The sequence below is a fragment of the Lathamus discolor genome, chromosome 3, assembly GCF_037157495.1.
Source record: "Lathamus discolor isolate bLatDis1 chromosome 3, bLatDis1.hap1, whole genome shotgun sequence".
NCBI lineage: Eukaryota > Metazoa > Chordata > Aves > Psittaciformes > Psittacidae > Lathamus > Lathamus discolor.
Window position 1 is genome coordinate 54,271,808 of NC_088886.1, and position 68,320 is coordinate 54,340,127.

The following is a 68,320-nucleotide window of genomic DNA, read 5'->3' on the forward strand; positions in this document are numbered from 1 at the left end:
CTCATATTGTGTAGTTAAACTTCCTTCTTCAGTATTGCCCTTTTTTTTTTTTTTCCCTTTTCCCTTTGAAACACATGTTTTTTTTTTTCTCTCCCTCTCCTACTAGCAGATGGTCTCCAGTTATATGCAGGAGCTTCTATTCCCTGGGTTGCTACGCAACAAAATGCATCCTATCTGCATCCTTTCTGTGCTGTATCCCGTTTCCGCTCAATAACTCAAAATAACCAGCTTAGTGCTTCAACATGCTGCTTCCTCTTTTCTACGGAGTTGAATATCTATCAAGTATCTTCCTGGGCTTCCTATCTCTTCCTGTTACAGCCTTGAAAAAAATGTGTTTGCCCTGAATTGATTTTCCTCATCACTTCCTATTTACATCAGTCCACTTAGTGCTAAGGCAGGCAAAACATACATAAATGAGTCATGCAGCTGCTAGCCTATAAAAAAAAAATTAGTGTCAGCCAATTGTGTGATGTCTGAAAGCAAGATTCTTCATTGTTGTCAGGTGTGGGGTTCCTGTTTGTACTTTTTATCGTGTCTTTGTTTCCCTACTGATACCAGAAAGTTGAAAACAAACTTATTCTTTTTTCTTTATTTTTTCTTTTTTTTTCTTTTTCCTACTGAGCTTATGAAAGGAAAATATTTATCTCTTCTAGCACAGCAAGGAATAAGATGAATTAGTAGCATGATTTGCTTTGGATGGTAATGAGGCAAACCTTCTGGTGGGGTTCATTTTGTTTTACTAGTTATTTACCACTATGCTTGAAACTGCAAGTGTTCATAAGGTACTTAAGACGTGTTCACCGCTGTTAATGCGATGTTTTGCATATTCTAAACTGCATGACTGTTTAATACTCATCAGGCTAAATACAATTACTTTGCACCTTTTTAATTTTTTAGATGAGATAAATTCCTATTTTCATTATATGTTGGCTTTCACCATAGCAGGAAATGTCATCTCTGGAGAACCTCTTGTTGCTTATCCTACAGATTTAGTAGGTTAAAGGACACAGATTTATTTTCCCTGACTCAAGCAGTCTAAAGTTGGACACGTGGTCTGTGCTCAGCAGCTACACTCCTCTTCTAGTCAATGGAGAGCAAGAGAGAGGCACCTTCAGTAAATGAGTTATAGCAATTTAGTCATTCACTGTGGTAGGCGGGATGATTCACTTGGACACAGGGTTTGTCTCTAGCAGCTACTGAGTTTGACTGATAGCTTGGGTGGAATGCCTGATTCTTAGATGGTTGAAGTGAATCAGAAGTTACCAGTTTGTTTTCATATAATTCCAATATATTTTTCTATTCCTCAAAAATAATTTTTAGTTGTTGGTATCCCATGCCACCATTTCCAGGTACGCATAATCCAGTCAATGTTTGGAGACGAAATGGAAAATGATTAATAAAACCACAGATATGTGTGATCACTCAGCCAGTTTAGCTTTTCATAAATATTATTCAGAGATCATGTGTATAGCTAAACATATATCTTCTTTTTGTAGCGTAGGTTCAGCCTATGTAACATAAAAGTCAGTCTTACATTTCTGGAGCACTAATGTGCCTAAACCCCTCTTTTAGTTCCAATGGAAATGCCCATGCTCAGATAATGACTAGGTTAAATCTAGCTGAGTTTCAGTGAATGAATCTTTCCAGGTTGCAGTTGAAATAAAGTTTTTGATGAGAGATTAGTCAAGGCAGCGTTTGATAATGCTTATCCAGAGCACAGTTTCAAACTATGTAGAACAATTTTCTACATTGTGAGAAAGCAGAATTTCAATCACCATTACCTTTCTGAAGGAACCTGACAAGTTTTTAGTAGATATCATAGATCAGGTGGACTTTGGAAGTCTATGCTTCCTGCATGGTTACTGCTTTTTGATTTCATTTATTTTTCCTACAGCTGTCAGCATTCTGGTTTTGGATCTCTGGCATGACTGTCCTGTCTCTGGTTGCAGCAGCACCAGATCTGCTGGGCTGCTGGGCTTTTGCTGTCATTCCTGTAAATGCCAATCTCAGCTGTCCCCCAGGGTTCTGGCAATGCTTCTTGGCTTTTACCTTCACTCCCATAGCCAAGGGTGGGTTTTGGCTGTGTTAAACCAGTGCAGGAAAGCAGCTTTATGCAGCTCTGGAGGGCTGGCTCTGCGCTGCCTTTCTCATTAAGTGTGGCCATCTCCTTGGCTGGGACCAGTAACATTAAGCAGAGCAACCAAATTAAATGCACTTCAGCTGAAGAAATGCAACAGTTTGCAGTATAGCATTTATAGGACTGGGGTTCATCTACTTTCTCCCTTGCAGTGCAGTCTGTGATAAAACCTGGGTGCTGCCAGAGGACATCTTAAGGAGCAGCTTTGACACAGGAAGCTCAATGACATTTCATTTTTCTGAATGGTGTAGCCTGTGGACAGGTTTGGCTCTGCCAGCGTGTCCAGTCTTAAGACTTCTCCTTCCACCTCACCAATGTGCTGCTCCCTCCATTCTGCATTCTCAGTAAGTAGAGACTCCCTCCTTGTCCTTAGGATCAGTGCTTCAGCTAATTCTGAACACCAGGTTATAGTTCTGCTCTGAGAGAGATTTCAACAGTTTAATTTGCTAAACTGATTTCAGCTTGCTACAGAAATAATAGTAGATAATAAACAATATCCTTATAACAATAATTATCTTTATAATACAAACTATCAAATCTATAAATATGTCTTTATAAAAGTGCCTCTGAAATTAACATTAGCAATACAGTAAAATAAATGCACAGAAGAATTTCCCCCCACTTTGATCTTTAGAAAACCTTTACATTAACACAGAGTGGTTGCTGTAGTTTAACAAAGCTTGTGAGTTGCTGGATGTCATCTTAAGGGCTGTGTGTGTAGAAAGGCAGCATTGGCTGTTCATCATACTTTCCTCTAGCTTTAATGTATTGGAAACTGTGCATTCAAAATATGAGCAGTGAAGAAGAGGATGGTTATAAAGAGGCTGGCAGGATTCATCCTTTTAAGTAATGAGTCATTTCCTAATATCATGAAAAAGGAGAGGAGTTAAATTCAGGAGGGGTGAGTTCTAGCCAGCAGGAGTTTTCACAGCAAATGATAAGGTTGGTTTGCCCTGAGAGATGATGGAAGGATCCTTTTAGGCAGATGATGTCTCTTGACAAGACAGGATCCAAATTGGAAGCTGGATTGTAGCCCACACAATTTAAGAAGGGGGGTGGGGGGTGGGTGAGAAGGAAGCGCTAACCTAGACTTTATTCCTTCATTACAATTAGTTCTTCTCCATCTCGCCTCCACCAAACATCTTTTATATCCCAGGATCTGTGCACATTGTAATATGAAAGCTTATGTCCCAGAATCAATAGCCGTCAAAGAGTGCAGTAGCAGATGATTAGTATTCATTATTTTATCTATGTTTATTGTAACATGTACCACTGTTTAAAGTCCAGATTAAGATTTCTGGACTCAAACCATACTTTTACTAACACAAGGTAATATATATTGCAGCATAATTGATACTTTTTGTAGATCTTGCTGTTGGCTGATATATATCCTTTTAATAAAGCAGATGTGTGTCACCATTATCACAGAATGATAGGAAATGGTAGTTGTGGCCAAGTTATTTCACAATTAAGTTTTTATTGTGAAAAGGTATTTCCTCTCAAGTAAGCTCAATGCTTATTGCTTCCAAACATAGAAACAGTGTATTTAGCATAATGTATATGGAAAATATATTCTCACATGTTATTGATAATTAGAATGGGCAGAGTATGCCTATATTGGTTTGTGACTCAGCAACACTTAAATGGACTTCTGTTGCTATCTCAGTTATGCAACCTAGAAAGAGAGGGAAAAGCTGCCACAGAGAAGCACACCTTCAGTTCTCTTAAAGCACTGAGAGTCTAGATTTCATGGAGTTAGTTGGGTTGTGATCTTCCCTAGAAACTTCCTGATGCAATTGGCTTCTGCATGAACTTGAAAAATTAACAGGTACTTTTCCCAAGTGATTGTTTTAATTTTTATTTTTTTATTCTTATGACTCTTGAAAAATAAATTGTCATTCATGGAATGGGTAAAGTCTTTTCCAGCTCTGCCTAATAGCAACCTGGAATTTATAAATACAAGAGTTGTTATAACTTTTTTTACAATTAACTTTGAAAGTGTCACTAAGTTTATCAGAATGTGGAGTGGACATTTGCAGCAAAGGAATTATTTTCTTGACATATTTGGAGACTGAGATGATAGTTCATCTGTGATGAAGGTCTGCAGGTCTAGTGTATGATGATGGAGTTGGGAACAGATGAATTCATATTTTGTATCACAAAAAAGCTAAACAAAATGTTAGGAAAAATTGCTTCTGTGTCAAATTTTTGTACTGGCTTTGTTTCAACATCCAAAAATGAACAGGTACTCCTGGAAAAAAATCCCTTTGCTGTGTGGGTGATGGGTTTTTGGACTGTGGTGTGCGTTGTGTTAGGTCTTGGTCAGAGTGGGAAGCTGAAGTACTAAACTGCAACTTGCCTAAAAACATGAAATTATGTCCATGTATTGCTTTGATAAACGATTTGAATTAATCACTTTCTGGTAGACTCAGTATCTTATGTCCATGGAGGAACGTTTCTTGCCAAGCATTGATTGCTGAGTTGCTTCCAACATATTTTCTGATAATTTTCAGTACACCCGCGGAAAGGTTTTAAGGAGGAATATTGTACAACCAGATTTTAATAAAAATGTCAATTATATTGAAATGCCTCAGCACCAACTTTATCTTTATTATTGACACAGTAATAGAAAAGAGGCAAGCACAGTAATTAGCAAAGTAATTGATTTCAGTATTATGCAGACCTGCAAAGAAGCTGTTCCATTCACATACCATGGATCCTTTGCCTGAGAAATAAGCTTTTTTTTTGTTTCTTTGTCTGTGTGGCCTAGCCATTAGTACCCATTTAATCAAGTCTGTCTGGGAATTCCTATTGACTTTACAATAGGACTATAGGATAATCAGTAATATATCCATATACGACACTTTTATGTAAAGAAGTTATGAAAAATATTGAGAGATAGGCCAAGTTCTAATTTTTCTCTACTGACATCTGTATCTAAAACTCCTTACAAGAATGAGCCCCATTAAGAATATAATTAAAAATTGCATTCCCATGCCTCCACATAGGCAGAGGAGAATTATGCTGTAGGTTTAGCACTTTCAAATGAGCTCGTCTCATGAGCTAGCATGAGCTGTCTCCATCCCATGCAGGTTACTTGCACTTCTTCAGGACTGGGAATTAAACTGGCAGTACGAAAGCTCTGTGGGCATGTGGAGTCAAGCTAACCAGCACAGTGTAGGAGTCCAGACAAGGCTACCATGACTTTCTGAAAGCTGTAGAGGGGCTTCAAACTTTACAGGGTAATGTACACAGAACGTCCTTTAGTATATGGTGTCTTTTCAGCAATATGTCCTGAAAAAAGTTATGATAAACTATCTTAATGGTTTGATTTTTTTCTTTAAAGTGATTTGTCCCACTGAGGGAGAAAGTTTGTGGGTTTTTTGTTTAAGCAGATTCAGTAATTCAAGTAAACAATTGGAGAAGCAGTTTAGTTCAAGTATGTTACCTCTGAGCCCAAAGTGATCCTTCTCAGTATGATATGTTTAAAAATATTTTTACTCCAAACTCTGTAGAAGGTGCTCACAGGGGACAAATAACTTAATATTGACATAGCCTTAAATATATTGAGAAGACATAAATCAGAATAATGAGATTCATAAATCTGTTAATATTAATGGGGAAACCTTTTGGGAATGTAATATAAAATCAAAGAAAAAGATGAACTTGATGTAAGTTACGATTCCAGTTAAATGAATAAAAATTGGATATTTTGTTCCTTCTCAAGTCAGAATAAAACATTACATCCTTTTGAAATTGTGCTTATGTCTTTAATATCGTTATGAACAGAAAGAACATGAAAAATGTTGGAAGGAGAAATCTAAAGGTATCTCTAGAAGCCTGTTAATCAATTAAAACTCTGTAAAAATTTGGTTTTTGCATCATGGAATAACAAAAGCATCATGAAGCCTTTCTTTCAGAAATTCTCCCTAGAAGCAATAGACTAATTCTACACTGAATTTCAAGGCTATAAAATTTTATTAGTAAGAACGAATATGTATGCTGTTACTCATTTGTTCACACTGCAATGGTTAAGGTTTTGTCAGCATTTCTGTTCAAAAGGCCTATAATTTAACAGGATATTCCAACATGTAAAAATGCATACAGGCTGCATTTGAAACACTTAACAATATTCTCAAAATAAATTTGTTTAGAAGCTTTATAGCTTGAAAAGAAACAAACTCTCATGTCCTTACAGGCGCATACTATCTCATACCCACCGCAACACATTACCATTGTCAGCAACTGCAAGCCCGGTGTTCTTTATCTCTCTCTTTCCTAGCTGACTCCCTCTGCCCATCCACTGTTGCAGTGAGGAAGTACATGTCTGTCCTGCTTCCACTTACTGTGTTATCTTTGAGTTCCCTGAAGGATTTACCTTTGTTGGGCTGTTTAATTTTTGCTTTGAAAAATCTTCCATGGAACTTTGGGGCTATGGCATAGGAGCAGATTCTATATTCAAAAATCCTGTGTTGGTTGCAAGTACTGCAGCTTCCAATGAAGACTTCTAGAGCAGCTGCACTATGTTGGACAGAGACCTAGTTCTGCCCCACGCCAGGGAGCTGAGGGTGAAGCACTGGCCTTAAAGCCCATAGGGGTGCTGGGGTAGCCCAGCCTGACATACCTGTTGTAGTGATCCTGGAGCTGAAGCGCATCCTAAACCCTATGCTAAACTTGGCAAATACACTGATGTAGAGAAACATCAGTGTGTATGCAGATGCTTCACAGTCTCTTCCTCAAGTAGCTTCTCCCATGATTAATCACATCCTCTTCAGAAAGCCGAATTCTGCGTCTTAACAGATCAATATATACTTTTTGATGTGGCAAGAAATGTTTTCTTGCTAGTGTTTTAAAAAGATGCCTGTTGCATGTGTCTAAGAATCTCTTGAGTGTTCAGGAAGACTTTATTAGCAAAGAAGACTTTAGCTGTTGGAACTATCAGATATTCATGCTTTAAGTGTATTTGTTCAGTGTAGGGGCATCATACTTCTAGGATATCAGACAACCAAACTTCTGCACTCAACACTGAGAAAATATTATTGCCAGGGTAAGAAACAAGATAATTCAGAAGCTTATTTTTTTTTTTCCTAACTACATCAGAAAATCTTCAGTGTCTCAAATCTGCTTAAGATTTGTAGAAAACCATGGATCTTCTGAGTAATTTTAAAGTTGAAAATGTTTGAAAGAATTGTCTGCTGCATAACAGTGAAACTCAGATTGTAAAATATTATTTACTCCATTTCTTTCAAGTTCCCTCAAAGATGGTTCTCATTTATGTGTAGCTGACTACTGCAAACCAACAGTGTTTTCAAATCTCAAATCAATATCTTGGATGTTTTCAGAGAAATTAATTAGTCTCACCGAGGAGTTACTTTCTGAGGTTGGAAAAAAACCTTTGCCCCAGTTAATATTGACTACATAGTCCACTGGATAGACACAATGTTTACCCTTCTAAGAGGTCAATTTAAGTGCTTCAGGCAATACAGTAAATATAAGAACACGCTTTTCTGCCTTTTCATTTGTGAGCATTGACCACACACAGACTGTTTGTTGAGTAAAATTGTTTCAGGCTATTGTTCTACTACCTGTCTTACTAAGACTTACCCTTGATTCTAATGGTTCTCAAATTAGTAATTTTCTGTTTAGGGATGGTCACTTACCTAGTAGCAGTATATATATAAAAGAAAATCTATTGATTTTGATGGAAGCAGATGGATTTCATAAAATAGAAGCTCTGTGAACAAATAAGAGATTTCACAAGTAATGTATTCATACAAAATTTACAACTTGCATTATGAGTTTTAGACTACAAAACGCAGACCCAGTAACATAAATTACATATGTCTTCCACAGTGCAACTTCTGTATTTATTGTGTTCCGCAATATATGAATGGTGTAATGTTCATTATGGAGTCAGAAGCTGCATTTCACATTTATACATGAGGTATTTCTGCGTGAGTAAGCCACATAGAATCATCTGCTGTGTAACTTGTATATCCATTTTTAAAACCGTAGAAAAACTACAAGCTGTTTATGCTTACATGATGCAGAATTCTGGCAGAAATTGATAATTCATTACTAGACCTTGGGCTAGCATTGCAGTACCCCTCTTCCAGAGTAATAGGCCTTCTCCCATCCCCAATTCCTAAGAAAAAGTTAGGCAACTGGAAAATTTAATTTGTTATTTCATAAAGAAGAGTGTGTGTGGTTGGTTTGGGGTTTTATTGATTTATTGATGGATCGATTGATTTATTTAGTGAGGGGTTTTTTTTTTCCTTTTCTGTTTTCCTTCACCAAAAAAAAACAATAAAAATCCACCAATAAAAACACCCACCACCAAAAAACCCACCTAAACCCTCAGCAAGCTTAAGTGACCTGAATATCAAAGGATGTGTGTTGGGTTGTCTTGCACTGGCTTTTGACCATCAGTCTTAGTCTTCAGTTGTAATGTTAGCATGTCATCAGGATATTAAAACCAGTGGCTAAATTCTCCCCTTATCTAAAATGTCTGAGCTCAGTTGGCGTTTACTTCCCAAGAGATAACATGGACTGTAGGTCCACTAAACAATATCTCTGTTTCAGTGAATATTTTTATGTTTTGTGTATTTAAAGAGGTTTTCCGCTAGCTTACTGTCTCGAATAAATTCTGAATAGATGGGAGATGTGAATTTAGGACCCTTGAGCAGAGGATTTCAAGCCCACGCTGTTTTCTGTGGGGAAGTGCCTTCATCTCTGGGCTCCTATTGGCTGGGCAGGAACTGCTGCCTCTTCAGTTTTATTGTTTTAACCCTCAGTTAGTTTAGCTCAACTGTTTGTTGGAAAAATTGTGGAAAAAACAAGAATAGATTTTTGCTGAAAACCACATTTGATGAATGCATTTTTTTTTTTTTTTACTGAAAAAATTTCCTCAGCTCTGCATGAATAATTATGGGTTTTAGTAAATTCTCTCTAGAGAGCTTATCAGATCATCTTATTGCATGTAGAATGCAGTCAGAAATCCAGAAAGTGTTCTGTAGTCAGCTTCCTGCCTGTCTATTAAAAGTGGGAAGCCCTGTTGGGTTTTCCTTCCTATGACAGCTTGCCCATAACTCTTTAATCAGTTTTCCATAGCTGAAAAGTGTTGTTGGCTTTGTTTATTTCTGAGAACTGTGAGTCTGTGTTTTCTTCTTGGTATGCCCAACATGAATCATGGTTTATAAACATCCTGTTAGTATTGATGAAATAACTGGGGACTTAATAAGACTTTGATCTTTTCAAGCAACTTGCATATACTAAGGCACAATGCTGGTAGAGTCTTCAAAGTGCTAACATAAAAATAAAAGAAAAACCCACAGAGAAATAAGCTTCCAGGAGTGTAGGATGTACAGTGAATTGATTTATTTTTCCTATTTTACAGTAATATATTCTGGAATTTCTTGTAAAGGCTTTAAGAAGGATGGGTTATTCTGAAATCCGTATTTTTTTTCTTGTTTTTTTTTTCCTTTTTTTTTCCCTGCAGACACAATGGATGCTGTCTCTTATAGAGATGGTTATGGACATACAGCTGTTGTGTAGCAAAGCCCCATTTCTTCTTGCGTCTAAGGACAGCAAACATGACTTCATGTAAAAACAGTGTATTAGAATGGCATAATTTGTGATGTGATTATTCTGGAAATAGACCATTTATGAACCAGTAAACAGTTATGGAAAGCTTTTAAAAGCATCTTTTGCAAGAGGGCTTTTTCTTCTGCAAACTTGACAGTTCGTTAAAGATGACCCCGTGGAGTACAATAGATGGGACAAACGGTGAGAGACAAGTTTCAGACTGCTTTTAAATAACATCTAAAGCTTCATGGTGGCCCCTTTGATGTGAGCCCAAGGGGACTGACCACCTGTAGTGGTGGTGACCACTGCTTAGCGCAGTGATGACTTGTTAATCAGGAAAACAAGAAATACAATATCATCTCAAGTAAACCTTTAATCTTAGATGAAAACTGGATTTTTTTTAATGATATTTGCACTATTCTTTACACAAAATAAGTAATGTAAATATTAATAACCACTTAATTCTTGGGCTTTGTAATCCAGACTTCCAAGAAGATATTATTTTCATATATTTTATCACTTTCTATACACTTCCTAGATTAAACTGCATAAACAAGTTTAGATTTTTAAAAAGAGCAACCAATATATGTGACTGGTTCTTTCTTATGACTTTGCAGGTGTGAAGTTCATCCAGGGTTTTTTCATATCATGAGTCATTACTGATTATTGAATACATTTCTTAAGTAGCCACTACTATAACACAATCTCCTATGCCCTGATTTGTATTCCTTAAGAATAAATAAAGTAACAAACCCGTTACTTTGCAGTCATTTAAAAAGACAAAGTAAACTGTTGTTATAAGGCTAAAAATTGCTGATGTCCACACTCCCTTATTTCCATGGATTTCAATACTCATCAATGATACAGTGACAGATGTTTTCCAATATTTATATTGGCTGTAAACCCACCATGCTGAAGTTACATGAAGTGGCAGTCCATAGCCCCCTTTCTGTTTGTTCCTGAACATTAAGGATTATATCTATTTCTTTAGCTATAGGAAGTTAATGTTAGGAGCATATAGTGAAGCTTGAATCTGAGTAATGAAGTCCTGCACTGGTAATCGTCCTTACATTTATGACACCTGCCAGTCATGTTTTTCTTTTCAGAAAGGGATTGGAAAAGGAATAATTAGAGATTTTTCTAGGTGAGCCTACAACTGTGTGAGAATACTGCCTCCTAGACTAAAGAATGTTTTTTTTTCTACAGAGAGCTCCAATGATCACTAATGTCAGGTTTTCTTCAACAGTGACTTCTACCTTACATGTTCTAGAAAAAGTATGACAATTATCTGAAGGAAAAACTCATTCCTCTATAGGTAAAACTATAATTAAGCAAAAAGTTGCTAGGGAGTTCTTAACCTACAAGTGTTAAGGGAGGAGCTGAGTGACAGAACTACCAGTTTGTTTCAGACAAGGACACAGAGTTGCGTTCAAGCCTGCTACACTGGTATAAAGGAGTTTCAAGTCCGTTAAGTTATACGGGCTTTAGTGTTATAGTAAAGAATTAGTGCCCTTCAGAGTCTTTTTTTTTTTTTTTTTTTTTTTTTCTCCAGACTGCTAAGCCACTACAGAGATTTTTTTAAATGGCTTATAGGCTCTCCTCATTCTTCAGGACCTGGCCTTAAATCCATCTTTTAGGATGTAGCCCATTAAGTGACAGGACCAAGAGCTCTACGCTGTCGCATGTTGAGCATCTGCTGTCCTTAAATTCCTCCAATATCAGTCATCACCACAGGGGCTGGCAGAAGCTGAGAAGCTCAGGCTGCTGCTGTCCTGTGCTATTTAGCCCCATGTCTCCCTGTTCTTGTCCAGAACCCTCCTAGCCCACATGTAAGAGCACACATCCTGGTTTTCTTCAAGCCAGGCCCTGGATCTTAGGCTGAGCATCCAGAAACACATGCATAGGCAAAGGTGCGAACACCATGCTGACAAAACCTGTGTGTTTGGTTAAATTAGTGGCTAGTTACAGAGTGGCAACCTGCTTAAGAAGTGGAGTAGAATAGAATGACATTGAAATGACATCATTATGTACCTTCAGAACATTGTAACATCATCAAATTACTTTAAGTATGACATCATCCTTTTACTTCTTATTGTGCCACGCCTTTTACCTCTTATTTTACAACATGAGATGGGGTCTTGGTGGTAACAGCCCTCTTCTCTGTTGCAGAAACCTAGTCAGCCTCCAGAATGGTGTCCTGCCTGGTCACTGAGAGAGGAAAGGTTTTGTGGGGAGCTCATGTCGTTGCTAGCAGAAGCCAAATACATAAGCTCAAAAGAAGTATAATTGTGTGGATAAACTTCTCTGACTACTTTGTGCTGGAAGTTTTATTTGTAAGGTTCATTTCTCTTTCAGAACATGCTTTCGTGATACAATTGCATATTAGGGATCTTCCTAATGTCACTCAGATAAACGCTACTGCAAGCTCACGAATTCCATTTAGGAATGATTTAGTTCTGTTTAGTATTTTGATATACGTCCTCTTTTTAAATGAAGCATTGCCTGTTTTGCATTGCTTACTTAAGATCTACCATTGGAATTAATCTGGTTAGTTACTCTCAGTAATGGAAATAAGTCAAAGGGGAAATGTTTTTCACACTATGCAGGCATCATGCTCTTCTGGTATGAGCATTCTTTTCCTTTGTTTTTGAAACAATCTTTTGATTTCTTAGGCTTTTCTTTTCATGACATTTAGGAGAAAAGGAAGATGTCGTTGAATATGGGATGCCTGGGATTTCTGTTTTATATTATAGTTTTAAAATATTTGAACTCTGTTTCAGGACGGAACAAATTAGAGCTGAAACTACAGGGTGGGTGAGGAGTTTTAAGGTTTCCTTATTTGATTTTTCTGAGGTCTATATTTACCCTTCTTTTTATATGGTGAAGTGCCCTTTCAGCTCACTCCGAACAGCCTTTTTATTGGTAGCAGGCTTCTAACCTGTGCAGCAGCTGTTAGTCTTCTCCATTACAATTTTTTTTGATGTCTTTATATCTTGATTTCAGCTTTAAAAAACCCCTGAACTCTTGAAACAACATGTTTTTCCCTTTATTAGTAAGAAGCAGGTAAATTAAAGGTCTGTGTGTTGTGAGTTTGTTCAGTGGGACTCATGCATTGGTGGTGCTAGAAGCTGGTTCCTTACCTGTGTCCCAGCTAGGCATCATTGAGAAACAAGTTCATATAGTTGTGACAAGGTGATTTATAATCTTCTTGTTGTTGTGTTGGGCATATTTGCTGTATGCTAGAGATCTGAGAGAGATTCACTTCTTCAATAGAAGAGCAAGTAAGAGGAAACTAATTTCCTATTGTTTTATCTATGGCAGCAGTTTGGTGGTTGTATACAGTAAGCAATAAAACTAGTTAAAAGATCATTAACTCCTATGAAGACATAATAATGCAATAAAAATATCTAACCAATACAGAACACCTTGCATTATGGAGCCTTTTAATCAGTCTTTTCCTTGGGTGCGTTCAGACCAGTCACTATAAGTCTATCAGCTATCTAGCACCACATTTCCTCTTTTGCTTTGACTTATGGGCCAGCATGGAGGGAGAGCTGAAATCTTGCAATACTCACTATGGTGTGCCAAACAGCTGTTCTAAGCTAGGGAAATGCCTTGAACAAGGCAGAGAGAATTTCTGATTTTAAACTTCCATATTCAAGTGGTAATGAACTGTATTTTTGTATATAGCTTTGAAAATCCCCACTGTGGAATCATGCACTATCAAGGGTCATTTTAATAACATTGATTGTGAAAGAGGCAGCTCCTAGTGTAAAAACAGAACTCATTAGAATTCAGGATAAAGCTGATTACAGACGAAAGTGTAAAATTGAATATTAAGAAGATTAAAAAGATCTGGGTATCAGTGCTATATTCCAAAGGGAAATCCATCATGTGCATACTGTCCCAATCAGTGGTACCCAAAGGCAATGCGTACCTCTGTGAATGTACCCTACTGGAGAGGGAACTCGGAGTTTGGCTAAGGGTAACTATAAATATTAAAACCTTTATTATCAATGTTTGATAGAAACATAAAAAATTTATGGTTGTGTACAAATTTTCTTTACCAGAGGAGACTCATGAGATTTTATGATGCCATTCTTAAGTCACTGTTACTTATTTTCTTCTTTCAGACAAAATCTAATTATTTCTGCCCAAATGTTTTTGGTTTTTTTTTTCCTATCACAGAGGTAGCATATTCTGAAAGAAGTAAAGTAGAATGAATAGTCAATGCCTTCTATATAGTTAAATAGTAGATTCTGTATCAAGGCTATTCAGATAGGCTGCTGCGCTGGTTTTTTTTTTTTTTTTTAATTTCCAATCCCCTAGCCTCTCTATCTCCTTTTGCTATTCAGTATGTATTTGTCACAGACTCTCTCTTACTTAGAAACAAATGCATTCAGATATCTTTGATACTTACAAAAGCAGTCTCAAATTACAGCAGTCATTAACATAACAGTAACACACAGGAGTTATCCAGCATAGTGGAAAAAAAAAACCTGTGAAGCTTTCAATGCACTCTGTAACTGTGTGAGACAGAAATGAAAGGTGAATATCTACATAAACGTGAATTTCCACATCCCATAACATGCAAGTGGAATTACTTTCCACATTGTTGAGAAGATTGATTAAACGGATGTTGAATCTTAACAGTGAGAACTACCTTGTTTTGTAGTGGGAAGCTATATGAGACATGGCAACATTTATGTATTTAAAATTATTATCATAATTGAAATGTAGCATCTTGCACTATTTATGATAATGGAAAAATGGATACAAGCCTCCTGCAAAATACAATGTGCCAGGAAACTAGTTTAGAAGAAGATATAGTTATTAACTGCATTTGTATCATTACAGAAGTTTGTTTCATACTTCTGTTGTGAAGTACACAAGATCAGATAGGTCATATAAGCTTCACACTTTCTACTACTGTTTTCTGCCTTCTCAGTTGTTGTCTTTTTAGTGGGAAATGAGACAGTACTCACCAGGACCCTCTCTCCTACCAAGCATCAACTCTAGTAAGGCCCCAGCTCTGCTGTATCTCTGTGTGGTACTCTGCAACAAATAATCAATAATAATGTCTTCAGTTTCTCTTGTGCCCTGTGCAAGTCTATTAACTTTGTTGCAGAAGCACTTGAGAGAGACTGAGGGGGAAGAAGAAAAGAAACCAGACATCTAAAATATGTTCCTAGGCTTCTTGCCCTCCCATGTAATGTGTACTGCTGTGCTGCCATGGCCCCACTGATGCTAGTGAGCCTGCAGAAAATATGAATTCTTTTGGCTTCCAAGCAATTAGGCTGTGTAGCCAACACAGTATATAAACTGTGTGGGTTTTCCTACATTTTCAGCAAAATGCACTTCCCCCCCCCCCCCAATTTAGAAGTAGCACTATATTTATAGGGGCACTGCTATTGCACTACTTCCTTAAGTAAAATAACTGAAGTTATAATGGTCAGTTTAGTTATATTGCTATAAGTTTGCTTAATTTAGATTAATAAAAGCCATCACAATATTAAGATAACCAAAACTCTATGAATAGCTGAGGCTTTGTTTGTAAAAATCAATCTTTTTTTGAATAAATAAAAGCTATAATACACTTTGCTGCAACCCAGGATAAAGTACTGTGCATTGTAAAGTAAATGTCCATGGACCCTCTCAGCTGTAAATGAATGTTTTTGAATAACACCAGTAATCTGAAGGTAATTGAAGTAGTTTATGCAAGATGCAATAAAGAGCCATTGTTGTGTCTACAGAACATTACTTTAAGCTACTGTGAAGATGATGTCTTTTTAGCCTCCTAGCTGTTTCAGAAATAAAAAATTTCTGATGCCACTAGTCTGAAAGAAACAAGGACAAGATAATAGCTAGAGATACAATTAATCCCTGTGCTTTGGAATAATACAAATTGTTACAACAATCACAGAGCAAGCTGTACAGAGGTTATAGGAAGGCAACTTAATACAATGCTTAAAAAGAATAAAAAGGAACAAAGTGTTAGACCTAAATTACAAGAGCAAAGAAATGAAAATATAACCTAATAAGAAACAAATGTTACATGCTGTGTATTAACAGTGGAATTCTTGCAGAAAATATGGAAAAGTCTTTGTTTACTCAACCCTGACTCATGGGCAAAAGTTTACATAAACTGGGCTTCTTTCCTGATCACAAGTATGTGGGAAGTCCTATGGGGACGGGTAGTCAATAGGGCTTCTCAGTCACTTGAAATCAGACACATATTTGGGTACAGTCATTCAGGGTGAAAACCTGGTCCTGTAATTGTCAGAAAAAAAGCTTCCATTTTGTCACTGGGGCTGGTATCCCACCAATGAACCAGGCTCTAGCTCTGTTGACAGCACTGGCTTCAATAGGAGTAACTCAGAGTGCCTGCAGTCAGGATCAGTCACTGTATCTCAACTCTAGATCCTGTAGCTCAGCACATGTTGCCATGTGTCTTACCAAACTGCTTCTGGTGCTCATTTTCACTTATTGGCAGGAATGAGCTTTTGTCTTATGTGCAAAGAAGGAAACAGCAATAAAAAGCCTTCTTAATGAACATACAGAGCAGATCCTGCTTTCAGTCATGCCCTTGCAACTCCACTGAACTCCAGGCTATCTTGTTCTTTTTTGCCAGGACTCTCTCAAGCCTGTATTACCTCTAGAAATCCAGACAGCCTTTGGGAGGCTAAGCTCCAGGACCAAGGAGGTGGGGGTTTATGTAGTGAGGCATCAGAGTGGGAAGGGAAAATGCACCTAGAAAGGAACACAGCCTGTGATGTGTAAACCCTTATTTCAGTCTATGGTAATTTAATGAAAGCAAGTCAGAATACATAAATACCTCACTCAGAACCAAGACGAAGACTACCTAGCCTGAATGGGAACTAAATTGCAGTTGACTTTTTGCATCACTAAATTAACCTTGTCAAACAGAAGGGGTGCAAGTTACATAATTTTTTTTCTGCTTTACAAAGAGTTTTAACAAATCAAGGCAATGTCTAATGTTGGTGAATGTGCATGGTTTAGTACTTGATGGATTGAATTCATTCCCCTCTGTGTGCTGACATCCTACTCACTGCATAGGGAGATTCTACAGATGTATAGAAATGCTGCACAGGATGGAATGTTTCTTTATGGCATTTCCGTGTGCCTTAAATCTCTTCAGATTTCTGTGTGTGTGTTTTATATTGAGTCATGAAGTACAAAAACAAACTTATTCACAAACCAGCCTTGATCTAGGTTTCCTGTGATTTATCTCTGCTGTGTATAGCATGCACTGAAATTCTACCTGATTGTTATTAGCTCCCTAAATATTTATATCACTCCAGATAATCAATGCTTATCACAGTCAATACAGGCATTACAAGTTCCTCAAAGAAAGGCACTGTCAGCATAATAGCATTTTAATTATTACAGCATATGTTTTCAAATGAGGCTTTTGTTTACAGTATCAATTAAGCAGAGTAACCATATATATCTAACTAATAGATGATGTTAAAAATATTATACATGTAAATTACAACTTTTCCCCCTAAGTGTATGAAGCAATATTGCAATGTCTTGGAGGTATTAATGTTCACTTAATTTAAATCATGTTGCTAGGGCTGTTTTCTGTTTTCATTCCCTTGTGCTTGCACTCTCTACAGGACGTTTTTCATCCAAGTGCTGTGTAAAACAAATTTGCTTGTGGGGGGTTGGTGCTATAAAGTATCTGACTGGCACCAGTACATCTGTTATTCTACACATAACTGAAAACATAATGCAATGTTTTGGAGAAGCAGTAGAGATAGCAACATCTACTGGTTAGAAAGACGCAGACGACGGGCTTTTTGTTGTCAAGTGTGCTGTAAGTTCATAGGAAAGTTCAGTGGAGAACATGATAAGCCTTCTTGTCCCTTAGCTTCCCAACTTTGTGTATCTTCTTACTCCCTGCACCATTTTGGAGTTTTCAAAAAGTGGAATGTTTCTTTCTTGAAGAAAAAAAAAAAAAGAAAAAAAGAGAAAAGTGCTGTATTATCTACTTTGTAAGAAAGACCTAACATTCATTGATCTCTGAACACAATTTAGCATAGGAAAATCACAAAAATATTTCTGTAGGCAGCACAGTCATGTTTTGTCTCTTCTTTTTAATGTACTTGTTCATGCAGGATATCAGGTAGCCAGTTCTGAGTCAGAATATTGCATCTTCTGAATAGACACAAAGCAGAACACAGATATAATCCAAATCAGTGTGAGGATTTTTCATGCTTTAACTACATCAATTTCAACTATTTCCTTACAAAAGAAGCTGTAGGCAAGTGGTACATTTTATAAAGGATTTTTTTTTTTTTTTTTTTTTTAAACACCTGAGTGAAACCATCTCTGGATCTAAAAATGTCTTTGGGAAAACCTAAAACACTTACTGAGAAAATAATAGGCACAGCTCGCTTTTCAGGGATAAATTGCTTCTCTATTTTTCGTAGGCACTTGATAGCCTGGGGGTTTGAAACACAAACACAGAGAAGTCAAGCTTTATAAGAAGTATTTCCCAGTTACAAAGAATATTGACCATAAAAATAGCTTAAAACCATGAGACAGCTAAACTAGTGAAAAGGTTCTTACTTTAAGATTCTTGAAGAGCTCTGGATATTGCCCCCTTTATACCTTTTTGAATCTTTATATTGACAGGAATACAAGAATTGACATATTTACTTCTTTCAGTAGTCTGACCTTCAGTAGTGACCTCATCTTGAGTTGTAATACAAGTCTTGTGCACCATACAGGTCTTATTTACTCACTACTGCTAATGTCCTGGAGCACTGGATTGTGATGCCAGACATTTTTAGTTTAACCTACTAAATCTACCAAAAAAAAAAAAAAAAGTACTCAAAGCATATATGTATTTGTTAAAAGTTTATTTCTTTGTCTTTGGATTCACTTTTTACTATATTAAAATTGAAAATATTTTTAAATGGTTGAACATGTTGCTTTTATTACTTATCTATGAATCTACAGTCTTTTGGCTCTGATGCGCACAGATATAAGCAGAAGCGGATATACATATGTCTGCCGAAATTCTTGGTACTTCCACCTCACAGTGATTACAATAATCAAAGTTTTTCTTGACAATCTTCGCTCCTGGGGTCACTGGATTAGTTCAGAACTTCAGGTTCTGTTCAAAACACAGGCTTCCTGGAACCCCAATCCACCTAGTAGATCTGAATCTTGCAGTCCAGATTCAAAAAGCATGTAACATTAATAAGTTATTTATGTGTTTAGAGGAGAGAATAATTTGAATAAACACTTTAAAGTTTTTAATCCAGCTGGATGCTGGGTGAGCCGTCTTCTGCTATATTTTGCAGGCATACAGGCTAGACATTTTGTAAGTAGTGCTGTGTAATCATTGTCTCTCCAAAAGCTGTTTCTATTCTTTATTGTTGCTTACTGGAATCATAGAATTATTTAGATTGTGGGGTTTTTTTTGTTGTTTTTTTTTGTTGATTTTTGTTTGTTTGGGTTTCTTTTGTTTTCTTGTTTGTTAGTTTTGATTTTTTTTTGTGTGTGTGTGTGTGTGTGTCTTAAGCTCACTTAGATGGTGTCATGACCATTGACCATCATCACATGACTATTTAAAGATGCAGACTAAAAAGTAGGCTAAAGTTGGATTGACTTAATTGAGGATCAAACATCAAATCTTGTTCCTAGAAAACGTTTTCACTGATGTAGACATTTTTTTTTTTTTGGTGCAGTGGGTAAAATCTGTATCATTTTGCCATCCATTTGATTGCTTTATGTACAATTGCTGAGGGACTCTGACAGATGTGATAATCATGCTGTGTGAAACATATCAAGTCCCATCCATGTACAAAAAATACCAATTCGGGTTAATGCCTAGTGCAATGCCTTCATATTAACTGTCCAGATGCATGAGTGGTAATGAAGTATAAGCTTTTGATCTGGAAATGTAAATACAAAAGTAAATTGGGGAAAAAAGGACCATGTTGGTAATGCAAATGCTGTTTTAAAGTTAAGGAAAAAGTCACAGGAAATAGTTGTGGTTAAGCATACTTTTCGCTTTAGATTTCCATTTGATACACACCTTAATTGTCTCTTTTATACCATTAAAATATAGAGAAAGGGTTTTAAAGCAGATGGCTAGATTCCTGGTAACAACCCTTATTCTAATGTGCAGAGGTGTACTTGTGAGCTGTATCTTCGGTGAGCTGGTTGGTTGCATTGATCTCCAAGGACACTAACATTAGGAGATCCAGTCCTGCTGAGCTAGCATGCACTAGAAATGCAGTAGATTAAAAGTTGATCCACTGTTTTCCTTCAGCATAGATTGGTTCTCTTCAAATTTCAGGTCACTTCTAGGGCATCATCACAGGTAAATGAGCGCTGTTTTTATTAGCCTCTCTGGTAGATAAGAAGGTTTCAGTTTTAATGAATGCAAGATCAAATATTTGACAAAAAGTGAAAAGCAAAGACTGGAGGTATATATCCTAAAGTGAAAGAGGGAGGAGAATAATGAGTTCGTAAAGAGTAAAACCCATTGTTTAGTGGAAAAGAATGCTACAAAGGTTTCTGTGAATCTTCTGCTCCAGGAGTTTCTGCCAATTCCTTTTATTACTATTTCAAGTAACCAGGTACATATGGCATGTTTGTAAGTAAAGCAGTCAATGAAGTTAGTTACACCTCTGCATTTATGACCTTACCCCTGAGTATTATTAACTTTTACATTCCCCATAAAATATAATTTATCACTTAAATAATTTGCTTTGTGTCAGGGTTCAGTGTGCTCCAGTGCTTTCCTGCTCATTAAATGAGATATTTTTACTTAATGAGCCCAGAATGTCCTTTGCATTTAACATTAGAATTGATTTCAAACACTCAATTTTTCTATCATATTTGTGTATAATTTGAGAATGTGGGCTTCATCCCACAATCTTAGACTGAAGAAAAAAAGAGCTACAAAGAATAATGATCCATGAATTCTAGAGAGGGACCCAGTTAAATATGGGTGAATAGCTTTTAAAAAAAACCCAAACTGTTTTCTACCCGCACTTTGCGTTCTTTCATCTAGTTCGAAAGTTTGACTTCATATTTGAGCCTGATGCTGCAGTTACTATAAACGTAATACTCCATTAGGAAAGTGCCTTTTGAAGGGACAGCAAGATATTGATTTCCATGAAATTAGCAGAATAAAAATATCATCATGTTCCTAGATGTATGCATGTGATATGCTGATTCATGGTAACAGACGCATAACCTTTCAAAGGTATGCAATTCACATATAGAATATATATCTAGAGGATAAATTAATATCGTGGAACTCTAGCAATGTGCACCTTATGGGGATCTGGTTCATCTTTTTGCAATTGTGAATAATCACTTCGCAGTTAATTAATAAAATCTGAGCATAGAAACCCTCTGTTGTGCAGTAAATACTTTGCTCATAATGGTGAGTGGAGTGAAAAAGCAGCCCAAACCCCTGAGCTACTTCAGCAATTCTGGAATAAACACTGTACCACTGCACTTTAAATGGAATTTAGTCAACAGCTGCATCTCAAGGAGTTAGTAGTATAGTATGGATTCATGACTGGGTATAAATTTGATTCTGTTAAATACAACAATCTGTGCATCAGCTGTACACCATGCTGGGTACTAGTCTGATCAGTCAGGTGCTCATGATCCATTGTAATGCATGTGGCAAGGAACGTTCAATAAAGGAAAGTAAAGCTAATCTCATAAGAAATGCTAATATTATAATACAGGTATTTTCTGATTCTGAGTGAAAAAGTGAAAATATAGTAACTTAGGAAATAAGCAAAAATAAATAATTCATAAATTTAACTGAAAAGTTTAATGTTCAGGCTGTTTTAGCCATCCTTAAACATCACGCGTATTTTTCCATAGTTGCAATGTCTTGCCTGATTAACAGCTTGGGCCTGTCTTTGTTCCTCTGGATCAGGTTTCTCCAGGTCTCCTTTTGTGCAGTCATCTGAGTTCTATGAGTCTGCTGAATGTGGTGGAGGTGTATAGTATGGAATGTGCCATGGTTACCATAGCGTAAAGTAAGCAAAAGAGCTGAAGAATGAGGGAGTATAGGTGCCCTAACTCCTAACTGCAGGTAGGCAGTCTGTGCTGAAGGGTTGCAGTTCAGTAGCCTTCCTCAACGCATTTTCATGTTTCCAAGGGACATCTCCAAATTCTTAGTAGATTGGCAGTACTATGTTACTTGAAAAAAGTTTTTAAAATAAGGAAATAATATAGCATGAAACTGTATTGTGCCTTACAGATCAAGGAGAAAAGGAACATTTCCCTAGTTGTGATAATAAGAGTAACATAGTAGTGTATATAAACGAGCTAAATGTTAAGTCTTTATCGCTGTTATGTACAGAGAGAAAAACAAATATATAATGTATATAGAATCAACTGTCAATTGCAATTTAGTGAAGGGCTAGCACACCCAGGTTACTTATTAACACTCTCATAATTAAACAGGCTATTAAGTAACACAGCTCTGATATGGGTTGAGGAAACAATGTCATCAGATGTGTAAAGTGTAAGAGAACCTGCATTCTTCTTTTTGTGCTACCATCAGGGTATGCATTGTATCCCTCAGGAAATCAGTTCATTTTGCTTTTCTTACTGTTCTTCATATTTGTCCTTTTAAGCTGCAGATAGTTAAGGCTGGTACATTCAAGCAATCTGAATTAAGAATGCACAATATTTTATTTTTTTCATATTTTTCACTGTAAAATGAAAAAGAAGAGGTGAGTGTGTTTTGGTTGTTTTTTTTTTCTTTCATAAATTAATACTACAGTTTGCTCCAGAGAAATACTGAAATATCACTTCAGATACTTATTCAAGTCTGTAACATTGTAGTATGTTTATATAGACTAATGAGACCTAAAAGGATGAGGTTTTTTTTTTTCTGATTGTGTACTAAAAATTAAGTGCCCTTCATTTCATTACATTATTAAGAAGTGATACAAGATTTTAAATTGTTTGAGTTCCTTATCAGTAATTATAATTGGCTGTTGTCTTTCAAACTCTGATGCAAAGGAATTTATTTTTTAAATGAAAAATAAGTGCTTTTAGTAAAATATCTAACAAAAATCCATTAAAAAAATTAGTTACCTCCTGCACTCTGGGTGGACAGTAATTTGGTTGCTCTGGGAGGGTAGTAGTTTGGTTGCTAGAGAACAGAAGTTCTGGGGATGACTTCATGCATGTAGAAGGGAAAATGTGGTGACTGCACCTACTTGATGGTGGGTCATCAAGACTTTTGGAGGGTTTTTTGTTTGAGTGTGTTGCTGAGTGAGAATCAAGACTGGACCTGTGGCTGCTGTGAAACAGGAGATTTTCTCCCCTTTAGCCTGTACTAGTCTTACAGATTAATACACTTTTTTTAAAAATGCAGGGATATTGTTAATGGTCATCCCATCTGTTTCTATGACTGATAGTTTCCATTTTATTACTATACATACAGTTGATCCTGATACAAGCATTAGGATATAGTTTTCCCTACCAGAGAACTACTAAGGCTGAATTTTGGTTGCTGCTGCTGTTTTAGTTGGTGTGAGCATGAGACTGGGAAAAGTTACAGTTGGGGAAAGTCTCTGGCAGACTAAGCAAGAGCTGCAGCAAACCACTTACACATGAGGTGTTGCAGAGCTGTTGTCACTAATAAGTGTCCTGCAGCCTAATTGGAGGATCTTCATAAGGGGCATTTTGCCCAAGCAAGTAGCACAGCAGCTGAAGCCAATACCTTGATTTTCCTTTGTTATTCAAAGTCCCTTGTCTGAGACTAGAAATGGTTAAAGTGGCAATAAATGGCAGATGGATATGTGAGTTGTTTAAGGAGCAGTACATTGCTCCACTGGGCTTGTACCAAAGGCTTCAGTTAATGCTTCTATAGGCAACAAATTTCACTGAGATTTATATTTAGTTTGTAAATCAACCATTTGTAGTTGAGAAATAATCTATGCGGTTTCAGGAGAGGGTGAGATAAAGGTGCTTATCAGATTCCTTTTGGGGATGGCAGTAAGTAGTTTATAGCCAGTTTCAGTTAACATAAGCTTTCCATAAATAAGATACATAATTTTTTATACATGTAGACTGAGGCCAAAGGCTCCCTTCACTCTTTTAGAGCACTGACATTAAATTTTTTATTAGTATCCATGATGAATAATGCACTTGACTTCAGTTTTGACTGTGCTATTGAGAGAATCTACTACATATTTTCTGGAGATGTCCATAAATAGCCAACTTTAATGCTAAAGAAAAGTTTATTTTCTTTTAAATTACTTCTTTGCTGAGTTTAAGATGTTTACCTCCCGCTGTTTGCAGGATTTTTTGCAGCACTGGTATCCCTGTTGCTGCCATTGAATGGTTTGTGCTGTCATGACTGGCTTTCAGGCTATCATTTCTTGATGTCCTAGGGCTATATGGTATACTTTTACAACAGGGTCCCAAGTCTATGCCACTGCTATCTGCTTTGCCCATGCTGTGTATACTTGTAGATGTTCAAATTCTTGCAGAGAATTGTGAATTGCTGTTCTTAAATCTTCTAAACATTAGAGATTGTGTTCATTCATGCTATCTGCTGCTGCACGTGGATTCGTCTGGGAGGTATTTTTGCTCTCCTCTGCTTTTACAGCTCAAATCGTTCACACTTTTCTATTTGACTCTTGTAGTGCTTTGACTTTTCTGTTATGTTTGGGATGCTCCCATATTGGTTTCAATTTGGCTGGAGTAGCTTCCCTTGCTTGCAATATCCCAGGCTTCATTTTAGATCTTCCATACACCTGGCTTTTTACCAGGAAGCTAACCCTTCCTTCCAGAGTGTGAGATCAGTTGTAGTTCAGACTGAGATCAATTAAATGCACCTCTCTGTTTTTTTTTCTCTCTTTGTACTGCTTGCTTGAAACTGAACTTAGATCTTTTTGCATTGGGAGCATATTGCATGTAAACTGATGCAAATCTCTTTCTAACCACTGCAAGTCTTACATGAACTTTCAAGTAGATATTTGCTGAAAGTTGTGAATGATACAGGGCAGAATTTTTTAGCATCCTGTGTTCTTGGGAAGTTAAACTGCAGGGAGAAATGTTAAGCAGCCTAGAACTCTGACCTGAATTTTCCGAACTGTGATGTGAAAATTGTAATTTAATAAAAGAAAATAAGACTCAGTAAAAGTAGCTGGTTCTGATGTTCATGAATCTTAAAACTTTGCCAGTCTGCAACAATTTCCTTCTTTTACATGTTCAGTGTACAATGCCTCCATGAGGAAATGGGCTTGACTCTCATTAGATGTTGTGCTATATTAATGGCACTCATTCACTCATATTTTATTAATGAAATAGTATTTGACAATGTGTTTTTCTATTTTAAGCTCTTACTGTAAAAGAGAGCATTATCACCTCAAAGCATTTGGTTCCTAGAGTGAATGCCAATACTATTCAGCCACGCCATATTCTCCTAATTATGCTGAGGGTTTCTTTTCTAACAGCATTTATTTTAGGGTGTCAACAATACTTCAGTTAAATGTACTGTAAAGTGCACTTATTTAGCAAACTTGTCCTTCAGAAAAAGGGGGTTTTGTCTTTAAAACACCCACTAGATTGTTTCTTTCTGTCAGTGCATGATACAGTAGAAATCTTTAATCAATAACACTTTTTATTCCTATGCAATTGATGCATAACATCCTTCTTCACACAGAGGTTTAATGTGTTGTAAATTAATTATCTGGAATGAGTACAGGGTCAATGGACCTTGGTGTGACTGGGATGTAATGTTAAAGTGTTCCATTTCCTACCAGCCCTGCTCAGCTCTCTTGCTGATTTTCATATATGTCAGTTATGCCATCTTCTGCAGTTTGTTCCCTTAAGTGTTGTTAATGCTCCTCTAGGGCTTGATCAATAGGAAAAATTTGCTTTACCATAAATTTGTCCAACAATTTTCTTCTGAAGATGGAATATCTTTATTAACTATAGTTGTATAATGCTTCTTAGAAAACTATACTTACTCTTACCAAAGCTTTAAATAATAGCCTTATTTTAAATCACAATGATATAACAAAACATTCTATGTAAGCAGATGCAGACCTAATTTTTTGCTTTCAGGTGCCCAAAAATGAATCAACTGTGCTTGAAGTTTCTGGCAGGAGAAGTTCTGCTTTACTGTATCTACAGAGCAAGCCACATAGATGAATAAAAGCGTTATTAGCTGTGAAAAAATGCTGAGGGAGAGATCCTTGACCATGAACAGTGCAATTAAAACAGGCATTCACTGGGTTTAGAGTAGCAATTTCCTTTAAAAAATCGGAGAAGCCACCTCTATTTTTTTGAAGCCGGCTTGGCAATTAGTTGCTAGGGTAACAAGAGCCAAGATAGTGAAGAAGTCCTGTATGGGCAGCGCAGTGTTATGATGGTCTAAAGTAAGAAAGAAATGCTGGCAGGAACATAAAATTTTAGGTTGTTTTTATTTGTTTACCTTTTCACTGCAAGAAGAATGGTCAAAATATGTATACGTTCATAACTATAAAAAGGTGCTGATACCACAGCATTTTAATTGTTTTCTCTCAGTAACAGGTGACACTATTTAAGCAGCAAACACTTCAAATATCTCTGAAAAAAAGAAAAAAAAAGATGCTACTTAAAACTCATGGCATGTTGGTGGGAGCAATTTAATGTACTGTGCTGTGTCAATGTCACTTTCATAAACTTTTGCTGAAGTGCTTTTCCTACTGTATGTTGAATGATGTTGTCAGGACTGTGAGTTGGGGGTACGGTGGATTTGAGTCTACTTTACTTCCCTTGATGAAAAGGTCACTGCCACTTGTAAATCTGTTTTACTCCCTGCACAGTTGTTAGTGTCAAAGTCTGTCAGCTATGTGGGATGTTAAAATTATACAACTGTGGTAGGAATGGGGATCACAAATTCCCAAGTGGTACATCCCAAGAAAATGTCTCTGATCTTTGTGTAAAAGTTCTGTAGAAAGTTTTTCCTTCAGGATTTTCAGCTCACTTTGGCTTGATTGCAGAAGTAAACAAAAATTCTATTTCATGTTTCCCATCTGGTGGGCTTTCCCCAGTGATAGCTCATCACATGGGCACTTATGTCTGTAGCCCTCAGTTGCAAGTGAAACAATCCCCTCTGCTTTATTTTTTTAAGGCTGTAAGGGCTCTAATTAGAGCACAATTAAAACTTGGCCTGTGTTGTGTTATGTGATTATGTTTTGACAAATCATCACAATAGATCAGCTTCACAAAGCCTCACAATTATTCATAAATAATTTGGAAAATACAAGTAATAAACAAGAAGTAGAACCACTGACCGATGGTGTGGGAAGAGAACAAACCGCCAAACCAACCACTGAAGCAATGAAAGAAATTCAGATGATAAAACCTCAAAAAATAAAAGCTCTTTTATTCCCTTACTCATAGCATCATCTGAACTGTTTTGTGCATATGCAAAGACAGTTTTGCATTCAGCAGTTTTCCCATATAAGTCATCATACTTCACTAGTTAACTGCAGCAAAAGCAACAAGAGCAAAACCAGCTGGAGTGTGGATGTGTGTCCTGCTGAGTTTGATTGATTACTACATAAAGAGTTTTTGAAGTTTTATTCTCTGACTGTACAGGAGATGGACACAAAGTTTTTTGTGTGTGAAGTATGGCCAAAGATTTTAGGTGGTCAATTGCCTGCTTAATCCAAAGGCCTGTGTTAAGATAGAGTCAAGATTTTCATGCTGTGAAGTATTTCCATATGACCTTGCAACTAAATTGATTTTTGATCTGAGTGGAGTAGTTTGCTGCTGAGGAGACAGAACAGGACCTGAAGGGGGCAAACACTGAATCTTTTTGGCTTGACTTTCAGTCAAGGTAACTCACTGGGGTCCTGAAGGTGATGCAAGTAAACATCTGCCGAGTGAATCTTTGTGTCAAGGCAGCCATTGTGGGCGAACTAGGGTAGGCAGCTGTGAATGCACGTATATCAGTGTGCCAAGTAACCATCAGTATGAGAGGAGTGGAAGGAGGACAAGATCCTTGTTTCATTTTGTCTTATTTCTGATTGGAAAATGCTCTTCATATGCCCCTGGATATGACCTAGAAGCTATCTCAGTTGTATCATTTCAATGATATGAATGCAGAATCTTTAATATGATTTTTTTCTTACTGTCTGTGCATTATTTGAATTACAGGTGAGCAGACAAAAAGAAAGAAATCAAACTGAACTGTTGATAATTCTGAGGACAAGTTCACTGCCATCTCTATTAATCACTACCTTGCTTTTGTAGATATCTTTCCAGATGTTATTCAGTTTGCCTTTAAGATCACAAACACTTCTGCTTAATTCTTGTTTCCTGTCTTCTGAGACAATTACAATATAAAAATTCACCTTTTGCTTATCAGATCCATTTGTACTGTTTGAAATTGCTAAAATCCAAATTGTAGGTATTTGCACTTAAATAATTAAAAAGCTGCATAGATGCCTGTCATGTCAGTTCTTGTGTTTGCTGAAGACTCACAATGTTAGACAGAAGGCATGCCTGAGGAATGTGAACAAACATCCACCTTATCAGGACTTTTACCACTAAGAAATAGAAAATAACATTTTCCCCTACCCTCTGCCCTTCATTATTCCTCCAGTTCTCTGTGTTTTGCTCAATCTTTGTGTTTTCCTATTTCCAACTTTTTCTAGGCACAGATAAATGAAGAACAACTCAGGAATGTGGGAATGATTCACCTAAGCAGGAAGAGTGGTTCTGTGCATTCAGGTCTGTATATGCCCACATGACAGTTACCTGGTATATTTTTTCACTCTGAAATATAATTAAGGAATGTGTATATGCTAATGTGTCTACATACATATTGGGGACATTTTAATAATTTATAAAACCATTTTTTTTGTAAAACAAATGTTATGTTACCTATTTTAGATAATATATAAATCTTAAATAATCAAATTTAATTTTGGCTAATCATCTACGTATGTTTCTAGGCAAAAAGAAAATAGAGCTTAGGGCAAAGACTCTGCCAGTATTTAGAGAGCTTTGGAAAAGTTACTTATTGGTCAAGCCTCCTGACCGGATATTTGATATGACTCATGACAAAATGTGTATGGCATTTTGTGGGACTTGCCTGGGTGTACAAATATGCATTAAAAATTACTTTCCCTTTCCCTTAATATATCTGTTTGAAATACTGAATTGCAAACTTACTATGCAGCAGTGTGGTCCTTGTGACAAATGAGAGAATGTTTTAGTACTCCTTCTCTTTGAGTCTTAGTCATTATGATCTTCATAAAGATAATCAAACTGCCTTGTCAGACACCTGCACGGCAGTATCTTCCAGGTATTGCTGATGGCTGTTGCTTTCAGTTAGCCCTTGCTTTTCTTCAAATTTTCAGCCATATCCTTATGTTTCCTTTCATGACAGACATAATTATGCTCCTTTTGGACTTTCTAAATGTTTTTTTTTCTATGTGTCAGCCTACAGAACTCTGGCTGTTTTCTCAGAGCCAGAGATTATCATTGTGCATCCCCTCTGCTGTATTTTTAATAAAGCTTTCAGCTTTTCTTTTTTAAATGCACTAAAACAGTTTTTCATGTTCATCATGGTTTTCCAGCTCCCCTGTCTGCCTGCAGTCTGTGTTGTCCAAGTTGCAGCCTCTTCTCTTTTTTTGTTACTCCATGAAGGTACTGGCTTTTTTTAATTTCTGTCCTTAAATCTTGTCTGCAGACTTTCTTTTCCCTCTTGGCTTACATGGTCAATAGTTTTGGAATGCTCTGTCGAATGCACTAGCAAACACAAGCATTTTATTCTGTAGATACAAGGACATGCTGGCAGGCCAAAGAGTAGCACTACTGTGTACTGCTGTAGTCCCAGCTGTGTGCTGGTGAAGGATGGACTCTCTTAATTCCTCGTTATCCTGGGGAAAGACTTCACTTTTTGCTTGCTTACTATGGTCTAGTCCCCTGAATGCATGTTGCTTTGGCAGCGTGAAATCGTTCCTAATTTAACCTCAGCTAATATTTATTTTTGTGTTGAGAATCAAGTCATTCGATGCACGTGAGGTGAACGAGACCAGGTATGAAGTTCTTTGGTATGTTCAACCCAACACTATAAGCATACTTAGCAGCCTTAACACAGGAATTCATATAGTGCGATTTCTTACTGTGGCAGCTCCAAAATCCCTTTATTTGCATGTCCAAGACTAAAGAACGCAACAGAGACATGAAAATTTGTAGTAAAGGTTTGAAATATATGGTCTGAAACATAAGCATGTGGATGTTGTTAGGCTAGATGCTACATTTTTGAAGGGGATGTGTGAAATCTGCACACATTACCAGTGGTTATGGAGAAATGAGTGGGCAAAGTTTTTCTGAAAAAGCTAAATTGCAATAATGTGGCTCGGAGATTGAAACCGAGGCCTTTGCTCCGCTGAGATGGGAAGCTAGATTTGGAAAGGAGCGAATAAATACTCATGCCAAATCCTCAGCTGCTCTAATTCATAATGCAAAGTCCTTCATAAGTGATCATTTCCAAACAGTGGCTCTCAGTGGCAACAGTAATTCAGGTTGGGAGCGAGAAGAGTTATGTTGATCAGACTATGCTAAAAAGGAGAAAGTTTATAAATGTTCTCAATTTGTGACAAAATTTTTACTCTGAAAAATGATACTTATATTTGCAGGAGCATAATGTCTTTAAAAAGTAAGTTGGAAAACCCTATACACTTAAACCAGACTCACTGAATCACTCTTCTGCAGGCATTTCGAAGGAAAAACAATTAAGAGCAGATAGTGTATGCATACATGCTAAGTATTTGAAACATTCTCCACCACTGCCATATGACACTGATCCTATCCCTCAGGTCAGGCTGTTTGCTGGTAATTTCAATGTGAGGAATCTCCAGGCTAGTGAATCTGCTGGGGGAAACCTGGTTTCCCTTCGTTCCAGGATATACTGTGCTCCTATATGTGTTCAGTCAAAATTATGTGCAACAAACTCAGCACATGAATGTCTTTAGTATTAAGAAACAGAGCAGAGTATATTTTTGATCTGCTTGTTTTGGAATCATATTTCTAATCACTTCAAGCTATCTTTCTAGTGTTTCAGCTGCAAGCTTCATGTATGGCCCCACGTGTGCAGTGGCATTCTGCATTATTTATACCTAGCATTTTGATGTATCATTTTAAAAGAAAAGAATCAGTGTCACATGTGAGTTCCTTTATATAGTTGAAGCAAAGAAAAAAAAAAAAGGAAACAAAACCCTACATCCTCTCCGTACATTCATCCTACCTGTACAGTTATGATCTAGGCTGTCACTATTGTTGCTTAATGTATGAATAACAGCATGTATTTGCAACCTGCAATCAGGTTTTACTGCAGGAATAAGGCAAGGTCAAAGCAATATCTGTGTTTAGACAGGATGCTAGTAGTCTCCCCATCAGCATACTATTGTTAAATAATAGTAACAAATTAGCATTAAAAGCTCTCCACAAGATGTGCTAAAATCATACTGGGTGCTCAGTGACCTGTGCAAAGAAAAGAAAATGTAATGCACTGCTTTGTAGTGCTCCCAGCCCCAGCTGCTATTGTGTCAATTATGTCACTACAGTTTTCAGAGGTGGAACTAGCATGACTAAAGAAAATAGCAAAACAAGAAAAAGAGAAGGGGGAACCCCCCCAAAACAAAACCACCCCAAAAACCACCTCTGGATGCAAGAAGTGTGAGTGTTGCAAGAGGAGAATATTTAGTTCCAGCATGGAGTTTGAAGGGCTGTTCTCTTTAGCACAAGGGGAGCCAGCTTCCTTGCTGTGTTCTCTGAAGTGGCTCATTGCAGAGCAGTAATATTATATCTTAATAAGCATAACACTGTGAACTGAAGCATATTTTTAAGTCAGACACATAGGAGGGAAACATATCAGAGCCGAGCTGTGTTATTTTTAATGGAGCATGTGTTTGTCTTGTAAGTGTGTCAGAAGAAAAGGAACAGGTCTCAGGTTTCTTCTCACCATGTCTAATGTAGGATGGGCTCTCCAACTGCCTCTCTAAGTGACATTAGTGGTCTTTGATATTACAGTTACATAGGATGGTCTGGACTACACTTGCACCTCGCATTCTTTTCTGCTATTTGTGTACATCAGTGCTCATTTGAGGCTATTCTTAAGATGAAGCTCTTTAAAATCCACAAAGATTAAGATAGTTTTCCTTAAGAAAACAAGACTGCAATGAGAGTCTCTGCCCTCTTCCCAGATTTACATGAATATATGGTACAGATGATGGGGGTACTGCTCTGCAGGAAAACGTATTTCTTTTTACATTCACCTGGGAAATAGATCTTGCTGTGTGGAATTGATAGCTGCCTATGTGTACCATACTGCAGCCCAGGCCACTCACCTTTCATTCATAAGATCAAAACCAATATTAGAGTAAAAATGCTTGCAATGAAATTCCAAAGGACATTTTAAATTTCAATTAGTAGCAATAATGGGTTTTTTAATAAGACTTGGGTCAAGATGTATTGTAAAACTATTTTGCACACTGCAAAGAAAATATGTTCTTGTTCTGCCTTTATGATATGACTGGATCTAGTCTTACATCCAGCAGCCAGCTGAGGCTGTTTGTCTATTATAGTCTCTTCCACCATTCCTAACAAATGAACAAATAACTAGATGCCCTGTGAAACATTTTAAATAGAACTGTCTCCTGGAAAAGCTGTTACTGACAGAGACAGGTTTGATCCAGATCAGGGGAACCTGCTTTAGGATAGAGAGGATCAATACAGGTCACTGGCTTTTTTATTTCTGGGTTTTTTTGGTGGGTTTTTTTATTTTTTATTTTTTATTTTTTTAACTAAGCATAGGTAAGGATTATGGTGAATAAAGTGAAGCAAAAAACAAGCCGTCTGTGAACTGAAGTGCATCCTTCCAGTTAAACCTTATTGTGCTCTTAAAGCAGTAGCAGAAGCTGTTGCTATGAACTCTATCATGCAAGAGGCTTTCAAAAAAGCATTTAAAAGTATATATTAGTTAGAAACCACTTTCTCAACAAATTCTGAAAGAGCTGAAAGTAGCTTTTGAAAAGGAACCGATACATTTCATAGCAGAGTAAATTAGCTGCTATTTTTTACTTTTGAAGTGCTTGATCAAAATCCAGTGCTGAGCACAAGTGTCTTAAATTAATTCTATTTAGAGTGCTTTTCTGTTGGTTACAACCTGGATCCTGCAGTAGTAACTGCCCCCCTTTCCTGTTGTGTTCTTTGGCATATGCCTGAGAATTGCGTGTCTCCAACACCAGCTGGAGGCACTGAGGCCACGTTCTTATGTTTGGAAACAATGCATGAGTTTGTGTGAGCTGGACAGATCAAAACTGAGATTATTTTTATTTGTTCTGTTTAAATAGCGTCATCTACTCAGATTTTGCTAAATAATGAAAATGCCAATTAGGAAGAATAGCCACTAAGACTTATCATCCCAGTGATGGAAAACTATAAAACAGAATTCGACAGGTCTTAGGAAGCAATGCTAGCATTATAACAACAGTATTCTTCTTAGCCTTTGGCTAAGAAGTCCAGGAATTCAGCCTACTATATAATCAATCCTCTACAATCCACAAGCATTAAATTCATCATTAAAATGTTATTCTCCCTTTCCCAAACCTTCCATGTAACAAGCATCTCACCAAGATGAAAGGCATTTGTTACAGAGAACAGCCTTAAGGAAAGCAAAAAGAGCAAATCTGGAAAACATATTCCTATTTTTCTGGAAATGGGTAGTATTCATAAAACATTTAGTGAGTTCAAGGTCAACTTGTTCTCCTGTATACTATTCATAACATGCATTTGACAACTCACTGACAGTCAATCTAGCAGCTGAACTAAATATATTGGGTCATCCAGTTTAAATAAAAGATAAATCTTCATTGTGGAATGACCACTACAAAAACAAGAACAGCAAGAGGCTTTTCTGTTTCTGAAATTTCAATTAAAAATCAATAACTACATTGACAAAAGAGAGGAAATAGATTTAATTTTGGAAAAAAGGGGGCTATTTGAGCAGGTGTATGCATAAACGGTGAGAGATTGTGGTCCTTCACGGTGAGTTTTGTCTGCTCGTTTAAGTGAAACTTTGTAATCCTGAGCATTCCAGAGATTGTCCCCCTCCCCTACACCCAGGATACAATGTCTGAAAAAATGACTGATGGCCAATAAGACATTCAAATTTTGCAGTTACAGTTAATCTGGACTTACCTTGTCTTTTCACTCCCTATGCAAGACCACCCTGAAGCTTGCTCTCAATATGCTCTGTCATTCAGTAATAGGTATCCCCTAGTTGCTCTTGTCTACTGAAAAATGCGATTACACTTATTGGATTAGAGTAATGAAATTTTCATCTGACTTCAAAGATGGCAAAAATAGCAGCTCAGGGAGACACAAGTACATATGTTTCGGAAATCCAAAATACCGAATTTTGTATCCATGCAAATTCTGAAGTTAGGTCCATTTGTAATTCAAGTACTTTTTCTCATTGTAGTTACTGTTACCATGAATCTTGAATAAGTTGTTGTCTGTCTATGCATGTCCCAAGTGATATGGATAATACATGTCTTTTATAAAAGGTGGATATATGATGTCCTCCTAACTACATAAAAAACAATCTTCTATGGTGTATGCTGAAGGCAGATGGTTTTAAACAACTAGCTCATACCTTCCCTACACCACTTCCAAATTGCACAGCTATTTCTAACGTAGTAAAAGTACGTCATATCACCAGTAGCCTTCTCTGTTTCAGCAAGATATAAATTGAATAACAACAAGCAATTGTTTTGTGGGTGGGTTCACAGATTAAAGATCAACTATAAATTGAGAGGAGTATCAAGTTCACAGCAGACTTTGTTCCTTTTTGGAAACCACTACCTGATTTTTTTTTAAAGCTGCCACAAGTTTTCAATAGGATTCTTACTCTAAGACCTCCATATCTTTCATCAGGTAGCACCCACTGAATGACTACTGTAGATGTCAGTGTCAAATTCTTCTGCAGATATCCAGCTGGACTCTCTACAGGGATTTAGCTGGAAGGATTTGCTGGAGGAATGTTACTAACAGTTCCATCTCTCCCACTCTGTAACTTTGAAATATCACCTATAAATATTTTGAATATGCTCATTATTTAAAATTTAAGATATCTTTTCCAGCTTTGTAATGCATTATAGAAATGGCTTTCTGCCTATAGTTATAATGTATGTCAGCAGTCCAGGAAGACAGCTGACAAGCACAGTGAATCTTGCTTTATATTTGGAAACATCTGCTGTTTTATTTCCATGATGCACAGTGACGTGCTATTCTAAGAGGAAGAACAAGTCTGGCACAGGAGACATTAGTTTCTGGTTATATAGTATGATACTGAAGTTGGGATTCCTCTGATCTAATTTCTCTTATTCAGCCTCTGGTGGTACTTCTCCATTGAGTAAAGGATGCCAAAATTGTTGCTTAATGGTCCTCTGACTGTCAGACTGTTTGCTGAGGAAATAACTCCCGCCACTAGAGAGGCAGCATTTCAAGTATGAACAATCAGCTTCCTTCATATCATTTTGTCGTTCTTGAAAGAGAAGCATATAGAAAATGTAATTGTGACATGGAGGTGAAATTGAAATTGACTTGGGAGTGGCTTTGGTTTGAGGTGTCTCTAGATTCAAGGTGAGATGGTAAGGATCAAGAAAAATTATGCGTGAATAATCTTAGTAATGTTTTATGGGTGGGGTAAGGCAAATTATTGTCTTTGGTGCTAGAGGTAGTTTGGACTCTGATCTTCAACTGCTCAGATTTTAAAGGCCTTTTCATAGGTATTTCCACGGTGATCAACTGTCTATCACTATTGGATAGACATGGACATTGAGCTAGCTACCCCTGTTGTCTTACTCATCACCATTATGCCTATGGATTTTTGCTCCAGTGAAAAGGCAGAAGTTAAACCTTGCATAGGTTCAGAATCAGACCATGGTTTTTGTTTTTCTCAATAATCATTATCAATGGCAAATTTAAATTAGAGCTAGAAGAGAGCATGGGAACTTAGGAGACCTGAGACAGCACATTTACAAAGTGTTGTTAGTATGGTACTGTTTGAGGTTTCGATGTCTTCTGAGTGTCTGTCTTCAATCACACTGCTTAATTGTATTGACAGAATTTTTGGGTAATGCTGAAAAATTGTTATTTTGAGGAGCTTTCACACAAAATAGTATTTAAAATTCCCTGGAGCATTCATTATGTAGGAACTTAACAATACATATATTACTTCTAGAGAAACATAAATCTGTTGGCCAGTGATTCTTAGCTTTAAGAGGCTGCCCCCTGCCCTCCCCTCCCCCCCCCCCGCCCCAATTTAGACATCAATGGAGTCTTTGTTCAGCAAATCTTAGGAGGAATACATTCTGATCTGTTGGATTCAATTTGATTTGTCAAAATCCTGAATCTCTGTGCTCAAAACTACAAAAAGTAAACTATCCATCAGTTGACCTGAAAGTAATACAGTAGTCTAATATAGCACCAATATTTTGTCCCAAATGTTATGTCAAGGTTGTCTATCATCAATTCAGCTCTTATATAAAATATTCTTGTAAATAAAATACAGTACTTCATGGACAAATGAGCCGCACAGTTATATTTTCATAATTATGTTCTCAAAGAATAGCAACTCACTGTTTTACATCAGTGAAGAGTGAAAGAAACCTGAGGGTGAAAAATAAAACAATACAAAGTTTTGTGAAATATGTGGGCTTGGAATGAAAACTCATGAACACTTGGAACAGTTGGACTTTTAGCATGGAATACATCTTAATAACTTCATTGCTTTTTTTTCTAATGTATTAAACCAACTTTCAACAGATAAAAAGTGCCAAAAGAATCCTAATGCTAAAATACTCTGAAGTATGTAAGAAATGTAAAATAAGAGCAGCGTGTAATGATGAAATGGGCTGTTCCAAAGTAATGCACTCCAAACCCAAGAGCTAGGGATGGAAAAAATGAAAAGAATTATTACTTAAATCTCATTTAGGATATACAAAAGAATCAATACCTTGAGAAATCAAAATCTATGAATTTGCCCAGAGGTGAAATGCTATGGTGATGTGAAAAGCTTTTATTATGAGTTTGTAAAATCCTTGCATATCATAAAAGAATATTTGACAATCTTTTTTCTTTATAGGTTGTTTCATGCTTGCTTATGTTATTATTCCGAAACATTTTACATCTTCACCTTCTAAATAGGCTGAAGCAGCATTGTTCAGCTACCCATAAAAGAAAGGAGTGACTGTGATTATACCAGTGATTTTTAAGAGGTATTTTCGGTTTTGGAGTGATAAAAGTTATGTCCCAACACTTGCAGTGTTGCCATCCCACACTTGAATAAAATATGATTTAAGCATCTAGAAATCACAAGATTGACTTCGAAGCCATGAGTTTGAAGTGAGTACATTTGGCATGTCTGGCCTTCCGGGCCCTGTGGTTTTAGAAGTCAATTCTTAATTTTTCCCCACAACTGTGAATAGAGGCTTTTTAAAAAACTTTTTTAAGTGCGCACTAGATTATTTTACACAGCCATGGGACTCCAGAAGTTGATGCTTAAGTATGACAGAAGGAATTCAAATGCTACAATAACTAGTGGCCAGTGTACTGTTTGCTAACACAGATTTTAAATGCCACCCTGAAGGAGAAGGTTAAAAAGACCCAAAGTCTTCCTGCCAAGGCTGCTTTTGCTTCTTACAGAGATCAGCTGTATCAGAATGAAATCTTCCCCCAGGTCCTTTTTCTCTTTTCTTTTATCACAGCCAGATCCCTGTAACCATCAGTTCTGGCAGTTAAATTTCTTTTTCACATCTGTACAAGGAGAAGTGAAGCTGAAACCTCTTGGAGAAGCTACTGAAGTTGTGCTGTCAGCCTGCAGAGTCATTCTGGTGGGGTTCTGCTGCTGGTTCTTCCACAGCGGGGGAAATAGAAATTGATCCTGGTTCTTGGACATCACTGCGGATAATGTTTTCTTATCAAGATTTGCTTGTTTCTCCAGATGAAATTGGCTCTATTGAGAGATTACGGTCTCCAAGGGCCCTATCAAACCTTCCCGATGAACAAGATTAGTCTGGATTCAAGGGCAGCTGTCTTGCTTCCTCTCATTCAGATTACGCTGTGGCTTCCATGTGTCTTGCAGCCAGTATAGTCATAGCACCTGAGGTAGGCTTCAAGCTACATGTGGTTGCATTTCTGAAAGTGATGTAGATGTCTATGATCACAAAATACAGGGTATTTCCTCAGGGAACTGCACACTGTAATACTTGAGTGTTCTCTAATCAGGCAAGACAATTTTATGGTTAGAATAGATCTATGACATCTATTGGACTATCAACTTTGATTTGGTAGTTAGTAAAGCCCTGTAAAAAACCTATAATGATGTGATGCTAGTGTGAACTATGAAAGGTGTATCAACTGTATTAACCCAGTTGCCTCACGAGCCACAGAGCAAATAATCCCAGCACAGTATTGTTCCCCTGAAAGGAAATAATCAGTGTACCAATGAAAATACATGGGCCAAAAGGACCATTGTGTCCCATTCCCCCCTCCCCCTTCTTATTCCAAGTAAGAACAGTATATTTTCTGATAAATGGTGTTGCTAGTTTTCTTCTCATAATCCACCACTTTACTCTTACCCTCTCCTACCCTTTCAGGGTGGCAGACAATATAACTTTGTAAGATATATTGGTGTGGGTATGATGCTGAGATGGGATTTTTGCTTCTGCATTCTTTTGGTAAGGGAAGCTGAATGGACTCAGGTAGATGGATGGGTGAAGTGAAGTAGAATATTACTGAATAATCTTCAACCTTGAATAAGGAAAATGAGATACAGGATGCCTAATGTTTCATTGATGCCCATGAAAATAGACGTGAAAAAATCTAAACCTCTCTCTGAGGAAGAAAATTAAGGGGACCACATGTTAACCCATGGGACCAGTGAGAAGGATGGCCTTGGCAGCCAGTGGAACAATAGGGAACCCATTCACCTCTACTTGTGTGACCCTAGGGAAGAGGCTGTGTCTAGCGCATGAAGGAGAAGCAAAGCATGTTTGGTGACTTCTAGATGCAATGCCTTCCTCTTATTTCTGTGCAGAAGCTAATACTGACTTAAAAGAAAACTCAAGTTTTGTGTAAAATACAACTGCATGTTTCTTAATTTCTGTCGTAATTTCATGATTATGTTTCTAAAAGAAAGGATGTATTTTTATTTTCATAATTAACAGGAAATACATGTTATACATTAAATGTGACACAAGAGAGATGGATTATGCAGTAAACTCTGTAGTGCTGATCAGCACAAAGCCCAGTGCACATTCAGCAGAGTTTCTGTGAAGATCTGTAATGAGTTTCAAGTGCATAATTTCCTGATGGAGGGTAAGAAAACATCTATCAATGCTAATTTTCCCACAGTTTTTAGCTTTTTATGAATACTTTACAGCTTACAAAAAAGATTAATTTCTAAAGTGCAACTTGAGGAAACTCTTTTAGTTATTAGAGAGTATTCCTAGACAAAACTAATGAGATATGAACCTTAAACATGGGGATGGTTCAAAGTCAAGAGCCCCAGACTCTAATTTCTTCCAAAAGGTTAAAGTAATTCCCCAAATCTGGACACAAATATCTTGTTGAACTTTAAACCAGAGTTCTCGTTGCTCCTTCAGAAAGGCAGAATTTAAGTGTTGGGCTCCTTTGTGATTTGGTAGTATTTTTACACAGCATTAGAGATTAAATGGTCTAAAAAAGCAAACTCAAATGATATTGGGACTTCTGAATACCAAGTTTGAGCTCTCTGTGAATCTATGCTGACTTTACAGTGGAGCATATGGTCATATGCACTGTGGTTTATTCTTTAAAGCTTCTGTCAAGCTGTTGCAACAAAGATATCTTGACATTTTAGGAGTGAGAAAGTGGATTTTAGATACTGGCAGGGAGGCAGTGGCAACTTTTCTAGTTAGGCAGTTGTCCATTTTATATTGAGATCTATTTGATAGATTTCAGGCTTCAAAGAATATTATTTTTGCTAGTGTATATTGCTTATTTAGTGAGGAAACACTATGTTGTGTGTTTATATAATATTTCTCTATATATTTTATATAATTTATATGTACACGTTTATATGTTACATTTTTACATATATTAATATATATTAAATGTGTAGTGTAAATATAAACATAAATATATTAAATATGAATATTAGACCTGCTATAACAAGGTAATTGACTCCTTAAAATTCTAGTGATTTTGGAGAATTTAGAGGCAGTCAAGCCAAGAGTTGTGAAGAGCTTTCAAAGAGAAATGTTAAATCAGTGTGTGTGGAGGGTAAAACTCCCATACTGGAAGAATCCAGGTATTGTTTATTATTTAACTTTATCTGTCTCCTGCTTATGTCCCTCAGTTATGTTAAATGAAAGCTCCCCCATAGGAGATCACTACTCTTATTCAGTCACAATTTAAGATACTTTATTAAAAATAGAATTTAAATTAATGTTCAGGTTTCTTAACACAGATTTATTTCCAGCACCTCTCACTTGAACCAGGCTCTTTTATATCCATAGATTATATTTTATTTGGTGAATTACAGAATTGAAAGCCATGACCTACTGAATGGTCTGCAAGCTGGAGATTGAGCAGCAACAAAAAAAGTAACCTCATATATGTAAACATATGTGAATAATTTGAAAATTATAGAATCTAAAGACACTTGAATTCTGCAAGACAATCCTCACTCTTCAATTATGGTTCAGTTCCAATGCAGAGCTAGTTTCAGTCATGTCAGTGTTTTTGTCAGTATTTGCAGACATTCAGGAACAGGGTTTTGCTCACGGAAGTGTTTTAAGACTGTGCCTTGTATAAGTCCAGGCATGAGGAACAATACTGCAAAGACACCATATATCATTCTCTTTTAAACTTTTCAGCTATTCAGACACAGACTCAGTTCCATGGGACTGGGTAACCAAGTTAGGAAAAGTAAATAATCAACTCCATACTACTTTGGATTTCTACAAAGAGATTATATCCTGATTTTTTTTTCACCCCATCTACCCAGTGTTCAATATGGATATGGAGAGAAAATAGGATAGGATCTTTCATAGAATCATAGAATCACAGAATAGTTAGGGTTGGAAAGGACCTCAAGATCATCTAGTTCCAGATCCTCTCCTACAGTGGGCCCAAGGTCTTCATTCTCACAGTCCCTGTGTCTACCTTCTAAGACCTGGGTAGTGCAGTCAGAGCCTTTGCCAGTGAAGACTGAGGCAAAGAAGTCATTCAGAACCTCAGCCTTCTCCAAATCCTGAGTAGCCAGTTCTCCCGAAAGCTTCCTCAGGGGGCCTATGTTGTCCCTAGTCTGTTTTTTGTTTGCTATGTACCTGTAGAATCCCTTCCTTTTATCCTTAACATCTGTGGCCAAGTTTAATTCTAACTGGGCCTTAGCCTTCCTAACCTGGTCCCTAGCTTCCCGGACAACATTCATGCTTTGCTATTGAGAAGAAAGGCTAATTTATTCTTGATTAAGGTAGGCAAAAATAAGTTGTCGAGCTCTGGTGATAAGACAAGTATGATTTTGTGATATGATAAGGAATAGGAATAAAACCACCAATTATTATTAACTTTGATGAAAGTAAAATTTCTGTAGCCTGATACTACAGTCATTTCCCTGTTCAGTATTTGGTATGTCTAGTGTTCATACTGGATCTTAAAATGTACTCAAAAGCTCAAGAGTGCATCAATATTTGCAGTATAAAACTGTTTTCTCTTTGATTGTTCAAGCTTTCCATCACTCTAGGTGGTCCTAACTAATAAGGCACTGTGATCTTCTTCGCTACTTGATTCCAGTAGCCATGCAACAGACCACATGCAATTAGTGCTTGCCAATATTGTTTTAGTCAAATACCAGTACGTATCTACAAATTTATAATCCTGTTAGTGAATCAGTTCCTTTTAATTACAGATTTATAAATCATGTCATATATGGGGACCAAAATTTCTCTTTTAAGCATTTAAATGTTCTCTGTCTTTTTCTTTATGATCTTTTTCCCTTCAAGGTAAAAACCTATGTGAATATTTAAATATATTTAATACTGAGCTGGAGTGCTGCTCTGTTCCATACAAACATGTACTATGAAAACCAGAAATCTTCTGTCTTTTCCCTGTTTCTCTTTGAAGTTGTATAAGTATCTAGCTTATCAGTTTGATATGGCTTTGCAATGCCCATACAGTCAGCATTAAATTGCATATACCTGCTTCAGCAGCCCTTGTCTGCCTAGTTATGGATTTTGGGCACTAACAGCCCTACTCACTTTATTGTGTTTTACAGAGAAAGCTGAAAAATGTATATGCAGAAAAGGAATTGGCATCCTCAGAATTAAATACCTACTTCTGGTTATTTTTCCCAGGCAGCTATTCTTTGTCATTATCTTTGAATCTTTGAACAAGGATGATTGCACAGAGGACACAGGTTAAGTTGTCCTGTCCTAGTTAAGGGGAAGTTGTGGCTGTAGCATAACAGTAACATTGAGCAGATATCCAGGTGTGGAACAGAGAGATATGTATATTTTATTTCAATATTAGGGTCTAATGATGAATGAAGAAGCATTAATGAAAAAATTTTTATGTTGACAGTTCCTTCTGAAAGGACCTTCAAACAACTTCAGCCAGGAAGACCCTTCACAAATGTCCTGTATTTGAAAAAAGTCTGCTGAATTTGAGATTATTGAGAATGAAGTTCCAAGGGAAAACTGAGGAATAATTTACAGGTACAAACCTGATCTCTATAGAAACCTTAGGCCCTCTCTTATTTTTATTATAGTTTGATTTGATTTGCTGGTCTCACAATCTTGAAAGTGTACGCTTGTGATGGGATCATGGTAAGGTACGTAAGTTCAAAAAGCCCTTTTGATGCATAAACAATTCCTGCCTCTGAGTTTTTTGATAGTAACCCAGATCTTATGTAGGCAGCAATTTGTGTCATGGTCTCCCCAGTACATACATAATTTGCGACTTAGAGGTACAGGATAGTCACTGGTTCCTTCTGTAGTGGCTATTTTAACCTTACTCCCAGACCAGTTACTCAACGAATTAAAATTTAACTTTTATTGTTTCATTGCCATACAGTCCCTTAATTCCACATACTCCTTAGACTTAAGGTTAAAAACCCCAGGTAGTTAAATGCTAGTGAAACATACAAATTTGAGACTTTGATTTCATCCATTTTAACATACAGGTGTAGATTCTAAGTAATTCTGAAATTATTTAATTAAACTCAAAAGAGGGGAGATGTCTGCCCCAGGAGAGGAATGACACGATGGATTTGCTCTCAACTGCCTGGAATCATTTAAAACCAATGAATTAAAAATCAGATAGTCAGTGAGGGCTATAATTTACACTACAGAGGTGGTAAAGCCTTTTGTGTTCATATTTACAGAGAAAGCATTAAACTACAGTGATTTTTGATTTTTTTTTTTTCTTCCCACCAGGGAGAAATGTGAAACTCAATTTTAACCCCGATCGGCAAGGTGCTAATTTGTCTGACAAGTTGTTGGACTCTCAGCATGTTTGAGGTATCCTTGATGTATCAACACCTTCATGCTGAATGAAGGATGCCTTTAATGTGTAAATGTTTAGTACATATCCTATATCTCATTAGCCAAGAACAATACAAACCACACACAGGCAAGAAGGGTTAGAAGCAAGCTCCAGTCAGAGAAAAATCTTTTATGTTCTAATTAAATGAGCAAACATTTGCAATACATCTCATTTGCAAATAGTTTATCAAAAATTGCACTTGAAAGTTGCAGCCTAATTTGTGTCTTAAAGGCCTCATGAATCTAATATCAAATAGGCACCCTGAACTTTAGTGCTATGTTGTAGTGCTGATACCTTATTAGTGCATGCAATATCACCAAATATTAAGAATAGTGGAAGAAAAACAGTTGTTAAAACCCCCCACAGTTCCACACTCTAGTCTAAGTTATATGGTAACTTAAAAATTATATGTCTATATACCCTAAAAAATTTAGCTGTCTGACTCGTATGTTACAATGAAAACTTTTCTAGGGCAAATTAAACCATTTTCTAGGGAAATACCATTTCCATTTGAATGAAAGTTAGAAGAATCTGGAGTTTGATTTTATGCTGTAAGTATGCCAGCACCGAAAGGAAGGCAAGACAGTGAAAACCAGGTTCTTTGTTCTAGCTGTTCCTATTGCCCTTCCTATCTCCACTGCCCTTCAGCAGTCAAATAGCAGTGAGAAGCTTCTCAGGACCCCCCAGACCTCACTTGGGCACTTCTATCTGCTGTCACTATTCTCCCTTCCTGGCGAAGCCTGAACAGGACTGGTGAGTTTGTTGCTAACTCCCTTACCCATTCCACTCTGGTTTAGGTGGTGCTTCTTGCTCTGTCTAGACTGAAACATAAGGTGGGCATAGGCTCATGGGGAGAACCATGGAACTTCTGCTCCATTTGGAACCCCTTTAGGGGGACACCTGTCTCATCCAGCCCTTGCTGTGGTCCTCACCAGCATGCCCTTCTCTGCAAGGCCACATGGGCCACTGATGTGCTGCAAACCTCTGGCTGGCTACATTTCAATGCTGCATAGAAGAGATTAGAGGACCTGGTTTTATTACTATTGGTTTACATTACACAAAATCAGCTTAATGTAATCAGTCAGTTCAGTTGCAATTGTGCCCTCATCCTGTGTATGGGTTTATTCCTTCTTTCTCCTTTTCTTTTCCAGAGGTTGATTCCTTTGAACTGCTGAAACCTGATGGCTTGCAATCAATAGTCTGTAAAACAATAAGATCAGCAGTGTGAAGATTCAGATTTTCTGTCTATAAATGAAGATTGCTGGGCCACTGAGGTGAGTCTGACTTAAACTGATTGCTTGATAGAGGAACGGGGTAGGAGGAAAGAGATTAAAAATACCTGGAGACGATGTTGAGCTGTTAGTACAGTATTGACCCACTTCATATAGATAGCTGAGGGAAATATGGATGCATAAACATACAATAGATACTACCTACAAATGTAATTTTCTGCTTAAATGTTAAATCACTGATAGACCCTGTGACTAGAATTCTAAGTCCCATATATGCTATATTACAACCTCACAATATGATCAGGAACACTTGCCTGGTCATGAGATCAGTTTTTCCAATTAAGGTGAAACAGGAGTCTAGGTTTTGGTTTGGTTTTCTGTTTTTAATTTATTTTTTTTCTTTGGGTGTATTCTGGGGGATGTGTGTGTCTTCTTTGAATACCAGTAAGATTATATTTAGTTGTTCTGGGCAAATAGGAATATGCAAGACTTCAACAGAAATGCTATAGGGTGACATGCTTTGATAGGAATGCAAGTTTAGAAACTGTTCGTAAGAGGACATAAGATGAATTTGTCTAATATGAGAATAAGGCTGGGATAACAGTACCACCTTGATGGAGTAGCAGCAAGAGCATGGGGTCAGTGGGTGAGTGGCAGACCTGTGTGGGTATGGTTATATGGGGCTGCCTCATGGCACTGCCTCAGTCAGTTGGTTAGAAGGCAGGGTAACTTAGACATAGCCAAGAGCTTGTATTAAGCACTTAGCTCTTAAAAAAAAAAAAAGGAAAGCAAGTTCTTTTTGATTAAAAGGTTGAAGATTCTTTTGTGGTTTGAGGCTATCATTTCATGAACAGTTTGTCCAATAAATTATTGCTAAAGCGATTACAGGAGTATTGTGGTAAGTATTCCAAGTTCACAAGTTAAACCCTAAGTGAACTGACAACAGCAGCTGTCTGTCAGACACAGACTAGTTAGCTGTGTAAATACTCATGATCGTGAAGTTGTTGTAGGCTTTACATAAGTTCACCATCTCAAATTCATGTTGTTCCTACTACTAAGACAGTTTATTAAGTACTGTTAAATATTTCCCTTTTATTACTGTCTGGAACTCAAATCAGAAAAGCTACAAGAATTATTTAGGTCTAATAATGTTCAGTTTCTTTCTGAAAATTAAATTAGCTGGCATCAGTTTGAAGAAAATGAGGTTTTCCTCATTGAGATGGGACTGAAACAGATAATTGAAAGAAGCACAATAGCAAAAGAAAGAAAGGCCAGGCAGACAGAGCAGGTATGTGACCGTACATTTCATGGACATTTTGACTTTCTTCCTATGTTCATTTACTTTGTCATGACATACAGTTTTATGTCACAGTAGCAATAATCTTAACAGGAATCAAAATTTTGTCTGTAACCTAATACAACGGAGACAAGTATTTATATACTTAACTTCAATTTGGGTGCTTGTGCTGAAATCAGTGGGAGTTAGAGGAACTTAAATATACTTACAGATCTTGTGACAGCTCTATTCAAGCACAGGTTTTCAAATCCACAGATAGAGTTCTGGTTTTGTTATGGTAATGATCATAGAGCGTTTGTCTATTCCTAATTGATAGAAGTAAATATTAATTTCCAATCTGAATCCAACCCTCAAATACCTAGATTTATTGCTGCAGATGCTGAAAATGCTGCTGATGAGAGCTGGCTGAGCTTTCTAGCTGCTCTGAGGAAACCTCTCAGAGCAGTTTCCTCTGCCAGGTTCCTGGCAACCTCTTTGGGTATGTTGGGATGTCTGCATGGCACTGGGCCCACTGTACTGCTGGGGCTCTGAGCAACACAAGCAGAAGCCATAGGTTTGTCTCTGGGTATATTTACTTGGATCCTTGCTCTTTCCAGCTGGCAGACACTGGAATACAAAACTGTTCTTCCTCTCTAGACTCCTTCCTTTCATGTCATATAAGGGCATGCATATATTTAACATATAAAATCACAATCTGTCAGCCTTGATACTACTATTCTCTTTTCCTAGATTAGAAAAACTTATTCATGGTTAACTAAAGCTTCAGCTGATTTGGAGCACTGCAATTCACTGACTCAGCAGTAGTGTAAAGAATATGGCCACTTCTAATTTTTTCTCCACAAAAGTTTGCAGGGCACTGAGGGGTCATTTTCAAGGCTTGTGTCTATCTAAGGCATTTGAAGGTCAAACCCAAGTGGTCTGTAGTCACACTCTGAAATCAAGTTCTTCCAAAACTGGTATCTCCTGATAAGGAAACAATATGCTGGATGCAGACATAACAGATTTCTGACTGAGTAGCCTATTTCTCTAGGGTTTGCCCATGGGAGTAAGCATGGTGACCTTTGCACTCCTGGATAGTGGGTCCCAGACAAATCACAATCAACCAAAAAAGAACCCCAAGCTTCCTCTCAAAATAAGGTAACCCAGCAACTCAGGCAGAGCCAAACAAATGTTGAACAGATCCTTATGAACTGAATTCAGTTCAAACTGAAACATCTTGTGTGTTGACAGTACTCAAAGTACAGGCTTTTGTTTGTTTATTTATTTTTTTTTTTCTAAGGGAAAACCTGAATAGAGCTTAGGAGGTAAACCAGAACTTGACAGGTGGGTACTGGTGGAAGATTTATACTAGGTGTTGGCTCTTTCTTAGGCACCCAAATGAAGTAAGAGACAGCTAAAGGCTTCTACCACCCAGAGCTCTTCATGATGTTTATAGACAGAGTTTGAAATCTCTAAAATGTTGCCAATGGGTTTTGAAACCCAAATGGGATCTGAGCAACACAGCCTGAGAGTTGTGTACAGCTCCTGTTTTGTGCTGGTTCTACCCTCAGCACAGAGGAGCCGCTCTGGTTTCTCAGGGACAGCATTTGGTTGTTAAATTCATTTCCCACAGGGGCTTTCTAGTCTCCTTCAAAAATGACAGGCAGAACCGAAATCCCATTCGATTAAAAGAAAGTGAAAAGGGGAGATGGAACTCTATGCAAACAAACCAAAACAGTTTGAAATTTTTACTTCAAAAGCACCGCAGTATTTTACCAGCAGTATCTTAGCAAGGACTGAATTCAGTAGCACTGCCTTATTCATGCTGCTACCATTAAGAGTTCTACTGTTCAAAAACATTTTAAAGAGCCAACTGTTTTACTGCTTTGAGATATCTCTGCCCAGGAGTGAATCTTTGCATTCATTTTCAAAACAATCAGTCCTCCATGTGGAAGCTGTTTAAGTTTATGTAAGACCATCAGTCTTCAAAGACAAATAAAAAATTACAGGCTTCCTTATTCTAGACAACTTTCCTTTTCACCATCTCCTTCCACGTTTCCTTTTCTTATTTGTTATCCAGTAGCAGGTACTACAGTCATGTGCTGGGGTAACACGTGCGTGCGTGCATTTGTACACACTCAAGTGTGTCAAGGCTCAAAAAATCAAGACTAGAACGTCTCAAAAAATTTCTTGTTTCTTCTTATCTTCCTTCCTTTTCCTTTTCCCTTTCCTTTATATGTTCTCTGCTAGCATTTTGTAATGCTGTTAATTGCTGTGATATTGTGAATCCATGGTTAACTGTGATTCTAAACTGGTTTCATTTCCAGTGTGTCTTGACACTGAGCAGTGGTGAGGTGTTTTTGTGCTGCCAGAGCCAAAGGTAGAAGCCTGTGACCTCTGTTAAATTACTCTTAAGTCATTCTGACCCATTTAGATCCAACATTAGCTTGTTGCTATAGTTTATTCTGTCTACGGCAACTGAGATCTAATTGAGAACATGAAAAATGTGCTGGATGTGGCAGACTGAGTAAAAAGCATGCTTCTGTTCTGAAACTGGGAATCCCAGCAGCACAGACTGCTGGAGATCACAAGTTGAGATGAGTTTAGCCACCTCAGTGCCTCTGACAGATGCTGGTCAGCTACTTAGTTTAGTAGTGTGAACAGACAGGAAGTCAGAAACACTACTGCAATGTCGGCAGTGAAGTTAACATCACTTCCTTGCTAAAACACTGTGTACACTGACAAGCTGACAAACACATCCATCTCATTAGGACAATCCTGCCCTACACATTTCTGTAGCTGTCAGATATGCTATATTACAGTTGTGGTCCTTATGCTGAAGCAAGCTGAAAAATTACTGAAGAAGTACTTTCTCAGGCTTAAAATAAAGCATAGAGATACAATGAATGTGGAATCCCTAAATGTGGATGGAGATGTCAGCACGGCCGATGCAGCGGATTTTGCAGGCTCCTACTTCTGGATGCGGTGATAAGAAGACGACCTTTTGGTAAGTAGCCATACACATGGGTGGCAAAGGCCCAAGTCAAAAGATTTTGTGATTTTTCAGGATGATCATGTGATAGCAGGTAATGTTTTCAAGTAAAGATAATAAATAGCAAGTTCTGAGGGAAGGGGTTTCCTTTGCTGGTAGACCAAAGGAATCAAGGAGCAGGGTCTGTTGCTGTTCATAGCCTCCGAAACTCACGCAATGAGACTTCATAGCAGGGGGGAGAAGGGGTGGTTTGGTCGAAGCGGACCACAACTCCTCCTGGCTCCGGCCCCGACACCAGCACGGGCGCTGCTGGTGCAGGGGGGGCCCGGAGGGCTGCTGCCATGACAGCGCCGCGCCGCCACCTAGCGGCCGCCCGTGGTCAGCGGCGGGGAGCGGCCGGGCCGGGTCCGACTGCCTGGCTCGGGTACCCGTCTCTGGACTGTGTTTGTTCCGGCACAGATGAGGAAGGACAGTTGTGAATACAGCATCTGTGATGCGAACAAGTGATGCCGGGCGACTTTTAAGAGTGACTTTTTAACTGGAAAAGCCCACTGCTCTATGTCACCTCTTTTCCATCAGCTGGTTTTCCCTTTAATATCTCTATCCCTCTGTTTGCTCTCCATCAAGCCCTCTGTCTGTGATATCTTGATTAACTGCATAATTCGAGGAACAGAATTGAGCCCCAAGGTAAAAAGCAAGTAAACAAAACCCACCCAAAACTGTTGCTCAACTGTTGCTCATTTTCATTTTAACTGCATTTCCTGCAGTCACATTGTTTACGTTATGAAGGTCTTGATACTCTGACATACAGAAAGACAAAATTAAAAGCATTATCTTTTAATGCCTTATCACTCACTTGTCTTGTATCATCCTGCTGAAGATACTGGCAGAGGGAGAGAATATGCATTTCTAAGAGCAAGCTCTATAGCTTTAAGATTATAGTTTCCTGAAATATGTAGAGCTGATCTATAGAAAAACAAGTAAACTAACAAGTAAACTACACTGCGTTTCAGTTGTTAAACTGCTGCTGCCAGTCAATGTAATTCCCACTAGCTAACAATAAAATTGTTTTGACATGCAATCTTGTGCACACTTCAATAATAGTTACCTAACAGAGATTTTCACCCATGAGAGCATTTCTTTTTTTTCTGCTTACTTAGTATCGTGAAAATTTTGATGTGTTAGAAATCCTGTTGTAAAGGGCACCCTGTCAGTGACAGCAGTCACCAGAGCCACTCTGTAAATTGCACTGTAAAGAACAGTCATGTACAATACATCTGTTATATTTCATAATAAACCCTATCTTATCGCCACGGACAGATGCTTCAGTTTCTTACAAAAAATACTGTCAGACCAGATCTGCAGTGCTTGTAGCTGGAAATTTAGGGTCTCCCAATTGCCTTTGCCTACTTGAGCTGCAGTCGGGCTCTAGCCTGAGCAGAGGTGAAGGCTTACTGTGGGTAATTACAGAGATAAAGGGTGCCCAGCTTGCACTTATTCCCACAGACATCAACAGCATCCAGCACAAGCAGGGTCTGATGCAGTGGCTACAACTCCTCTGTTCCCAGCTCCTATGCAGCAGCCTCTGCAGCCGCTCCAGCTGTGTTCGCAAAGCAGCTGGACTAAGCACAAGGGTCTGCTGATCCAGGCTCTCCACCATGCTCCTGCTTTGAAAAGTCATGCAGGGATGTGGTTTTGCTTCCAAGTGGAAGAGATCTGTAAATGATTTGAAGGTTCAGAGTTCAGGGGTGGTTTGGAAAAACACCCGTCGGGCTGCAATGCCCATGGGGGACCTGTCTGGTTAGCTGGGGTGTCTCTGGGTATTTCTGGCATTTCACCTCCTGACTGAAGTCAGGAAAACTCAGAGAAAGAAAAAATATGGAAAAAATGCATCCAGACACTTCCAAACTTGGAAACCAGTTTCCTAATGTTTAGTCAAAGGCAGGAGTCAGTTCTTGTGTTGCCCACCCACCTCTCTTTGGACTAGAAAATAGTCACAGCAGTTTCCTTAAAAATATCAGATAAGCAGCATAAATAGCTGCCCAAGAATCAGAGATATGACTAATTCCTATTTATTAGACATGTGCAGTATAAATAACTACTTGTTTCGCTACCCATTAATTACAGCGAGATGCCTCTAGCCCTGTCACAGGCGTCCAGGTCTGCTTCCACACTGTATCCTTTGAACAAATCCATGTCGTCATTCTGCAGACTTGTACTTCCAATGAAAGGAAATGGGAAAGGCTGTGTGCCACAGGCATCCTCCTCTACCTCTGCAGCTCTGGTTCCTGGGGATTTGAGAAGATATTGCCAGGGGGCAAGATACAGCCACTAATTTTGTTACTGGCATAACATCTTGTGTGTGAGGTACAATTCCCAGATGGCTTTCTTAAGGCATCTTATTGCAAATACTTCTGGGGAGTTTTGTAATTCATCTCAGCAGTATATGTAAACACTACTTAATGGATGCCTTTAATGCTGTCTTCTTGCTTCCAGGATTTTCGATGGGTCACTGCATCGGTGTTGGAGCTTTCCCTGGGGCTGCGCACACATTGACACAGCCGAGGGCAGGGGAAACTGTACCATTTCAGCTCAACTTGATTACAGGTTTTTGACTGAAACATGCTTTTATTTATTTATTTATTTTTGTTTTAAAGAAAACCCTGAGTCACAAAAACTTACCTTGTAAATGGATTGATCTTGAGGAAAACATATAGAGAAAAATATATATAGGCAAAAAAAAAAAAAAAAAGGAATTCTTCAGTGATTAGGACAATTGCGTGTTGGTAGTCCTGTAGTCAGCAAAGCACAGTGAGTTGTGGCATGGTAGTCAGTGAGCCTGAGAGGGAATAAAGCAGGGCAAGAACTAGCATCCCTGCTCTCAGTATATCCTATTACTGCCAATCTGCATTGTAGAGTTAATTTAAAATTCAGTAAATAAACGAGAAAATGCCCATCAGCCAGCAGGTACAGCATCTGGTGAGACAGGGACCTGGCACACTTAGACCCTTGATTTCAAGATGATCAGGGAAAGACTTGTGCAGAGGAGGCAAACTCAAATGCCCCAACTCTTTTTTTGTGTGATGCAGATTTCCTTGTTTGTACCTACTCCAATGTAATGGAGATGAAGAGAATAAAAAATTGGGCCACCTATTTATACTCTTTTTCCCTCCTACATCTCTTCTGCTTGTAAATGCTCCGTGATTGCCCTCCACTAATTTTAACTTCAAAACTAGGGGTGGTGGGAACTGAGGATGCCCCAAAAGTAATTGTATTAACAGAAAGTGGTGATGTGAGGTCAAGGGGAAGTGCAGGACCAGAGTGCTCAAAATACCATCAGCTACGTCAGGAAAACAGATGTGCTATTACTCCTTTCTGCATATGGGAAATAGTCTCAAAATCACGGTCTACTCTGAATAGCTTAAGAAAAGATTTTATTCAATACTTCTACTTTCTGCTTTTGAGAAGGGATTCTAGTTTTTTTCCACACATTCCCCTCGTCTTCCTCCCCCTCCACCCCCCCCTTGTTTTTTTGTTCACTGTGAAAAACCTGCAGAAATTCATCTGCAGAAATTCTTCCCGGTTTAAAAAACACCCACACGCACACACACAAAAAAACCCACCACACAAACCCCCTCCCCAAACAACACAACAACACCCCCCACCCTGACACCCCCCCCACCCACGTTCACAGTCAGCTGTTCAGGTGATGTTGAATGGTGACAGTTTACCTTTAGCTTCAGGAGCACCAGGGGTAGGGACGTCTCCAGGGCTCCTACTTGCAGTAGTCCATCTGCTGGACTCTGTGGGTGGCTCAGTGGGCACCACAGGGGAAGCTAAGACCAGCCTTTAACAATAAGTTCAAGTTACACTGTTGTAGACTTGTGCCAGAGCATAGTGCTGTGCTAATGAACACTGTAGAGGATGTATACACACCTTGATTTACTAGGAAATCAAAATGTAATGCACGTTTGTAGCTGATAATCAAAAATGCAACTGATTTATCTGTTGCCAGGGAAGTACTACACAAGACTAGAGCTTCATAAGGATCCTGCAGGTCAACCTCTTTTGCCTCCAGAAACCCAGCTCCAGGCGCTCTTTTGATTCTGAAGTTATGCCCTGCCTAACTCACTGCGACCTTAGTGAGACAACGCATGTTGCCCAGCAGCCATGCTTCTGCGTTGACTTGAAACAACGGGACCGACTGCTGTTGTGCTTTGTTCCACGGAGGTAGGCTCACTATTTAAACCATATGTTGAATTATAACCTTGTAAGTAGGAGGAAAACTAAAGCATATTTCACTGGGTTCTACAAAAGCGCTGAATGGATGTCATTTTTATCAAGGTTTTATGTGCACTATCCAAACACCAAACCATTGTGCTGTACAATGAGATTTAAGGTGAGCTGTTGTATTACATGTCTAGAGGTGACTGCATCAGTAGTAGTCCACAGTTTGTAGCTCTTGTCTCAGGATTCAAGGCTGATGCTTAGATATGAGTTTTTTGGGTGGTGAAGAAGGAGTGCTAAGATTAGAGCTGGACATTTGATTTTCAGGGGTATGATGGGGTATTTCCCAGGGGGTTTTAAAGCTGCTCAGGATGAGCCCTTGATATTCAGGTAGTTGAAACACAAAGTGCTCCTATGTTTTCCTGATACATCCAAAGGTAATGTGAGTTCTGCAAGCTTGTCTTGCTTTTGGGATTAGGGCTGACATTCTCTGAAACTGACTGTTTGAAACTGTACCTGTCTTCTGTTAATTAGGTGGGGTTCATGGCTAGAAACCTGAGCTAAGCAGAATGTTAAGTGTGGTGGGTTAGTGCTGGGCTGGAGTGCAAAGGATGTCTGTGCTTGGCTTGCAGCTGCAATGCTGTACCTGGCCTTGATTACGTTACTGAAACTCTTTGGGACATAGCTTTCTTGTGGAAGATTGGAATAAGTGGTATTTTTCCTACCACAGAGCAATGGGCTAGTAGCATAAATGGATTGTATATGTGAAAATGTACTGAAGTGCTCAGCAAGCTCCACTAGCTAATTAATTGTTTTTTTGGACCTGAGTTTATGTAGCACCACTAACTAAATTCCACAGTAATGCTTGCAGTGAATCCATTCTATGGTCCTTTAACTTTTCAAGTCTGTGGAAAGGAACTTTCTTCTAATATATGTTGCAAGCTTAGCAGTACTTTCACCAGGAAAGGAACCGAATGGTCAGGATTTCTGCCAATTTGGGCTGAAATATATGTGGAAGAGATGGTGAGATTTTTTGCTGTCTTTGGAAATTCAGTTTAGCCTAAGTTTGTACTTGAACCTGATTTTAATTTGCGTCTTAGCTTCACATATTGCATTTTTGACGTCTCTTAATAAAAAAAAAATAGAGGTGAAGCAACCCAGAAACAGCCTAGTTTGCAGCAAAAAAGTGCTCTAATGCTAAAGAAGTGAGGGTTAGTGGCAGGCGAGCTCATGGTGTTCATTCTTGCTTCGATACAGTGAAGGCAGATTAAGGATAAATTACTGTGAGCAAATGTCTTGTTTTCTCTATGACTCCACCTCTTTCTGGCATCCTGCCCTCTCCCCACCCTTTGCATTTGTCTGTATGTCTTAATGGCAGTATTCATGCAGCTGGTAATTATGTGTCTGAGAGAGAAGATTTACACAAAGCCTTCCCTTCAGTTATTCAGAAAATTTTAGATACAGTATTTATGTGATTTGTTAGGTCCCAAGCTCCAACTTAAAAATCACAGATTTCTTAAGGGCTAAGCTCGAGTGAGAAAAATTTTAAGAGGAATGATTTCAACTAGAAGTGAATTCTTAGGTTGTCTCTTTACACCTGGTTACAAAAGTTTGTCTTCAAAAATAAATACAATGCCTATTGTAACATTAGCACACAGTCATTCGGCTTTGACCGAGGCAGTTTGATGTTCTGCTGTGAATACAAAGCTGATCCAGTTACTGAAACCTACTTGATTCAGTTGGTGTCTCATGTCATAAACATGAATTGCTGATTTCATATTACTCATAACAGGCGCACTGTGAATGTTTGCAGAGTTTATAAGATATCAGTTACAAATGTGATTATACCAGCCATTCCTCAGGACTGACACCAGTTTCAAATTAGAAGCTGTCAGGCCTCACCTGCTCCTGAGTTCACCGATAGGTCACTTTCTTGTCATTTTGGCATTCCCCATCAAAATGACATCTGTGCTCATGAAGGGACAGTGAGAGACTCGAAGTTGTTAGAATTGTTGAAGAATAAGAATAAGGTGTCATCTACTCCAGTAATGTAGTGCTCAACTTTGGCCTTTCAGATGGCTTGATGCTTGTAACACCTGACAATGTTTCCAGATATAAGAATAGCTGGATTGGAGAGTCAGCAGTTGTTCCCTCTTCTACCCATGGATGCTAAGCATTCAGCTCAGCCCTAGCCACAGGGTGTAGACAATCCTAGAGACTTGAGCAAAGAGTTTGTAAAATGCCTTTAGTTTTCTACACACAGGAACAGGACATTAGGATAAATAAACATTCTTCAGAGTCCCTTGTTTCACATCCATACTTTTAAGCAAACAATGTGTGAAAGACAAAAGGTTAATATTGTTCAACAAACAACTGAATACAAAAGTTATAAACTTTTTCAAGTTGTTGGACATTTCCATTAATTTCTTTACATGCCATTTATGTAGATGCAAACCATAATTTTATTTGGAAATATCCTGACTCTTGAAAACCTGTTTCTTCTTAATAGAAGATTCTTCATATTCACTCAATCTAATAGAGTTTAGCTAGGTCAGTCCAATTCCTACATCTTAAAAGCTAATCCCAAAGTCTGCATTTGATTTCTGTTATTAAATATATAAATGCCAGATCCAAGCAATGTCAGACTTTGCAGGTTAAAGATTTGGGCTCCTAGATTCCAAAGGAGTTAGATAAAGAGTTACCTAATATAGGTGTACCACCTATGGAACAGTTGTACAGCTTTCTTTTTAAGGCTTGGATTTTACAGGACATTAAGTAAATGTGTGTAAAAAAAAAAAAAAAAAAATTCAAGTTGCCTGGCCCATTACCGTACAGAGGAAAGTCATGGGATGTTACAAGCTCACGTGCACTAGGTTGGTGAGAAAAGAGAACAGACATGTTTGTGAGAGAGTAGGCAAGGATAAACAAGATGTTGACTTACACTTTGCCAAATAAAGAGCTCAGAGCAGCCAAGGAAAATCTTTTTGTTTTCTCCTCACTAAATTAGACCTTTATTTTTGTCTTAGGCACTGTGGCTAGCAGAGCTGTAAGGACATTCAGTTATCAGAGTTGCCATCATTCTCTGAAATCTGTCCTTGACTTTATTTTCTGCTTCAGGAAATATTATAGTATTGTTATTTCATCTATATTAAATAAACCTAAGGCCAGATTCCTCATGGTGTAAACAAGCATGACTTCAGGAAACCAATGCTGATTCATGCCATCCAAGTGTCTGATTCTTAATATAAAAGAGAACATGTTACAAGAGAGTAAACAAACAGAAGCAAAATGTTGTAGGAGCTCATGTCATCAACATAGAATTCCCCCCACAGGTTTCAGAAGGAGAAATAAAAAATAGCTAAGGTAGATTTGCAGAAGCCACCACATTTTTTATTTTCTTTTTAATGATTTGGATATTGATCATTTTTAATCTTCTTCTCAGAGCAACCAAGAGATCTATTATAGCTTGAGCCAGCCATGAAAAGCAGGTCCGTTCTTTAACCTGCCCCAATTCACTTGGACATATTTTATATCTCCAGGGATTCAGCCACGAAGTCCATTAGAGCATCAGATGCAGTGAGGTCAAATCAATTGTCCATACTGCAGAGAAGGTAACCATCATTTACTGTAATTCTCCCCCGTCATGGTAGAGGAGAGGAAAGGTTAAAAGCTGTATTACCATGAGGCTGTCTCATCTATCTTTCAGTATACTGGTAATACCTAAACATTGCTTAAAGAACTGAATGTACAATCTTAAATCTGTGTTAAACTGGATTTAATGGTTAGATTGCCAAATCAACACATTTGCTAACGATTTTTTTTCTTCAAGGAGGAACATTAAAAAAAAATACCATTTTTAAAACATAAAGCAAAAAAATTTTATATTGTCACGTTCAAAGCTGTACTGAATGCTCATCTCAGGATGACTGGAATGACTAATATTTATCCTCCACTGTACATAGATATATTTACCTATGAAGTAATTTGCTGTCATCTCTTCAAGCTGGAGATGCTGCGACAGTCCAAAAACAAAAGAGGAAGTAAATTCAGGATGTATATTTTGCACTGTAAATCAAGTCCTTATGTGTTTGCACTCTAGGATGGGCAATAATAATTGACTAAAGCAATCACTGCTATGGGAAAACAAACGTCCTGGCAGTGTCGCATCTGAAGGTCAAGCCTGATGACATAGTAAGCACCTGAACTCTCACTGACTCCTGGGGAGGAGGCCTGTGCTGAGCACCTCCCGAAGCTTGCCTGGCGGGGACAGATTTACACAGCTGCTGGGGCTGCGGGTGAGGGTGATTTTTCGCTCCTATCTCCTTCCATTGGGTCTGCAAAGTCATTTATATCCATTACAGTGCTGTGGCATCTCTCTGACTCCTGCGCTCCATGTGTTAACTGCATGAAACCAGAGAGAAAATGCAGTTCTGTGCCAGGGACTCTGTATTCCTCCTCCTCTGAACATTTGCACTGTAGCCCTGATTAATGTCTTATGAGATGATGTGCATGCAGGGGAGCCATGCCCACGCCTGCCATGGGTGTGAGAGCTATGGCACTGTGGCCCGGTTCTTGTAGGACCCACTGTTGAAGTAGGAAGCAATAATGAAGCTCAGATTTATTCAACTATTTGTCTTTTCTAGGTTCATCTTTTCTTTTTCCTAGGGTTTCTTTAATCCTGAGCTGTTCTCATTAAGAAGGTGATTGAATGAAGGGGATATGGAGACTTTCCATATTCCAGAAATCTAACATCTGTAGAAATTAGTAAATTTTTGTGTGTGTGTTTCAGAAGCTCAGCTGCCAAGCAGACACACCCATGTATTTGAAATAAAACCAAAGTACTAAGAAATAGAAGATACTTGGATACTGTTCCTCTAGTAAAAGTGTATAGAATATGTTTCTGTGGCTGCCATATATTAATTATATTCTTCTTGGGAGACAGTGGTCTGAATTTAGCAGAAGTGTAAGAGTTTGGTGTAGATGAATAAGTGTTTTTAGTATGAAACCTATTTTTAAGGTTTTAGTTAGGGTTTAATGCTTAGCACAATAAATTCTAACTTCAGATAATGTGGGTATTCAGTAACCATAAAAAGAAACTTGTAAAAGTTCTGTGTGTGCTGAAGGAGAGATAAATGTGCTTTAGATTAGGTGTTACATACCAGCCACTTATTTGCTTTTTCTCTTCTGTTCTCTTTTTAGAATTTACCTTAACAGAGACTCTGTGTGGCTTCTTTTCCTCAGTTTGTGTTACCTGCATCTCTGAATTCATCCCTATGAACGTGTATTAGCAGGTCCTTTGCTAGTCCTTACAACAGTGCAGTTTAGCGTTGCCTCGCTGAATAAAGGCAAGTACTATAAATATGTACTGGATGACAACTCTTTATAAAATTAAGCACTAAAACAGCTAAAGCTTTATCATTTTAATATAAAAATTCTGAAGTAAATATGGAAAATGTATATCTAAGAAATAAATTCATCCAAATCTGGAAAGAAATGAAAGCTTAAAAAGATGCTTTCCTTCATAATAGCACAAAATGAGGACTGCATGTCGTTTGCATGGTCTGTTGCTTCCTTGTTCTGGAGTACCTCTCAGATAGCTCACAGCTTAGTAGTACCCTCTATGTTAGCACATGCTCTGCAATGCTAATTGAGAGAATGGTCCGCTGGGTTATTTAACTGAAACCAGAGTCTCAAAGATCAGACAAGCTTTGCTGTTCCTCAGCTTCAATGGATATCACAGCCCTGACTGAAAGAGCACTGAATTTAATAGAAAGGCTTGGATCTGGAAAACTGCTTACTGAAATCAATGAGGGAAAGAGCTTTAACTCCAACAGTTAACACTTCATTCTGGCCTTTTTCTCAATAGATACAAACATTGGCTCTGTGATGCCTAGTCATTTTTTTAAGATCAATAAGGCAAACCTAAATTGTGCAGCAAATGTGCATTTACTATCTGCTGTGTTAGCATTACAAGTCAGATCAGACTTTTGAAAAATAAGTGTTTGATTTTACAATAATTCTACCCTCTGCAGCAAACAACTGTATTTTTAAGGAAATCTGTTTAACCAGGAAAATCACTAAGGAATTCCTCAAGAGTTGTAGATAGCTCTTAGTTGACAGACTTCCTTAAAGAACTCCTTTTTCTATGTCTACAGTAATTAAAATAAAAGTTGTCCTTTGAGTATTTGACATTGGCAAGATGTATTTAGTTTAATTTTCTCCAAATGCTAAAGAGGTTGCTACACTTACGTGGAAGTAGTTAGGTCTCATGAAAATGAGAGAGATTCAGATTCTCTGAATTTGTCATAAGGTAATATATTCAGATGGACTTTCCTGATTCTCCTGGTCATTCTGAGGGAATGTAGTAATTGCCTGCTTGTCACATCAGTAGTTGGTGGCATTACAGAGAATACCAGTGTAGGGCTTTGGGGATAAAATTCTCTGCTAAATAACCAAAAAAAGGCAGTCCTGATTGCAAAAAGCAGTGACATTAAACAGAACTGTTCTGAAAACATGCATCAAACAAGCAGAAGAGAAGTGCAGTTATGAGCAAGTCTTAACCTGTGTGCAGCTTGGGTTGTGTCATAACATGACTGTTTCACATTAAAGATGAAACACTAAAGCACTAGCAGGAAGTTACCATCATAATATTTTCTTTTGAAAAGTATTTGCTCTGTTAAAATGTAAGATGTTTTTCATTAATAAGTTTAAAATCTATATAAAAATGTTTCCTACAGTGCTATAGGCCACCAGAGAAGACTGTATTGCCCCTTCTTCTTCCTGTCTTTTTTTCAAACAGCAATAAATAGGGTCAAAATTAGTCACTGCAGATTGCCTGGAATTTCTTGACATTAACTGAAAATTTCAAACTAATGTGGAAAGTTCTGGTGATTCTTTTTATGTAAGTATGCACCTTCCTAGAATGCATTTGAGTGGTTAATTTTTGCCTTGTGCTCAAGTCCCCCCCTTCTTCCCCCAGTCTACAATATGGCATCTTTCAATACTGGGAAGTCTTATTTGTGGCAGATTACTCTGACTTGGTGCTCTCTGATGTCCAAACTGAGTGAATTCACAAGAAAGTTGTGGTCCTTACACTTTCATGAGGCTATTTAAGTCTTTTGAGTCTGAAATAATGGATGAAAAATATGAAAATTCAAAATGGATAAAAAAAGTTTTAATTTCGGCTAAATTCTTGATGTTCAAAACATGAAAAAGGCACTGGTATTTGTGACCAGACAGAAACAAACTCATACAAACCAAACGTAAGTGATTTAATTAAATTATTTGATATTTGCTTTAGGATTAGATTTTGTGCTGAAATTTCTTGAAAAAGTTCTTTAGAGGCTGAGGTTGCACAGCAATTAATGAGGGAAGGTTCTTGCTTTATGCAGATCCATCTGCCTAGCTTTATAAGTTTGCTATTAACTGCCTATAATTCTATGATTAAAAGATCAATGTGTACTTGTCCAAACCAGTACAAAGGTGAGAAAAATGTATCAAAATGAAACATTATCCAAAAGGATCTTCTTTTTAATTACAAGTTCAGTTTAAACCAATTTGTCAGATCAATTCAAGCACAGATGTTAGCAAGATTTTGAAAAACTAGAATAGTAGAAGAAATATTTCCATCAATCAGAGAAAAAAAAACAACCCAACTACTTCGTCCTCAGTGTCCTCACTTCCAGCTTGGAGTTCAGTGTTTTACGTAATCTGCTGCTGAAGGGAAAGCTGAATTGAGAAATCTGCTTTAAACAAAAGTGAATTTAACCAATTTATTTTCATTACTGAAGCTGAGGAAAATGCAAGCTATGTGACAAGAAAAAGTTACATTATTAGAACAGGAAACATATATGTAAAAAAAAAAAAAAAAAAAAAAGGCAGGAAAACCCAAGGAAATGAGATGGCTTTAAATATATATTTTTCAACCATGCAAGATATCCCTTTCAGCACAGCATGGGATATAACATTGATCTTATTTGTCTGTGAGTTAAAATCTGTATATATTTCCCCGTAGTCAGGACTGCTACATTACCTCATTTTTACCCACAGAAGCCAAACTGCTAGATTTTTGGAGACTGCTAGCAATAAATTTTTTTCTATGACAATTAGTTCATTACTAATCTTGACCATCTTTCCTATGAACTCATGAAAAACTCTAATACTGAAAAGCACCTCATAAATCATTCACAATAAATCTGCAGGAATATTGAGCATTTGTAAATATGACCTCCCTTTCCAGGGTTTGTCTCTCTCTTAGCTTTTCTTCCTGAATCTTTCTTTGCTACAATTATCTTGAAATCTCTATGAAAGAAACCAAAGGAATGGGAACTCAGGTTAGTTGTAATATTAGTCATCTTTCTAATGGATATTCTATAGCTTGTCCTTTTTTCCACTTCCTCTTACCTGGTCCTTTTCATAACTCAGACAGTCAGACAGACTCTTATATACCCTTTGGTTGGAGCCAATGGGTCTTACAAATGTAATTTATACAGTACTTGATGATTTAAATGGCAAAACCCCAAAATCTTGTGCTTTTTAAAAATGTAAATCTGTCTGGATCTCATTAACAAAGGTTCTTGACTACAGGAGAAACTCTCCTTTTTGGAAAACCAGTCATTAATTTATCCATGAGTTTAAGTACTTCTTTTAAGAAAATACTTTGGAGTCATGGTTTTATCTGTTTTTTTTTGTCGAGTGGCCTCAGCTGAATCCTTGCCAGTGGTGACATGTAGGATGCAGTCAGTAGGGAGACTTTGCTACATTGATGACTACATTGTGAAGAGAAACAGCACAGCAGTGTGCAACACAGGAATTCCAAGAAATAGTGGCTTTATCTTAACACCGAGACTGAGAAACTTCTATCTTCTTAAAAAAAAGATTAAAAAGGGCATCTGCATATTAAAGCCAAACCTCTGCACATAAATATGTCTTAGCTCTATTCTGCTACTTTGCTATATTATTATTATTATTATTATGTAATAAATAATATATAATTATATATTAATATATTACATATAATATTTTTATATAATGTCATATATAATAAATAGTATTATATATTATATAATATTATAGTATATTTGTTGTATATACACATATATGTGATATATACGTATGTTATAAATCAATAGTCTATTTTATATATAATATAAATATTTTTATTAGGAACTATTAATACATATATAAATCCACATTATATTTTATAGTAATAAAAGAGTCTAATATAATATATTAGAATATAATAGAATATAGTATACTTTAATAGAATTCCAGTCTATAATTATGATGTTATAGCATACTAGAATCCAATAGAATCCAATAGAAATTTATAACATTCTATAAAAATACATTATATAATATAATCTAATAGTATATACTAGAATCTGATAAAATAATAGTAGAATATGCTAGAATCCAATAGAAATATATTTTACATGAATATACTATATAATATATACTAATAGAATATACTAGAATCTAAGGAAATATACTAGAATCTGATAGAATCTACTAGAATCCAATAGAAATTTATAACATTTTATAAAAATATATTATATAATATAATCTAATACAATATACTAGAATCTGATAGAATAATACTAGAATATTCTAGAATCCAATAGAAATATATTTTACAGGAATATACTATATAATATATACTAATAGAATATACTAGAATCTAAGGAAATATACTAGAATCTGATAGAATCTACTAGAATCCAATAGAATCCAATAGAAATTTGTAACATTTTATAAAAATACATTATATAATATAATCTAATAGAATATACTAGAATCTGATAGAATAATACTAGAATATGCTAGAATTCAATAGAAATATATTTTACATGAATATACTATATAATATAAACGAATAGAATATACTAGAATCTAAGGAAATATACTGGAATCTGATAGAATCTACTAGAATCCAATAGAAATCTATAATATTTCATACAAATACAATACATAATCTAATTGAATACACTAGTATAGACTAAAATTCAAAAAAATCCAATAGAAATCTATTATATGTCATATAAATACAAAATATAATCTAATCAGATATACTAGAATTTAAGGAAATATACTAGAAGGTACTAGAATATACTAGCATATACTGGAATCCAATAGAATCTAATAGAATTCAATATAAATCTATTATGTGTTATATAAATATACTATATAGTATAATCTAATAGAATATACTAGTATGTAAGGCAATGTACTAAAATCTGATAGAAATCTATTTTATTAATTATAATATATAATGGAATGCAACATAAGTTACTATAATAGAATTAAACTACAATCTACATTAATATAGTATATTCTAGAAAATACCAGAATATAATAGAATAGACTAGAATCTAACGGAATCTAATAGACTTCTATTCTAGTCTATATAAATATAATAAAGAATCTAATAGAATACACTAGATTACACTAAAATCTAATGGAATCTAATAGACATCTATTATAGTCTATATATGTATAGATCTAGTAGAATATACTAGGATCTAATATAATTATATTACATTCTATGTAAACATAATATAGAATATAATAGAATATACTAAAACTTGATAGAATCGAACAATATAGTAGAACCTAATAAAATTCCATTTGCTATATACTATAGAATCTACTAAAATCTGACAGAATCTAATAAGACATACTAGAATCCAATATAATTCTATTATATAATGTATTAATATATATTATAGCATCTATTAGGATCTAATAGACTAACAGAATATAATAGAATTATATTACAATCTATATACATATAATAGGATATGGTAGAATACACTAGAATCTGATGGAATCTAATAGACTTCTAGTATATTCTACATAAACAGATTATATATTACATAGAATCATAGAATAGTTAGGGTTGGAAAGGACCTCAAGATCATCTAGATCCAACACAGCTTGGTGTCATCGGCAAACTTGCTGAGGGCGCACTCAGTCCCACTGCCCATGACATATATATAGTCTATCTGATATAATATACTAGAATATACCAGAATCTGATAGAATCTAGTAGAATATATTAGAATCTAATTCTATTACATTCTATATAAATACAATATAGAATATAATAGAATATACTAGAACCTGATAGAATCTAACAATGTAGTAGAATCTAATAAAACTCCATTACATTTGCTATATAATATAGAACCTACTCAAATCTAATGGAATCTAACAGAATTCCATTATATACATAGGATCATATTATAATACAATATAGCATATAATGTGATCTAATGCAATACAACATAGAATATAGATTAATATACCATAGAATATATATGTTTATAATATATATTATAGCAGATATAAGATATATAATTATAATAGAAATAATTAATGAATAATTAATATATATGTATTTATACATTTTTGTATAAGCATATATTTTCTATTTTTTAATATATTTCTCCAATGAAAGATACAAAATAATGAAAGTTGTACTGACAGAAGACTTTTTCTATCTCCATCTCTTATTTGTTCTTATTTTCATCTTAAGCACCTGTATTAGTGGAAAGTAATACACAAATCAGATATCTCATAAGGCAGAATCCTATGTAGCTTGATCACTTTTGAGGTAAAGTTTATCTAGACTGCCTAAAAATCCTCATTGGCCTCAATGGATTTGTGTTGAATTTATTTAATACAAAGTGTAATATAAAAAGGCCTCGCTGTGGTTAATTGGCCTTCAGGTTATTGCAGGCCCTAAGGCATTGTGTTGTTTGAGTTGTCACTGCTACTTGCAAAGATCAGCAGTATTAATTCTTGTGTTGCAGAAAGTGATTGCATGTGTTTATCTGTTTATTGTTAATTCATTTTTTCTAGGTTCTAATTTCATTTCTAATTTGCTTAGCTGTTAAAGATGGTGCTAAACATGAGAAACTTTGCTGAAATCAGATGTGTTACTGAGATAGTACCTGTTTAAATTACAGCAGAACTAAACCTGAAGGTTCCTCCAGAATTATGCTATTGTAGATGGGGGCAATATCTGTTTCTGTTACATGATAAACCTAAAACAAACAGTGCTCATACAGTTTGTCTCCTTTGGGATAGATTGGACCTAAGCTTATTAATTATTCCTGATTTCTAAGGAGAAAACATCAGCTTTACTTCACTTGATAATCCTGTTTTCTCAGAAAACATTTACACGTGTTCAAATACCCAGTGAACAGTGGCAGGAATTCTTTAGTGGTTAGAGAAGTGGCAGAAGGTTAAATCATCTGACTTGGCTGAGACGTTGACTGTTTACCCTTAGTGTACAGTAACATCTTAAAAAGAAACTTTGAGCAAAGTGGGGTGTATTCATTGCTGGACAAACATGTCTGACAGACAAGTTAAAGAATATGTGACTGGTTTCAGCTGAGACCGAAGTGCTTCATTTATAATGGAGATTACGGTAAGAAACAAATGAAGTTGTCTAAGGGAAAATGATGTCTCCTGAGCCTTTATTCTGGTTTGGCCACAAGTTAATAACACAACCAGCACTTAACAACAAAATGCAAGACTGTATTATCTTTTAGAAAATGCCAGTCATGTGCAATCCAAGCAGGTCAATTACTAGTAAATCTCCAAAGATCTCCTGAAACCTCAGAAGAGTTAGAGATGCCAAGAAAACGTCTAGATGCACAGAGACACAGGAACAGAAATAGGGCACAAACCAATTTGCAGAAATGGAACTTAACCCTTAGAGGGAAGAACCCAGCCTGCTACATATTCATTTCCATTTCATTAAATATTTATGGAGACATATGCATGTAATGCGATTCTAAATTATGGAAAAAGCACAAACGACATCTGCACTGTTTTAGTCATGCTTAATCTATTTTTTTTCAACCTTTCTGTTTCTTGCAGGTGTAATGGATGTTTTGTGGTTTTTTTTTCTGCTGCCAACATGTTAGACATTTGAAAATTAACATGTTCTCTTGAACAATTCTAAATCAGCAGACACACAAAATAGTGTAGAAGCCAGTGATAGCCTATTCTTCAGCTCAATACGCATGTCTATGACCTATTAATATTAATGAAACCTGCACATAAATGTGTGGGGATAATTGACCCCATTAAATTCCATTTACTCATGAACTACTGTGTAAAGTTTGCCCCTTAGTTATTGTAGTTTTTATCAAGGATGAAAGCTGGAACAGCATATACGCCAATAGAAGTTTGTTTCAAAAGTAGCTTTGTGAAAGAAACAAAGGTGTGGGAGGGAAGGGGTTGGAAGAAAAGAAAGTACTCAAAGAAACGTATTCCATCCAAACTTTCAACAGCTAATGAAAATAAAGTTATCTATCTTCCTCCTGTTCAGATGGAACTTTCTGTGGTTTAGTTTATGCACATGAACAATGTATGAATCACTTTTATAACTTTTATCAAGTAAGCGATATATTCTCCCTGGCCAGAAATGGCTCATCTCCTTCACCTGATTTTTCTTCAAAAGAATCAGCCCGTGATATACAACTGTTATTGCAAAGTTATGAGCAACCATAATCTAACCCACCCACCCACAAAGAAGGGAATAGTAGTGTTAGAACTAACATTGGTATTGCTGTAGTTAGTGCTCTGTAATATGATACTACTCAAGTAATTTTCCTGACATTAATTTTACATATTTTCTTGGTAACAATCTCGAAAATAAATAAAAATCTCTGGAACAAATCTGACAAACATTGAGACAAAATCTTTTCCAAAAGGAGCACTCAGACTGTATGAGATGTTGTACTCCTTGTTCTTTGTACATAATACAGAAAATCAGTATTTTTACTGTCTTAGCGTGCCTTCCAGGGCACCATCCTGCTTGTTGTTCCCAGACCTGCCCTGGGTTTGCACAAATGCAATATCTCCATCAGCTTCAGCCTGACACAATGGTAGTTACACCAGACCAGAATGAATAATCTCCAGACATGAGTTATTGGCACAATTAAAGCAAGATCACAGCTGACTGACATACCGAACAAAAGAGCTTTGGCAAAGCTTACAGTGGAAAAGCATATAGAGGAAATTCACTCTTGGCGTCAAATGCACCAGAGTAAAAGCAGGACGAACTGCTTATTAACAGACTTAGGCGCTGCAAACCAAATACCAAAGGATGAACAATGGCAATAACATTCTGCTATGTCTCTCTACAGCATGCATGCAATTCATCATTAAGTTATATTCCATAGGCAGCTCCAACAGCACATTTTCACAGTCTAATTGATACTTGAGAGATTTGGCTTGCAGCTTTCAAAAAGAGTCAGAAGTACAGAGAGTTCTGTTCCATCCAACAAGAAAACCAAAGCCCTGTAATATTATTTATAACTGCAACAGATTTTTATGGCTCTAACACAGCTACTTCACTCAGTAAGGTCAACAGTATGCAATTGTGCCTTGGGGCAGGGCACGTTTTGCTGGGCTGTCTGGGTTTCCTCATAAGGCACAACATGTGGGTCCCTTCACAGAGCTCCAGTAGGTTTGGGAGGCATATGACAGTGTGCTGCAAAAGGACCCCTCTCTGAGGGACATTTGTTTCTCCACGTTAACTATTGTGATTCTTTTCACTGTTTGATACAACAGTCAGGTTTACTAGAATCCCTGAGGACTGTCCTAGCTGCTCCTTTGTTTACTTAACCTTGCCATTTTAAGGTAAATTGCTGCAAAGCTTGATATTTTTTATTTGCTTTTCTGTGAGGAGTTGCATGTCATTGTGGCCATGTTAGTACATAATTATTTCCCTATACTTATAAAGTTAACAGCTTAGCTTTCCTGGATGTATTTGAACACTAAGAAATATTGGTATTCAGGTATCTTAGTCTATGTCTTACCTCAGCTCTTACTCCTCAGGTAAGCTGTTGGACCATCACTCCAGAGCTAAATGGTACAGCTACTCACAGTAGTAAATGGACAGCTGTGGCACACAACACCCTCCTCCTCTTGGGTTAGACCATCGCCAGGTGAGGTGCTGTGCACATATGCTAGGGGAGGCACAGTTACCAGCTGAAGAAGCTGCAAACAAAAATATGAGCTGGAGTTTCCAACTTTTCAAGTCCTGTGAGAGAGAGTAATATAGTTCTTGGGTGAAACATAATGTGCTAGGAGAGGTTTTCTGAGCCGAGTGCCTTCATATTACACTTGACCTGCTAGTTGAGTAACACAGTATGGCATTATCTGATTTCTCCAGTGCTTACAGAAAAAATGATTTCATAATAAAAGCATTCACATTCACTTAC

The 68,320-nt window shown here is 37.1% G+C and overlaps 2 long non-coding RNA genes across 5 annotated transcripts; both read left to right on the forward strand.

Annotated features, from left to right (window-relative positions):
• Positions 1 to 28,402: 28,402 nt before the first annotated feature.
• Positions 28,403 to 44,098, forward strand: LOC136012266 (uncharacterized). The gene is made up of 4 exons (XR_010611649.1): positions 28,403 to 28,480; positions 42,389 to 42,522; positions 43,243 to 43,326; positions 43,962 to 44,098. It is a non-coding gene; the product is annotated as an uncharacterized LOC136012266 (long non-coding RNA).
• Positions 44,099 to 44,509: 411 nt separating this feature from the next.
• LOC136012262 (uncharacterized) lies at positions 44,510 to 58,577 on the forward strand. 4 transcript variants are annotated; one of them, XR_010611642.1, is made up of 8 exons: positions 44,510 to 44,625; positions 48,682 to 48,866; positions 50,979 to 51,218; positions 51,348 to 51,458; positions 52,867 to 53,081; positions 56,618 to 56,689; positions 57,178 to 57,373; positions 58,278 to 58,577. It is a non-coding gene; the product is annotated as an uncharacterized LOC136012262 (long non-coding RNA). The 4 variants fall into 4 exon arrangements; XR_010611641.1 differs by lacking the exon at positions 44,510 to 44,625 and having other exon boundaries at positions 47,455 to 48,866; XR_010611640.1 differs by lacking the exons at positions 44,510 to 44,625; positions 48,682 to 48,866 and having other exon boundaries at positions 49,069 to 51,218.
• The last annotated feature ends 9,743 nt before the right edge of the window (positions 58,578 to 68,320 follow it).